At 32.6% G+C, this 72,089-nt stretch overlaps 4 protein-coding genes across 4 annotated transcripts; 2 read left to right on the forward strand and 2 right to left on the reverse strand.

Moving 5' to 3' along the window:
- Positions 1-446: 446 nt before the first annotated feature.
- On the forward strand, positions 447-46,805 carry LOC145304369 (uncharacterized). Its single transcript, XM_080146235.1, has 10 exons — positions 447-991; positions 1,829-1,902; positions 2,523-2,584; positions 3,207-3,282; positions 26,926-27,043; positions 27,628-27,696; positions 28,127-28,190; positions 32,882-32,986; positions 45,656-45,770; positions 46,749-46,805. The coding sequence occupies exons 2-10, from the start codon at positions 1,840-1,842 to the stop codon at positions 46,803-46,805; spliced, it is 729 nt and encodes a 242-aa protein (XP_080002361.1). The 5' UTR covers positions 447-991; positions 1,829-1,839.
- Positions 37,632-44,754, forward strand: LOC145304276 (uncharacterized). Its single transcript, XM_080146130.1, has 10 exons — positions 37,632-37,907; positions 38,549-38,656; positions 39,201-39,318; positions 39,933-40,019; positions 41,324-41,506; positions 41,754-41,875; positions 42,323-42,583; positions 42,961-43,067; positions 43,913-44,031; positions 44,612-44,754. Exons 1-9 carry the CDS (start codon positions 37,831-37,833, stop codon positions 43,972-43,974), a joined length of 1,125 nt encoding a protein of 374 aa, XP_080002256.1. The 5' UTR covers positions 37,632-37,830; the 3' UTR covers positions 43,975-44,031; positions 44,612-44,754.
- A 2,888-nt stretch (positions 46,806-49,693) lies between the features above and the next one.
- LOC145304277 (heat shock protein beta-1-like) lies at positions 49,694-52,553 on the reverse strand. Its single transcript, XM_080146131.1, has 5 exons — positions 52,217-52,553; positions 51,601-51,720; positions 51,110-51,282; positions 50,439-50,598; positions 49,694-49,921 (listed from the first exon to the last, which is right to left on the reverse strand). The coding sequence occupies exons 2-5, from the start codon at positions 51,710-51,712 to the stop codon at positions 49,758-49,760; spliced, it is 609 nt and encodes a 202-aa protein (XP_080002257.1). The 5' UTR covers positions 51,713-51,720; positions 52,217-52,553; the 3' UTR covers positions 49,694-49,757.
- A 1,190-nt stretch (positions 52,554-53,743) lies between these two features.
- Positions 53,744-56,089, reverse strand: LOC145304370 (uncharacterized). Its single transcript, XM_080146237.1, has 4 exons — positions 56,001-56,089; positions 54,994-55,094; positions 54,490-54,581; positions 53,744-53,860 (listed from the first exon to the last, which is right to left on the reverse strand). Exons 1-4 carry the CDS (start codon positions 56,069-56,071, stop codon positions 53,744-53,746), a joined length of 381 nt encoding a protein of 126 aa, XP_080002363.1. The 5' UTR covers positions 56,072-56,089.
- Between the last annotated feature and the right edge of the window lie 16,000 nt (positions 56,090-72,089).

Raw genomic sequence — 72,089 nt, forward strand, 5'->3', positions numbered from 1 at the left:
GAAAATAATCATTATTTATTACACTAAATTAAATGTATTTATACATTATTATTAAAATATGGCATTATAATATTTTCTTAAAAATAGAGGAAAAAATATGAAACATTATTTTTTGAAGCTAGCTTTTTAATAATTACGTTTAAATTCTGTTAGATTTACTGATAATTATCATATAATAATTTTTTGCTTATTTTCAAGGTCTTACTATTCTAATTATATATACATTATTATGTTTAATAAGAAAATTCCGACATTCATCTTAGGTTATCTTTTTAAAAAATTGCTATCTTTGAATTAAATATTCAAATAAAATTACACAGTACAAATAATAATAAACAGGTTTTGCTTACAAAACACAATCAAATTAATGGAAACACTTTTAAAAAGATAGCATTGATTTTAAATGATAAATATGCTCTAAATTTTTACAAAAACTAGGCAAAACATTTATTTTTTGTCGTTGATAACAATATCTTATTCTTATACCCTTATTTACAAATAGTTTTACACTAAAATCTTTTGATTTAATTGTTTTAACTCTTGTACATTAGGTCACATGACTTTAATTAATAATAAAGGTCCCCCAAATCCTTATACCAAAATGTATGGTGGTTTTGATTAATTAGTAAAGTTCCTTCAAATCTTATTCCAATGACAGCTTATGAGCTTTCTAGCAGCTAAGTGAGAAAGCAAAATTTCTATCGATAAACAACCTTCTGCAGCGTCAGGGGTCTTTGATAAGGTCAAATGGTTTCATAGCTATTTATCACTCTATATATATTACTTTAATCAAGAAATCATCATTCTGTAGGATAATTCTAATTCTATGGTCTTTTTTTACTTAAAAAAATTTAGGTGTTCCCGAAGGTGGTACCCTGGCCGTTGAACGAAGTTGGATGGGGATTTACCTCCAACTACTACAAGCTGGGGGTGGGGCTAGTCATAGACAACCCCAAGAAATGGGATGGATTTAAAATAATACTCGTCTCAGGTATTTTCATGGATATTTAGGGATAAGACAATGAACAATAAATTGATACACATCCCAAGTGGTGATAAAGAAAATTAACACTTTTTTAGATTTAAATTTTTAGTTGTAAGGTTTGGAATGAATTAATATGAAAAACTAAACTAATTGTGATGTTATGCTGAAGTGAATACATACTCTTTCAATTAATTAATGGTGGTTTATGATATACTACATACTAAGATTAACTGATGGATAAATACATAGACTAAAATAAAAACAAGGATATCAACATCCAATTAATGGACAAACAAACAAAAGTCTGTACTTGCAAATGTTCATTTGTTTTGAATTATTAAGAAGAAATAGAGAGAATATAAAAAAGATAACGAAACCGTAAAACAATAATTTGAGTCTGAATTTAACAACAGAAAGACGGACAAAATGGAGGTCAGTTGTCTGTCTCAGTTAGCAGTCGAGTGAATAATATTTCTCTAGTGGCGTTTCGCACTGACAGACTGAAGGACGGAAGGACAGACAGAAAAAGTGAAATATAGAGTAGCTTCACTACTAATGAAAAAGATAGATTATAGTTGAACAGATCTATAGAACAGATGTATATACAGACAACTACCCCCCCCCCCCATTTTCAATGACCTTTTTCGTCTGCTAGCAAATTGTTTTCTGCTACTTGGCATTGTTAATATTCCCGTTACCATTGGTTGATTTTTAAAGACCAAAATAAGAGTCGGTACAAGGTCATTGCGATGAAAAAATACAGTTATTTAACCCTTTCTCTATCTAGTGTTTTACTCAAATGTTGTTGCTTCAATGCTTGTTAATATCAATTCATTCATTTAGGAACCAAGGCCATGTTCAAATTTGTTCATAGATCTGGTCCGATTTGTGCTACTAGCCATCTTTATGATTACAAGGTAAATAAGTCTAAAGCACCAATTATTGATCATAAATAAGGTAAATAGATTATAAAGTACAGCTGCCGTATAGCTGCTAATTACTGAGAGATATGTTGACATTTATAGGTAGTCTAGGAATCTATGTCACTCTGTCTTGACTGTAAGTCCGACTGTCTGTCTGTAATGCATTTCTCTCTGTCTATTTTTCTTTCTCTGTCTATCTATCTATCTCTTTATCATCCAATTCTCTCTTTTTCTATCTCTATCTATCTAGCTTTCTCTATCCTTATCTCTCTATCTGTCTTTCTATATCCCTCTCTTTCTATCTATCTCATTCTTTATCTTCATACCTTTCCATAACTACCTCACTCTATCTATCTTTCTACCCCCCCCCCTCTCTCTCTCTCTCTCTATCTCTCTCTCTTTCTTTCTCTCTCTCCCCCTATCTCTTATACTATCACTATGTTTGTCTGTCCTTTTTATGGTTATTTACATTTTTTTGCCTTATCCTAATATATTCATTTACCTTTATACATAGTATACGGTATACCTATGTATTAGTCTAATCTAAAATCTTCGTGAATGATAAACTAAATCTTCTTAATGCTGTAATAGCTATAGTTTATTTATAATATCAGGGTAATGAATTAATAGAAGAAGTTGATAATATGGGCGTTGGAACTCTTTTCTTACTTTCAAGGTATATTTATTTTGTCAAATATTCAGTTCAATAGTTTTTATTTGATGAGGTTTCGTGATTTTTATTTCAAAATTGTTTAATATTTGGTTGCTTGTAAATTGAAAGAAGTAAAAACCCATCTTTCAATAAGAAAATATTTTTTTAAAGTAAAGTATTGTTTCTTAATTTTACAAAAGTCTTCTGAAAATGACTTTACAGAATATATTTATTAAAGTATAATTTCTTTTAATTTGTCAGTTAAACATCATATTTATAAGATACCATTACTGGGGGGTTTAATGCATGTGCACACCCAGAGAGAGAGAGAGAGAGAGAGAGAGAGAGAGAGAGAGAGAGAGAGAGAGAGAGAGAGAGAGATGGATCAATAAGCTGTTTATTACAGTGTGGTCCCAAAAGTTTTATAATAACGTTTTCCTCTTCTTGGCTTAACTACTTTGTGGACTTTTAATTGATTAGTTGCTTTATTAAGTTGAGTGTTCAAACGTTTTAACCACTCCTAATCAATCCTAATCTATAGAAGGTGAAACTTTTATGTAATCATCATTGCGGATGTACATTAATTTATTGGCTATTGTCTTATCCCTTTAGATCCCTGTTAGACACCACTAGTTTTATATTACAGGAAAAATCCCATGCCATTGTCTGAACTAAGAAAGATGCAAGAAACAGGAGAGATAAAAGCTTATGTACATACAAAGGTAATAAAATATTTTTCCAGTAAGGCTCCAAAACCAATTAATATCCGCGGGATTGGAACCGGCATTAAAAAATCATGTATAACATACTATAACAGACATTTTTCCACAAAAATTAAAATAAAAATCATGAAATCATAACAAAACTAGTTTTAATATTATAATTTTGCCTTTTAATATCCGCGGATAGCTGTCTCTAATAAGAAGCGATAAATAAATATACAAGCATCCGCTAGTTGTCGGGTAGTAGATGGGTTCAAATCTCTATTTTTAAAATTATATATAAGAAAAAATTCTGCTCTAAAATTTTAAACAAAATAGGATGCCTAATAGAATAGCTACTCTATAATTCACTTTGTCTGTCCATGGATTTGTTTGAAGCGAAATGGGGGGGAAATGAGATTTCTCGGCTGTCATTTAAGATAGATTGCTGATTTTTGGGAAGATCCAGGAAATAATTTACTTTTTCCGTTAATCTTTCGGTCAGGCAACAAAAGACAAATATTAATTAATTCTTTTGATTGGGTTTGTGATTTTACACTGTTTAATACTCACATACAAAATTCGCGAGTCGGCTCCTATTTTTTTCTGGCTCCCAATATCGAATCTCATATGTATTATAGTAAAGATTATAAGCAAATTTACATATATAATCCCAGAATTTTGGGAGCCAAATTATGCCTTCAAAGGCGATTTTTTTCAAAGATTTTTGGTGTTTAGGAGCCACTTTACAAATTTGATATGTAACGGTAATAAAGATGTTAAAGATAAGAAAGTATTGTTTATAAATAATCATAAAATTAGTAAAATTTAGCTTTTATTGAATGCAAAAATTCACCCAATCTCTTACTTATATTAATATTAAATGAAAATTCAACTGAAGTAAAACCAGTTAGCAAAACCTAACTTCTTTGTTTATGAACGGATTTCAAAAATTCTTTCACTAAACCCAGGGTGGTGAGGTATCGAGTGAGGTTGAGGGGGGAAGAGGGGGGCTACCTCACCCCCCCTAAATTTTTTTCATTTTTTGTTTCTTAACCAATTAAAAAAATTCTTTCACACATGAAATCACCAACCCCCGGAGAAAGAGGGAGGGGGACGGGAAGTATTTCCCCCCCCCTTCCCCCAATTTTTTTAACTTTATTGTTTCTTAACTAATTTTAAAATTTCTTTCACACATGTAATCACCAAACCTGAATTACAATTTGTCTTTTTTTTGCTTTTTGCTTTTTATTGCATGTATATGAAATATTGGGCGAAGATTAATTTATCGTCCATTGTCCTATCGCTAACAACCAGGGAGGGAGAGGAAATTTGGCTTTTTTTACACTAGTCCCTAAAGTCTTATTAATAACGTTTTCTAATAAGTTGGCTCAACAACTTTGAAGACTTTTATTAAATTATGATTGGTTGGGTCCTTAAGTTGATTGTCCAAAAGTTCAACTTCTAATTGTAATCTATGGAAGGGGTAATTTTATTATCATCTTTTAGGATATACAACAATTCACCGGCAATTTTCTTAACCCTTCGGATCACTGGCTAACAACACATTAAAGATTTGATTTATGAACTGTTGACGATAAAAAAGTATACATATCAGAGATAAGACAATGGCGATAAACTAATGTTCATTCCAATTTCCAAATGATGATACACTAAATTACCCATTCTGTAGATACCAATTATTTGTTGAAACGTTTGGGCACTCAGTTTAATAAAAAAACAATTCAATAAAAGTCCCCAAAGTTGTTGAGCCATCAAATAAGAGATAAATGGATAAACCAATGATAATAAACAAAATTAACGCATCTGTAGATAAGAATTGTAGGTTAAAATAACTAACACTTTAAGTTAAAACTAAGCAAAAAATTCAATAAAAGTAGTAAAAGCTTTTAATCCAATAAGTAATATGTTGTGTTTATAAAACCAGAATAATTTACAGTCAATTTCCCACGAATATTTAAATAAGAATAATCAATTTAATACCTCGTTTTTTAGCCGGGGCTTTTGGCTCCTCTCAGAGGTAACAAAACTTAATCTTTGATGATTTTTCATATTAATATCTGCGGAAAGCTGTCTATAATACGATGATATTAATAATTATTCTTGGGAAGCAATATCTTCGGCTTTAAAAGTTACATATTACACACCTAGTTTACTTTTATAGGCGTATTGTCTTGACAAACAAAATTACCCCTTCTGTAGATTAAACCTAGTGGTTGTTATTTCAATAATTGTAAGTATTGGCTCTATAATATCTATCCATCTAACTGTAAAAATGTTTAAAATACGGAAAAGTCATTGAAAGTAAAACTTTAATTTTTAACAAGAACAAAAATATTTATTTCATACCTAAAGAAAAGAAAATTAGATAAATTCAAAAATTGATTTACATAGATCACAGCTTATGCAAGGTTTATGCCATTTGAGAAATACAATACCCCCCCCCCCCCCCTCCTATTTTGAAAATTAATAGGCTTGGGATAAGTGCTATAACCCTGCTGGCGGGCTATCCAGAACTCAATAGGACCTAACCTTAATTTTAAAAAAAACTTAATTATCCCCCCGGGCCCCGCACTTTTTTTCAATTTATTAAAAAAATATATGTGTGGGTTGGTAGATTTATCATTGCTCAACAGGGTAGTTTGTGTGAAATAAACATAAATGCAAAAGATCTATAGAACACATTATGCGGAAGGTAATAGAATATGTGCAATAAAATATTGAACAGTTAACAAGAACAAATCAATATAGAGTATAATCAATTTTTTATCTTATTATATATAGTTTATTTGTCTGAAGCTTAAGATTTCATTGAACTGATTGAGTTCTTTATCTTAAGGAAGCTTTACATAGATCCAGGGAAGTTTTTAGACAACTTTTCAAATCCATTACTATCCCTTCTAATATATTGATTGATTGAGTATTAATAAATCCAATAGAAATACTTTAGGACAAATAATTTCTAAGGGATCAACACAAAGTTTGCATGAAAATTAATTAATCAATTAGTCCAGCTGTTTTCGTGGATCTTGTATTATATATGGACAGATATATAGACCAGCTATAAGAATTACATTTAGAATGGTAATAATCTAAAGAGTAGCCCTGCTTTGAAATAGTTATTCTCAATAACGTCTTTACTCAGATTTTTATCTTTATACTAGCGGTTACGCCCTTAGAGGTTTCTTAGGGCACTTTTATTAAATTGGACCCTCATTTTCATTTTAGTTTTTAAAGATGTTAAAAAATAATGATGTTTTCTTTTTTTTAGGGGGTGGGGGGAGTTGATTACCCCCATTTTCGTTTCAATTTTAAAAAGAAAATTGGGAGAGGGATTGGTAATTCTTTTTGGTACAGACCGACAGATACAGATTATCCCTTTCTTAGTGGCTGTTACTTAGAATCTTGTACAGGTTTTAGGCTATTTCCGAAAGAAAGCAAAACACACCCCATCTTTCCCCCCATTCCCCTTCTTTTCTACTTTTTTGCGGCATATCTAAAATGAAATGTTATAATGGTATAATCGTCCTTTAATCTTAAAACCTAATAGCATTACTTGGGGATTACTGTATAAGTAAGGTATACTCTTTCCCTCGTCCCTCTAACATAGAATAAAACCTGTCCTGGACTATAAAAGATTGGATAGATAGATATTTAGATAAATATATATAGGTAGATAGGTAAATAGATAGATAGTTAGTTAGTTAGATAGATAAAAGGAGAAAAGAAGGGGAAGGGGGGGGGGGCTAGAGGGATGGATAAACATTATCACATATTTGTAGATATTTTTAGTAGTGAAGCTACTCTAGAATTCACAATGCCTGTCTGTCCGTTAGACACCAAATAGGGGAAATTTAGCTGGACTAAATGTTTTTAAAAATCAGCCTTGAGAAATCATAAAAATGAGTGATTATCCATCTCTTTTTGGGGGTTTTCTTTCCCACTTCTCTTCTCATCTCCCTCATTTTTATGATGTCACATGTCTGATTTTTGAGACACTACAGAGAAATTTGATTTTTTCAGCTCCTATTAACAATCAACTATAAAACATTTGTGGTTGTTGGGCTGCTTTTTATCGGGTTTTAGGCTATTTTTATATTTTCCCTATATCTTTGGTGTTTCATAATTATTCAATTTCTATAAATATGTTTGTCCTTGTCTCAGGGGCATACATTTTTAACAAACTTTTCCGTTAAACATTTTATAACATTTGAAGATATTTCATCTCCCATTGTAAACATAACAACTTTTACAGGCAGTGGGGAATTTAAGATTTTTTTCGAGAAAGGATAAATATAAGTGTAGATATTTTAATATCCCCCCCACCCCACTACGAAGAAGAAGACGAATATGTCTACTTAAAGGATAAAAGCGCAACTACTCTATGATTAGAGTAAGTACATATCATGGGTACAATAAGTACATAAGTATCATAAGTACAATGGGTAGATAAAAGCTTTTCTATAATTATGGTCGGTCCATCCGTCTGTCCGTACTCCGTCTGGAACGGATAGCTATTTTCGTTAATTTAGGCATGTTAGAAATGTCCTATCAATTTCAAACAATTCATGGGGATTCCTGTAGGAGATAGGTACAAATCATAAAGGGTAAATTCTTTATAATCGTTACCAGAATGTCCGTACGCCCATTTTAAACAAGCTGATTTTAAATTTTTTAACAACCAATTTTTATGTGAAATAATTGTCCGATTGTATGTCGTTAAACCTTATCCTGTATTTCAACAGTTTTTTTAACAAACAATGAATAAAACATCCACAAAGCACAATTGTATGTTAATTTGTTGTTAGATTGCTTAGATACTAAATACTGTTTGAGGACATACTTACATTTTAAGGCATGATAATAAAGATACCTTTTAATAAAATTGTACCTTGTTACAGGAATTAAAACAGGCCTAAATTAAGCCTTAGACTTTAAATACCACCATCCTAAAAGATTTTTTAAAACGAAGTTTTTCTATAATTAGGGTCAGTCCGTCCGTCTGTACGTCCTAACAGTTGGCTCTTTTCGTTTATTTAGACATGTTATAATTGCCCTATCGATTTCAAACATTGCATGATGATTTCTATAATAGTATTAGTAAGGTACGTAGTAACTCTATAATCGTTACATGAAATCCGTACTTCCATTTAAAACATTCAGATATTTCACTTTTAAAAGCGAAGCTATTCAATAAATAGGGTCGGTCCGTCCGTCCGTACTCCCATCCGTAACGGTTAGCTCTTTTCATTAATTTGGACAGGATATAATTGACCTATTGTTTTCAAACTTTGCCTGATGATTCCTATAATCAGAATGTCTGTACGTACATTTATAATATGTTGTTTTTTGACAATAATTTTTCATGTGAGTTAATTATCCTATTCATCTGATTTTTAGAATACTGATTTCTATGACAACAAAATACAATGTTATTATTAAGTCCTAAAAATATGAATATGTCCTTAAACATTATCCTGTATTTAAGCAATTTTTCTTCCAATTTTGTTTATGCTTTTACATTTAGATTCTGCTTATACACTGATACAGTTCTGACACTCTACAAGTGTTTATGTTCGTCTGTCCTTCCTTTAAAGTACAACATTTTTTTTGTATGATATCTTTTTTCTATTCATTTGATTTTTGAATATTGATTCCAAGAGCAATACGTACAATTTTATAAGCGAAGCATCTACACAATTTTATCGTAAAATGTAAGCATGTCCTTAAACAGAATCCTGTATTTAAATAGTTTTTCATCACAAATAAACAGTCTATGTTATGCCCAGTTCAGAAACAACTTTTGGAGGTCGACCAATTTATTCTGTAGGTCAACCTAAACAAGTACAACTAACAAATGCCTTTATAAAAGCTTCAAACTTTTCCAGGGGTCGACCTATGTCTTTTGTGAACTAGGCTTTAATGTTCGTTTGTCATACCAACTAAATTTATAGCTTCACTTTTATGGATATTCTGACAGCCACACTAACCATCAGAAGTCACCAAAACAACCCCTAAATTTGTATTTCTGAGGTGGGGAGGAGAATTGTTATAAATCTCCTTAACCTTAATACAGACCAAGGTGAAGCTTCCCTAATTTTTGTAGCCGCCAGAATAGCCGTTTTCAAGATCTAATATCTTACTTACATAAATTAATTTACAGCCCTTAGTTGATATATTTTTTTACTTTATTTATTAAAAAATATTTTAGTAGCAAAGCTCTTTAGAACTGACTTTGTATGGCCGTTCAAAATTAGAAACATTATTTAATAACAAATTTTTTTTTTAAGATTGAAGCTATTCTATAATAAATAAAGAGTGTTAAAAAACCAATCCCTTCCCTTTTTTCAATACAAATCCTTCAGTTTTTGTCAAAAACTTATAAAAAATAACACAATTCATGCTCAAGCAATGACAATGAGAAATCAACATTGAATTTTTAATTTACTCACCTCTCCATATTTTTAAAATTTAAAATTTGAGTAACCCCCCCGACAACAACGAACAACTGTTTTAGGTTAGGTTAGGTTTTAGGTTAGGTTAGGTTTTAGGCTAGGGAGCTGAGCGCTGCGGCTAGGCAGGCAAGGGGGCCGAGCGCTGCGGCCAGAGTTCATAGTTCGTTTTTGTTGGGGGGGAGGGGGGGACTCAAATTTTCAAAATTGAAAAAAAAATTTCTAAGAGGATATTACCCATTTTTTTATGTTATATAATCATCCGATTGGTCTGATTTTACTCCAATTGCCAGACAGACATCCTTTTTTAGAAAATCTTTGCTTTTTAATAAATTATCTTCATCATTAAGCTGGCAATGATGTCTTTGAAAGGAAAATGAAAAAAATGTTTTTTTTTTAGTAGCGAAGTTTCATTATAATTCCCTTTGTCTGTCCGTCAGTCAGTAAGTCCGTGGTGCTAGTGATTTTATCAGCAGCTATTAAAGTTAGAAACATTTTTTTTTTCAGAAGATTCTCTAAAACCTATGAGCATCTAGTAGGTAATTTACTTTGTCCAGTCGTCTGTCGACCATTCTACAAAAGGATAAATATTATAAAATGACTTATTCTCAAATTTATTTGAATTTATATTCTTGATTTAAACAAATGCTCTTTAAACCTCCTTGTCCGTATTCCCATCCATGATTCTTTCATGCTGCGCTACTTCTACTCTCTTTCTCTCTATCTTTCCCATTTACTTTTTTCTCTTTCTCTCCTTTTTTCCCTTTCTCTGTCTTTCTTTATCTAATTCTTTATCATTTTCTCTATCTTTTCCATTTACTCTCTCTCTCTCTCTCTGTCTGTCTCTCTCTCTCTATCTATCTATCTATCTATCTATCTATCTATCTATCTTTCTCTTTCTTTCTTTCTACTTTTGTTTAAAACCAAAAATAACTGCAAACCAATCAAGTTTTTATGGATATTGTACTCCTGTGGTAGGGTGAAGCGTTTCAAGTATCAACCCTACAACGCGAGTTCAATTCAAAAGAGCCCCTAGCCTTTAAGGATTCTATCAATAAAGAACTACAAGTAGTTACTGTTTAAGAGATATATTTGAACTGAATACACATACAACAAAGTTAATAGCTTATATACAAAACAGATTACAAATGGGTTAGGTAGAGAAGGGTGTGGGGGAGACGGGGTGAACAGTAGAGTGGTAGGCTCCCGTAGGGGGTAAGGTAGACGTCTCCCGGAAAAGGGTAGGTTGCTGGGGGCATGAAGTGGGGAGGGGCAGCGCCCCTCCCATTATCAGCGGTGTATAAGTTGACCGCCGTCTCTGATGCGCAAACAATGGCCATAAATGGGCTGGCTAGAATTGTGATAAGCTGTGGATTAGCGTCTGGGTGTTATTTGGTAAACACGGAGCATCGCATACTCTGGAAAAGGCTTGTCCGTATGCCGCCTACCACACTCCTATTCCAAAGAATCGGACAAAATGTTTTTTTATAATACATTAACTGACAAAACAAGGATAACAACATCCATAAAAGCAAAGGTTGGTAAATAAACAAATATATTATGCCAAATTATCTTAGTAATCATGTTCCTAAAGATTAGGGTATAATTAAACTTTTAAACTAAGAAACGATAAAAAAAGTAGCTGCGCTTTCTAAATTGTTCCCAGTTGTTGCAGGAATCATCATTCAAAGGTAAAAACGTTAGGAAAATTCCTAAATTAAAGGTCATATCTAACCGTTACGGACAGACATACCTAGAAAGTAAGAGATAGAGAAATAAAACTTTTGGGTCTAATAAAATAAACAGCCCATTGTCCCCTTTCTCTCTGCAGTTATTTCCTATATAAGATTAGATATAACTATCTCCCTATTGGCTAGTTACCTATTATGATCTTATAGAACAATTTTATTGTCACCCTATAGGTTAAGAAAATATAGAAAAAATCTTAAACTGTTTTTAACCTATTTTTAAAACGTATATAAAAAATATACTATGACACCAGTAAAATCAGACTGCAGAGCCTAAATTTGAATTAGGTCCCCAATAAACTTTTTTGGGGGGATTTAAATATTAATTTTTACTGTTGCCGTAGTCATTTTGATCAAAGCAAAAGGTCTTTTTCTTATTTGGGTAAAATTCGTAGCTTTTAGAGTGTTTTGCTTCATAAATATTGTATTCTGGTATAGAGTAAAATTAGACCTTATGATTTTACTATAAAAATTCACTAAAAAGTTAAATCTTTACAATATACCAATGAATTAACATTAACATGTTTGTGTTCGTTCACCTATTTTAAACACATAAAAATTGGCTGTAAAGGGTTAAATTTGATGTCAACATGACAAGATGTCAACAAATGTTTATGCAATACAACAAAATTATTTTTGACACATATACAAATATGATATAAAATAAGATTATTCAAACTTATTTTTTTAAATATTTTTAAAAATTATGTATCTTTTACGTGTATAGTTTTCATTCTTTTCATTTTAATTAGATAAAAATTATTTAACTACATTGTAAATAAGTCACTTTGTGAAAACACTCTTTCGGAAATCATAAAAAAATTGAAATGAAACAAGAAATCTTATTGGTTTAACTTTAGCAAATGTGTTTTATTGTATTATGTTAAATTTTTTACTGAAATTGATTGTTTTAGAAAAAAAATTATTTCCATCGAACAGAGTAGAGTTTTTTATTATTGTATTGATATAAAATGAATCATATAAAATTGTTCTGTAAGAAACAATTTAACCCCAAACTAAAAGTTGCTTTTGCTTCCGTCAAAATTAACACAGCAACATATAAAATTAATTTTTAAATCCCCCCCAAAAAAGTTTATTGGGGACTTAATTCAAATTTGGGCTCTGCAGTCTGTTTCTACTGGTGTCATAGTATATTTTTGATATATGATTAAAAAATAGGTTAAAAACAGTTTAAGATAAGATAATTTTCTTAGAAAATACTTGCCTAAATTGGTTTTATTTTTCTTAGAATCTTTAAATTTATCTAATAACCTTTACAAACTGAAATTTTAATTCATACACTTTATTTCACTCTCTTTAGATTTTTTTTTTTTAAAGTCAAAATCAAATATGTTTTTGAAAACATGTTGTAACATAAACAGAGGTAGGTTTTTAAAAAAAGAATGCTGTGTTAATGCAGAGAAGAAAAAGAAAGGTGAGGGCAAGGGGAAATATTTTTTTCAATATTGTATACTTTGGCATTAAAACTGAGACTGCTTAAATGGCTCTTTTGGTTAAGGCGTCAGGTTTCAGATATCAAGTAGGGTTGGGCCGGATAGTTTTTTGGCCGGATACCGGATACCGAATATCCGGCCGATTTCAAATGCCGGATATCCGGTATCCGGCCGGATATCCGGCAAACGCCGGATATTCGGCAAACTACCGGATATCCGGCCAAATTGCCGGATATCCGGCCGGATAACCGGCCAAATTACTGGCATCTTATTATATAAAACTGGCGGCTACGCCCTTAGAGGCCTCTGAGGCACTTGAGGGGGCGATTTCTCTTGGTAGAGTTGTGGTACCCTCCCCCAAAATAGTTATAAACCTTCCCAGGGCCTATGAGAAGCTACCCTGTAAAGGAGAACCCTATCGGTTCAGCGGTTAGCGAGATCCTTCAATACAGACAAACAGATACACATCTTGTTACTTTATTATAAGGATTCAGGTTAAAACTTAAAAATTATGTAACTATTAAATGGTCTTTCTTCTAAGCAATTAAACTAATAAACTATTACTACCCTCAATCTGTAATATTAACCCCAGTTGGAAGATGGGCGGGGAGGTGGCATTGATCGCATACCCCCCCCCCCCCCTGTATTTTCTCTGTATAAAAGGTAGAGGGCTATAACCCTCTCTATATAGCCCTCTCTATGTATGATTTATTTTAGGCTGAATTTTCGTGACCTTTGCAAAGCAAGTGATACAAATGGCCATTTATTAACTCCCTTCAGGAGTGGTTTTATGAAGAACTTTATAAAAGGAAAGTTGTTCAAAATTTAAAATAAATAATATTTGCTTTTCTTGTCATGATTATGCGGCATCTCCTAGGGAGTGAAAATTGAACTTGAAATTTTCAAATCTAATTTTCTCAAAAAGCCCCCGCTGAAATATTTTGGTTTTACCTGGAATCATCATAGTTTTATGTCTTTTTTCACCATACATAGGTTCCAGGGCTCGGCACTTACTTTTGTCTTGATTCAATTCTAGCCCACAGTGATGTCTCATGCTGAAAGAGCTCTTTTAGTTAACGCATCAGCTTTCAGATGTCAAGGAGGGTGGTTCAAGACCCACCAATGAACCAATATGTTTTTCAATCTTATACAGGGTGCACCACATAAATCCGGACTTTTTCTTATTTTTAAACAAATAAACATAAAATCGTCAATTTTAAAGATTTTATTGAATTTTAAAAACTGGGAAGCCACCTAGGTATATGACTATTAGATTATTTAATAAAATCGCCGCCAGCCTAAATCACCGCCTCTACCTGCCCCTTGATCCGCCCGTCGACCCTGGTCACCATGTCCCTGTTCAAGCAGGCGAAGTTGTCCATGATAGGAGCAATGAGAGATGTCTTTTTGGTATGGGCGCGTCTACTTGTTCATGCTTTAATGGCGCTCCAGGCCCAAAAGTCCATTGGATTAAGATTGGGGCTGCTGGGAGGCCACATCTTCATAAGGACGGGAGTAACCACAGGATCTAAATTAACCCATCTTTAAAGCTACCCTTTGACGCAGTAGCTCTCATTTGGGCCACAGTTAAGCTATAACAACGTTTTATACCTTTTTAAAAATGGCATGAAGATTAAGATTGGGTTATTAGCGCAATACATAGTCTAAAACGAGTTTCAAGGTTACATATTGGCCCCTGAAGTCAAGAATCGAGAAATTTTCAAGATTTTTGACGTTTTTGACATCTTAAAATTTACCACTATCCACTTTGTCGGAGTACTTCAGCCAAGTCAGCTGGGATAGAGAGCTCTAGTCTTTTCTAGTGTTTTCACTAGGTATCTGATAGTATCTCCAGCAAGTTTTATTAGTCCATCTCAACTACAGATGGGTTGAGGTCAGATTTAGTAGGCCCAAATCATAAATCCATGGTAAACTATCTGCGCAATTTTAATCTGCCTTGTTGAACATATGCGCGGCCGCTCTGCGTACACGTCCTCCATCGTCCAAAGATTTTCATGGGAAAAAAGGTCATTACTTGAGCTTTTTATAGTGGGTTCAAACGTCCTGATTGGTCAAGTAGTTTTGGCGCTATGTTTGTTTTAAAAAAGTCCGGATTTATGTGGCCCACCCTGTATACTTAGGCATCTAAAATAAGACTGTTGAACACATACACTTGTTTCATGCTGAAACAGTTATTCTAGTTAAGGCATCAGGTTTCAGATGTCAAGGAGGGTTGTTCAAGACCCACCACTAAAACAATATTTTTTTAATCTTGTATACATTGGCATTTAAAATAAGACTGTAAAACATATATACAAAAGTCTCATGCTGAAATAGCTCCTTTGGTTAAGGCGTCAGGTTTCAGATATCAAGAAGGGTGGTTTAAGACCCACCACTGAAACAATATTTTTTTCAATCTTATATACTTTGGCATTTACAGTAAGACTAAAACAATAAATCTACAAAACACACATACCCCTTTAGAGATTTGGAGGTTTGGTGAGAAAATATTTTGTTTCAAGTCTCACCAAAAACAAATTAAAAAATATTTTGATATTTTAAGTGACTGTATAATGTAAATGATTAAAAATATTTTTAAATTTTTTTTATTACTTATTATCTCAGACAGTGAAAATTAAATTTGGTGTTTGGGTAGTTGCAAACTGAAAACTATCGGAATGGAACCTCATTTCTACCCCTGAGCTACGATGACAGACATGGAAGAGTGTGAAATTTTAAAGGATACTATAAGAAATAAGTTGTATATTTTTACAACTGATAATTGGTCTCCAATATAGCTCATTTATAGAATGTTGGTTACCTTATCTGTATGTTGTGGGTTCGAGGCTCTCCAAGAGGGGCAGGGATTTTGTTGTTGTTAAAAATTGGGAGTTTCTGTGTAATAAAAGTTGTCACAAACATAGGTATTAAATAATTACTTTGTCCTCTAGGGGAGGGCGTGAGAGGTCAGGAAAATAGCTTAAATCCGCCCAGTAAGATAAGTATAAAGCTTATCTGAAAAGAATAAAACAATTGAGATCACCAATTTCTATGATTTTTAACTGTAGACAGAAAAAAAACCCTTAAGATACTTAAAGTTATTGAATATGTTTTAACTAAAAAATAAAAAAACTTAATTTTATCATAAAACAAGAAATATTCAAGCTATCTGGCTATTTTTTTAATATGATAGAGATTTTTTATGCTTAACAACTTTGCTTTAATTTTTTGTTTTGAAAAAATCAGTTTAAAACCGGTTTAATTGTGTTTGAAAATTTGATTATGAGTAATTAGTGTCATAAACACAGGGAGTAAGGGAGGGGACAATGGATTGAATATTCAATTTTTAGGAGTCTCAGACTTTGGGTACTGGCTTAAAGGGAATGTGCAAGAATTTAGCAGTTTCTGACTGAGTTTGGGTACTTGCGCATGAAATGCCGCTACTTGTTATGTATGTTTTTAATATTGCAGACGGGGAGAAGGGATAAGGGAAGTGGGGGCAAGGGAAATAACTACTCGTTGTGTTAGTTTGGAATGTAGCAGACGGGGAGAAGGGAGAAGGGAGGTGGGAGCAAGGGGCAAGGGAAATAAACAGAATAAAAAGGGGCAGTCATATTCTTGCTAGCAGCTGGCCGGGTCCAATAATCTTGTAATATAAAAATCACACCATAAAACCTCAATATATTTTATCAAAAACAAGTTGTGATTTTACTTTACATGACGCTATGGAAATCTATTATTCAATTAACAATCCCTTTATAATTTCCTACAAATTTATTGTATTAACCCATTAGTGCTGAGCGCCACTTTTATGGGCCGATCGAGCTGAAAGTTTCAGGGAAGCTTTATAATGGTCAAAACGGAATTCATATTTTTTTGTTTTGCTCTAGTGGCGTGTACAGGAAAGTTGCAAAAAAAAACGATTCGGCTCGGCCATAAATACCAACCAGGCATTATTACCCGTTTTGGGCAGTTTCTGCCGGCGTTAAAACCTGGTTTTGCTGTAAAAACCCGGTTATTTCGACCAAAAATCGAAAAATGTAATTTTGAAACGCCAAAAGTGAGATGAACACTTATTAGAACTTTGATACGATCCGAAATTGAAAACTACACAACCTCATGTAATCTATAGAGCTACAAGTATAATACCAAGCGATTTATTTCAAATTTAGTGTTTCGGCTATAGGTGCCGCCGTTTTTGGGTAAAAAAACCCGTTGCTCGAAGTTTTAAAAGACACACACTACAAAAAAAGAACATATAAAATTTGGGTGTTACATATCAGAAAACGAGAATAAGACTATTGGGTGACACCTATAGAGATTACTAGGGAATTATTAGGGTGGCTCAAACCCTTACTAATGACGTAAACTGTTATTTTTATTGGTTGAAAAGTTAAAACCGGGTAATAAAAACCGAAACCGAGCCGGGTTTTAAAACTGTCGGGTATTTATGGCCAAGCCGAACTGGGTCATAATAGGGCGTAAAAAAACGATAAAAAAATTTTATGAAAAATAATAATTTGAATAAATCGAATTCACAAATAGATGTACTTGTCAATAAACATTAGATTTCACGAAAAAAATCAGCAACTTTACTATAAAAACAAAAAAGTTAGAAGGGGTATTTTGAATTTTCATGATTTTAAAATTTTGTTGAGCTATACCGGAAAACGGAAGTAAGCTAAACTGCCTGCTCCAGGGGGAAATGAAAGCCAGGGTAGTAGAGGGGGGATTCCTACTGAGAATGATGCAATTATGAAGCCGGAAACCGGTTTTTTTTCCATTTTTCGGAACCAGGTTTTAATGCCCGGTTTGGCACTAATGGGTTAAACTGGATTTCATGCCCTTTCTTTGATAACTCTTATATTGAATTAATTGCCCATTGTCCCCTCCCTTACTCCCTGCATAAACAGCTTGAGTAAGCCTAGAGTAACCCTTGTCAAGCGGGAGAAGGTTAGTCTACTCTACCCTTAACCGTCAACTAGTTATAGGCACCTTTCCCTACTTAAGGGCCCTTAGACTACCGTAATCCAGCCTAAAGACACTCTTCCTTAAGCCAGGACACTAATACCCAGGTTATCTAGTACCCAGGTGGGCCAGGGTAACACCAATGAAGTCCTCTGTAAGCTTGAACCAAAGATCTTTAACCGTTACTAAGATATCTTCAACCGTTGTCTACTTTTAAGCCTTCTATACTACGCTAAAGGGTCTCTAACTACCCCCTGAAATTCAGATTTACATCGTAGAGTACCTTAGTAGACACTTTTGTGTTGTCATATTACACTAAAACCTCTACCGAATTAATAAAGGGTCACCATGGACATTCGGAGATAGATGCACATCATAGTTCCCCTAGAAAATACACTATACTTGAAATTTCACTTATAAATGTTTGAAAACATTAAATTCCAAATTGACAAAATCCATGTTTCTTCGATAACTAGCGAACGGATTGAGCTATAATCGATGTTAAGGTGTCTAAATGACCGTCTCGACCCCACGGACTCACACAAAAAATTTGGGGGACTTAGGACAATTTTTAGGGGGGTAGACCAAACGATGTTTGATTTTCTGATGCAAGTTTTGGCGAATTTTTTATCAATTTTTCTTTAAAAATCAGTTTTTCCTAGAAAAACTTTTTTATTTCTCAACCGATTTTGAACTTCAAGGTGGCAAAATGTCCGTCTTGCTGAGATACACACGTGTACAAAATTTGGGGTCAAGATTTCAACTCCTTCCCTGTCGGACCAAACAATATTTGCTGAAAAAGCTACGCCAAATCTTGTATCGATGGACTTACATCTTGTGGTCCAGCCCCCTAAACGTTGAGCTATCAACCTAAATTTTTTTGTGTAAATTCTACTCACTAAGACGGTCATTTTGCCGTGTTTAAATCTTCTGTAGCTCTATCCTAACCCAAATGAGAAAGAAAATGAGATTTTTCAGTGGCACCCTGCTGGGTTCACGCCAAAACTTGTATCGATGGACACAAATCGTTTGTTTTCCCCCCTAAATATTGTCCTAGGATATTCATCTTTTGCAAGCTGATGAGGCTCATTGAGACGGTCATTTAGACACCTTAACCTCGACTGTAGCTCTATCCTAGTCCAACTGACAAACTTTTGCCAAAACTTGTATTGATGAGTTGAGAGGCCGAAATCCAACTTCGCAAAAACTTATATCGATGGAACATACATCGTTTGGTCCAGCCCCCTTAACTTTGAGCTACTGACGTCAAATTTTGCACAGGTGTCTGGCATGATAATGCGCTAATTTTGCCGTGTTTAGATCCACTCTAACCCAATCCGTTCGCTAGTAATAGGGGATTACTTAAATTAGTTTTAAAATTTTGTTAAAATGAAGCTAGAGTGCTGGTTATGGAAAAACTGGATTAGAATCAGTTCTTAGCCATACTAAAAATCCATGTATACCATCGCATTATAGTAAATTTCCTTGTGTACCAAAATTAAAATCGTCAAATTTTCAACAGTTGTGTTAGCCCAGACAGTCTCCCCCTTAAGACTAACAAAACATGTTAAAATAATTTAATTTTTTATTTTAATATCCGCGGAAAGTTGTCTATATAGGATGCGATAATTAATATCGTTTTAATGTGGAATAAAAAGACAATTTTCCTAGGGACCAAAAGGGATAAGACAATGGCAAATTGATGTATATCCCCAATGATGATAAAAATTTACCCCTTTATTTAAAAATATTTAAAATTTATGGGCTGTTTATTATACTAGTCCCCAAAGTTATATAATGTATTTGTTGGCTCAACAACTTTGGGAACTACATTAAAGTTTTATTAGTTGGATCATTCATTTGAGTGTTTAAACGTTTCAACTACTAATTTTACGCTACAGAAGGGGTAAGTTTGTGTAACGTCATTGGGGATGTACATCAATTTATCGATCATTGTACTATCCCTTTAGATACCTGCATAATATATCTATGGTTACCAACACCCATCAGACAGAAAACCAACCCTTTGATTGCATGACCTTTGTCTAAAGAGTTCTAACTGTGCATGGTAATTAGTGGCGCCTATTTATGTTGCACACCTGATATAGAAGCAGTAGGAACCAAATTTAACGTCTTTAGTTTTCAAGATATAATTTTTAGAAACATAACTTTATAAGAAATTCAAATATTTTCAGCTAACTTATATTATGTTTTGTCATAGGCTTCCCTTTATACGAAACAATTCACCCAAGAAAAGCTTTATCCTAAGATATGCGTTAATCTACACAGAGAGAGAGAGAGGGGACAATGGGCTGTTTATTACAAGAGTTCCCAAAGTTTTATAATAACGTTTCCTTATTGGTTTGCTCAACAACTTTGTGGATTAAAGTGAATTTTGATTGGTTGGCTTATTAAGTTTTGTGTCCAAACGTTTCAACCACTAATTGTAATCTTTGTAATTTTTGTGTATCATCAATGGGGATGTAAATCAATTTATCGTCTTTTGGCTTTTTATGCAAAATAAATGCAATAGTTAAGCCCTAAAATCTGTACAATATTTCAACCAATGACATAACCGGACTGTTACTCCGCTGTTATCCTATAGGCTTCCAACATTCATAAGTAGCAAAGCACACAAAAACGAAGTTTTTTTACATTTAACTTAAGTCCGTCCGCCCGTCCGTACGAGACAATTATGTCCTTTTTGACGAACATTGACAAATATAGAGTTCTATCTCTCTCACTCTCTTTCTCCTAAATTACACCTAAATTATTAACCTTTAAACCTAAACGTATCTATAGTATCTATATATCTATTTTTCTCCTTCTTTCTATTTTTAACTAATACATTTTTAAGATACTTGTTGCTTCGTCCCTGGTCCTTAGGAGAGGGAAGGGAAGTTATAAGCAGAATATTAACTTAAGGTATATAAACTTACTGTAAAATTGTAAAGATATAGGATTCTCTTTACAGGCATCCTTACATTTTTACAAAAACAATTTATATATATTCTTTGCTTAAAATATTGTACCTTTTGGTCCTAGGAATCATTGCTCCATAAATCAGATTAAAGGGATAATTACATTTTATAAAAGATTGTCAAAAATTTAAAAATTTTAATGTTGGTAAAGTCAGTTTAAAATACCCCCCACCAAATGTTAAACTATGTTTACAAAAATGTAAAAATATGTAAACAAGGATGACAACATCCATAAAAGCGAAGCACTGAAACGGTAGGACAAACGGATATTAACACTTGTATAGTGTCAGAACTGAATAATCAGAATATAAATGTATAAGAATCGGAGCAAAATTGTAAGTAAATTTGTTGATAAACTACTTGATACAGGATAATGTTTATGGACATACTGACATTTTTAGGACTTGATTATAGAGTTGATTTGCTTATACTTTGTTGTCCCAGGAATCAACTTTATTGAACTGATTGAGTTCTTTGTTTTAAGGAAGCTTTACATAGGTCCAGAGAAGGTTTTAGGCTATTTTTCAAACTCATTCCTATCCCTTAAAATATATTGATAGATAGATTGACTATTATTAAATCTGTTAGAAATACTTATGGACCAACAATTTCCAAGGGAGCAATAAAAAGCTTGCATGAATATTAATTAACAAATTAGTCCAGCGGTTTCAGGGATCTTTTACTAAATATAGACAGATATATAGACCAGCTATAAAGAAATATATTTAGAATGATAAAAAAGCTAAAGAGTAGCTCTGCAATTTGAAATATTTATGCTTAATAACTGCTTTTCTCAGTTTTTTATCTTAATACTAGCGGCTACGCCCCTAGAGGCTTTATTAGGGCATTTGAGGTGGGGGAAGGGAGTTAAATTCTAAAAGAAAGAGTAAAATGATGTTTTTTTTTTTTTTGGGGGGGGGGAAGTTGATTACCCCCATTTTCATTTCAATTTTTAAACGGGTGACAGAGTTCTGGATCTCAGATATTATGGATCTTTTCAAACCTGTTTACCCCTCCCCTATTTTCATTGTACATGAACCAGAAATTTATGGATACACCCCTTCAAAGCTCTTTCAATATGTTTCTACAGTTCAACAAATTTAAATTGTAAATTGCCATTACTAATTTATTGTTAATTACTAGCTTATATAACTATTAAATATGTAACAACGTACAGCCAGAAGTAAATAAAAACAAAAAACTATACTACTTTATATAAATGGATAAGGATAATGGTAATTTTCGATTAGTATTATAGATAGCTTCTCTAAGCCCCGGGCTAACAAAACTGGTAGGTATTAATTTTATGATTTCTATTATAAAATTCGTGAAAATTGTCTATAATACTATACATGATTTTTCAGTATTGTTGAGAACTGGTTCCAATCCAGGGGATCTTAATCGGTTCTGAAGCCATACTGGAAATTTTTAGTAAGATAAAAGTTATGCTTGAAAATTGTTTTATTAGCTATTATTATAAAAAAAATTTCATTTTAAAAAAAACGTCATTTGCGTCATCTTCGCGTAATTTCTATTTTCAGATATTTTGGAGAAGCTATCTTTTAAACGAAAAATTGTGAGGGGGTGGGGTCATTTTTTTGGTAGAGACAGACACAGATTATCACTTCCTTAGATAGATAGACAAAAAGATGGGTAGATAGATAGATAGAGATAGATAAAGAGACAGATAGATAGATTGATGGATGGATAGATAGTTAGATTGAAAGATGGATATATGGATAGATATATAGATATATAGATAGATAGATAGATATAGATGGATTGATAGATAGATAGACAGATAGATAGATAGATAGACAGATAAATAGATAGATAGATAAACAGATAGGAATATAGATAGATAGAATCAAATAAAAAGAAATAGCCTAAAACCTGTCCATATAACAATACTAAGCTTCCCTGACAATTTAACAATGAATAGTTAAGAAAGCGTCATCTATTAAACCGGTTTTAAACTGATTTTTTCAAATCAAATCATAAAAGCAAAGTTGTTAAGCATGAAAAAAACTCTAGCATATTAAAAATTACCCAGATAGCATTATTTTTGCTTGTTTTATGATAAAATTAATTTTTTTCTGTTCTACAGTTTTTTTCTGTCTAGAGTTAAAAATCATGAAAATTGGTGAACTCAATTAGTTGTTCTTTTAAGGGCAGCTTTATACATATCTTACTGGGTGGATTTAAGCTATTTTCATTACATCCCTCGCACAAATATATTATAATCTTATATAGGAAATAACTTCAGAGAGAGAGGGGACAATAGTCCCCAAAGTTTTCTTATTCGTTCATTTAATAATTTTATGGCCTATAGGTAATTTTGATTGCTTGGTTTATTGAGTTGTGTGTTCAAACGTCTCACTCACTAATCTACAGATAAGGTAATTTGTGTATAATTTGGGATGTTTATCAATTTATCGGCCATTGTCTAATCTCTGGTTATATTATAACAATTTGTTATTAAAAAATCTTTAAATGTCATTTTATGTTTTATTCTTTTTAGTAGCAAAGCTACTCTATAAATAACTTTGTGTGTCTGTCCGTCCGTCCATCTGTACGGCTAAGGAGAAAAATCAATTTCGTAGAAAGCTTAAATTTTTAGTGTTAACCTAAGAGAGAGAGGACAATAGTTCCCAAATTTTAAAATAAAGTTTACTAATTGTTGGCTTAACAACTTTGGGGAATTTTCTTGACTTTTGATTAGTTTGTCCATAAAGTTGAGTAACTAAACGTTTCAACCACTAATTGTAATCTACAGAAGAGGTTATTTTGTGTATCATCTTTGGGTTTGTACATCAATATATCGGAAATTGTCTTATCCCTTTAGATCCCTGGTTATATTATAACCATATCTTATTTATCATTATCTTTAAATTGCTTCTTATGTTATCTTTTTTAGCAGCAAAGCTACTCTATAAATAACTTGGTGCGACTGTCCGTGCGTCCATCTTTATAACTAATGGGAAACGTGTATTTCTTGACTACTATTTAAGGTAGATAGCTGAAATTTTTGTTGAAAACTTATAAAACCCATGCACATCTTGAGTGAGCCATACCCCGAATTTTCAAGCGAAGATTCTATATCAGTGAGCATTAAATGTGAATTTATCTTTTACTGTTAAAGAAAACAAGGATGATAACATCCATAAAAATAAAGCTCTAAAAACGAAGGACCATAGAACATGAATACATGTAGAGAGTCAAAACTTTGGGTACTTATATTTAAATTGATAAGTATACTGACTTCTTAAATTTTAAAATGTCCCAACCTTTTAACCAATAAATTTATAAATAAAATTGATAATCATCATTGAAGACGCATAAACATTTATCTTATATTGTCTTATCCCTTAGAAACCCTTCAGAAAATAGATGTTTTAAAAGTTGAAATGCTGGAAATAATAATTTATTGTCTGAGATTTTCGCAAACTCTAATAATCTGTTTATTCCAGATGGGTAATATAGTGATACCCCACATCCCCTCCCAACAATAGAGGAACATATTGACTAATATCTGAAAACTATATTATCAACCTGAAAGGATGTCATTTTAATTGTCCAATGTCCCCTCTCTTCCTGAATATTTTGATTGTAGAATTTTAGGTAAAATTAACCTATTGTTATTTATTTACATTATTATAAGTAAAATATGACAACTATTTTACAGGGAGGGAGGGGGCATTAGGCTGTATATTACACTAGTCTCCAAAGTTTTATGATAACGCTTTCTTTTTCGTTGGCTTAAAAATTTAGGAGATTTTAATAAATTTTAAAAAAAGTTAAAGGCCCAAATGTTACAACCACAAATTATAATCTACAGAAGGGGTAATTTTGTGTTTCGTTATTGGGTATGTACATCAATTTATCGGCTATTGTCTTATCCCTTTAGATCCCTGTTAAAATATGACTTTTATTTTATATTAGGTAATGTAAAAAACACAAACTCTACGAATTAAAGAATCCGCTAATTATTTAGATGTTAAAAACAGACGTTATTTTTTCATGTAAACAAGTATGTCAGTTACTTTGCTAGATAGATAGAGAGAAAGAGATAAACAGATAGATATTTGCAGGGTTCTCCTTGGAAACAACAAATTTTTAAACAGTCATTTAAATTTTTTGTCTGACTGACAGTTAAATACTTATTTTAGGTGTAAATGTACTTTATTGGATATTCGGAAATTGGCATGTGTGACGTCATAAAAATTCACCCTTTTTAGGGGTTTCCTTTTCCACTTCTCCTCTAATCCTTCCTCTTTAGATGTATTTTTATGACGTCATACATGACACTTTCCGCATAACTACCTTTCCTTTAAAATTTAAATTTCAAATTTTTATTTTGTTTATAGTAATGAAAACAAAAAATCAATAGTAAGCTTTGCTCCTCCTACATATTTGTATATTGCCCCAAGACAACTCAAGAAGTTTTAAGTGGGGGGTTGACAAGGGATAGGGAAAAATATGCTTCAAGTATTTCAAGTACTCTTTTTGTATTGAAATCTTTAAATCTTAGAAAAGAAACTGATGGGAAGGGTTAGGTAGGGGGGATTCAGGAAGATTTACTAGATTGTTTGCAAAAAAGTAATTTTTTTCATTATGTTTAAAAAAAATCATATCAAGCACATAAACTAAACATCTAATAACAATTTTTGATTACATATTTCTGTCCTAATGTGTTATTTACTTTTACTTTTACAAGTTCACTTTTATTACTAAGTGAACTTGAAAACTCTTCCAACCTTTGTAAGATATGCATAAAAAAAACAAATGATAATGCACAAAATTACCACTTCTGTAGATGAAAATTAGTAGTTGAACACTCAACTGAATTAACCAACCAATCAAATTCACCAAAGTCACCCAAGTTGTTAAGCCAACAAATAAGAAAACATTATTATAAAACTTTGGGGACTAGTGTAATAAACAGCCCATTGTTCCTTCTCCCCCCCTCCCCTCCATCCTATTCTATAAAGTAGTAAGCTTTTTTTGTCTTTAGTGAAGGATCTTGCTAACCGCTGAACCGATAAATAAAGCCTTTTTCATGGGAATTTAGCTGTGCGGACGAGATAGCACATCATTTTATATGATTAAAGAAACAGAAATACTTAGCAGTAGGGGAGATTTGAATATGCATTTTAATCTAACATTTATGTGGTGATGAATAAATTATCAAATTACATAAAATTATTAAATTCATAATGAAGCTACTCTGTTATTGAAAATTTCGTTATCATTTACGTAAAATACTGTCCAACAAACAATTAACCCTTTGATTGCACGAATTTTTTTTCTGAAAAGTTCTAACTGTAATTGTTAACGAGTTGCGCCTTTTTAAAGGCCAAGGCATTATTCCTTCTCTAACTGTTTATGACGATCACATGACAAATCCAAATTAGAGAGGATTTTTAATAACTTTAGTTATGATCTAGTGTCAGTCTTACATTCGAACCTATCACCTCAATTTTTAAATTAACAAAAAGAGCTAACCGTTACGAACGGACGACCTTAATTGTAGTTTTATAAAAAAAATACTAAAATGAAAATTATTTCATATTTCATTCTGAATACTGAAAAAGAAAAAAAATATTATTATTACTTATCGTGCTGTGCTAATTTTGAATAATTTCATCCTTTTAATCAATTTTATCAAAATCTTTGGAAAGGTTGTGTGATTTAAACAAGACATTTTTGGTTTTCATATGTGAAAACTCTTAAACTGGCTCTAAAAAAAATATTGAGAGCCACTACATATTAGATTCCAATGTTTATCTCTAGATCAAGGTATTTATGACTTGGTGCTTATCTTAGCTAAAATCTTTTACATATAAGATTCAACAATGGCTCTTTAAAATTCTCCAATGAGCCGGCTCTCGGATTTTATATTATTACATAATATTTCATTGTGACAACTAAATATCTGCTTAAAAATACGCTTTGTCGATTGGTCCTTCCATAAATTTAGTGTGCTTCACTACTTGTGGATGTTGTCATCCTTGTTTAATTACTATTCAATTTGTTACAGGTTACCAAAACAGAGAGTTTATTTACAGTTCTATCTCCGCCCACTATTGGGTATTACAAGTTGGAAATATTTGGCTCCAGAGTACCTGACAAAAAAGGCAGGGTTGATATACCCTTGGGTAGGTATTTTTTTTCTTCTTGAATGTCCATTGATAAAAAGCACTTACAATTTTCATTTTCTATTAATTCAATATTTGTTGTGCCTATCTAGTAATGAACCTACCCCCTTACTTCATCCTCATAAGAGAGAGGAGTAGTTTTTTCCCATGCCAAATCCATGTGGGGTTCTAAACCTGCAGTGCACTAGCCCTGCGGACCTACACTGTAACCAATATATATAATCTGATCTAACCTGACCATGAGAATTAAAGAAACAAACAAAAAAAATACCACTCCGCTTTTGTTCTGTTTATCTCTGTGCTCGTCTAGACACTTTGAGGTGGCTTTTTATAGTGCCAATAAAAAATGACGTCTTACTGGCCTACCATTGGTCAATTAAAATGTATACTGGCCTTCCATAGGTAATTTAGTCTGTGTATTTGCCTATAATTTGTTATTTGTATTGTATGACGCCATTTTACATAGGCACTATAAAGAGCTTCACTTTGAGGGAAAATAACAATTTTTTAATGCTTTCTTCAATTGATATGGTCCCGAGGACCACTAAAACAGTAGTCTCAACAAAGATTCTCTAAATTTTTAGTTGCAACATTCATGGTGGAAGTAAGATTAAAGCAGCTGGCACAGAAATCTAAACCATCAAAATCTACAGGTCATAAAACTTATTAGATAAATATTTGAAATTGGAGTAATTTTTTGCATATTTTCTGTAAAGTTATGTTTTACCTATTAGTCAAATGCACTTATTAAGTCAAACTGTTCTTGATTTTGACCAAATGTGTTTACAAAAAAATGCCCATAATCAAGTATAATTTGACTTAATAATCACATTTTACTTAACTCTAACACACAAATTTTAGGAAAACATGCAAAAAAAATATAGCTAATCAAATAGATTATATTAAAATCTGCTTTTGTTTTAACTTTAGTGTTTACTTGTTATTCTTCAGTAATTATACCTTAAAATGGGGCTTCGCATGATAGCTTGCCAATTTAATCAACAAAACCTAACAGTATATAATCATTCATTATGCTAAGAGTCCTTATTTTTAGTGATGATAAATTTTGATTTATTTTTTTAGAGAGTTCAGTGATTCCATCTAGTAAACTTTCTTCAGTCAGACCTTCTATAGACATCACAAGCAGGTAAAAATAATTGCCAGTATGGCTTAGAAATCGATTAGTTTCCTAGTATGGATTAGAAGCCATACTGAAAAGTCATGTATTGTTAAGTATGATTGACAATTTTTAGAATTGCTAGACTGAGCATTCGGATATAGAGATCATGATATAAAATAATTAATTAGGTATCTATTTGATTAGGTCAAGATCAGAGGTAGGTGGCCAAAGATGGCATCCCCTTCAAGGTCGCCAGTCTGATATAGAAATCATTATATCAAATAATTAATTAAATCTGTATTAGATTATGTCTAGGTCAGGGGTAGATAAACAAAGATGGTATCTGCTTCAAGGTTGCCAGCCTGATATAAAAATCATTAAATCAAATAATTAATTAAATCTATATTAGATTATGTCTAGGTCAGGGGTAGATAAACAAAGATGGCAACTACTTCAAGGTTGCCAGACTTACATAGAAATCATTATATAAAATAATTAATTATGTATCTATTTGATTAGGTCAAGATCGGAGATCGGTTTTTAATAAATGCCGCGTTTTTTCAACAATTTTTTAGACATTGAATGATTGAACGAAGACGATGGGAGAGTATACGACATAAGAATTCAAATTTTAAAATTATTATTTTAGCCATTTGTATAATATCTAATACAACTTAAATCCATTTTCGCTGCATATTTATTAATGCGTCTTTTTAGATCTGTGTTAGACATTATACAAATGGCTAAAATAATAATTTAAAAGAAGTTGTATCAACTTTTTTGCTTTTTATTTAAGATAGCTAGCCGGTCCTTTCAGTAAGTAGTAGATGTAAAATTTTTCATAGAATTCAGATATGCAATCGTTTTTTTGTAGACCTCTTATTTTTTAAGTAATTTAAGTTTTTTTAAAAAATAATTAAGTCGGTTTTAAGGTACTAAAACACAACAAAATAAAAGAAGAAAATAGCCAGTATAAACAAAAATAGTAAGATCTTTAATTTGACACCTTACTTTTAAAATTCTGTTGAGTAATTGTTGAAAAAATCTATTTTTTTAACCTCGGTTTAATCAAAACATTAAACCTAAATATTTTCTCATACAGACATAAAAAATATGGGTTCATATATACCATTAGAATGAGAAAAATAATATGAATCCATTGTAAGCAAAATTGAAAAAGTTTAAAAAAATTGTAATAAAAAAAAGAAAAAATATAAAAGTTATTTTAAGAATTGTAACTACTAAACTAGCCAATCACAAATCACAAAAATTGACGAATTGGGAAGCTTAATCTATAAAATTAACCTATAGAATTGCCAGAAAAAAGGAGAACGTTCATACAATATATACAATAGATACTACAATAAATATAGTGATATTAAAGAACATGTAAAGAATGAAAAATTATGAACAAATATGCATCAGTCTGTTTATAAACTTCAAAACAATGCAGTTAAAAATACATTATTGTTTCTTGTGTTTAAAAAATATCTGCTACATTGCATTGTCTTTTGTTTAGGTTTTGTTCAGGTTTGGTTCAAGCTAACCCTTTAAAGCCGAAAATTATGATTCTTAAAATAAACTTATTTTTTTTATTATAATTTTATAAAACTTTTTCAATTTTGCTTAGAATAGATTCATAATATTTTTCTGATTCTAAAGGTATATATGAACCCATGTTTTTTATGTCTGTTTGAGAAAATATTTAGGTCTAAAGTTTTTATTAAACCGAGGTTAAAAAAATAGATTTTTTCAATAATTACTCAACAGAATTTTAAAAGTAAGGTGTCAAATTAAAGATCTTACTATTTTTGTTCATACTGGCCATTTTCTTCTTTTATTTTGTTGCGTTTTAGTACCTTAAAACCGACTTAATTATTTTTTAAAAAAACTTAAATTACTTAAAAAATAAGAGGTCTACAAAAAAACCGATTGCATATCTGAATTCTATGAAAATTTTTACATCTACTACTTACTGAAAGGACCGGCTAGCTATCTTAAATAAAAAGCAAAAAAGTTGATACAACTTCTTTTGAATTTTCAAGTTTTGTATACTCTGTTAAAATCGTACGGGGCATTGATCTTCAAGATGGAATAAGGTTTTTAGCAGAGTATACAACTAAAGTATTCAAAATTTTAAAATTATTATTTTGGCCATTTGTATAATGTCTAATACAGATCTAAAAAGATGCATTGATAAATATGCAGCGAAAATGGATTTAAGTTGTATGGCTAAAATAACCAGTGGCGTGCGAACCGAAGGGGGCATTTGGGGCAATCGCCCACCCCTAGCGACCAAAACGCCCCCCCCTGCCCCCCCCCCTAGCCACCGCCCCCCCTGCCCCCCCCTAAATGTTGAAAAATGCCCCATTTTGCCCCCCCCTGGTCAATAAAAATGCCCCTTTTTGCCCCCTACCCTACAAAAAGCAAAACTATCCCAGTTTCAAAAAAAAAAGATCAAGAAATACTCAAAAAAAAAATTTTTGGCGCTTCGGCAGACAGTTACTATTCATTTAACCCTACCAAATTTTTTAATTAGTGTAGAAATTAGGTTATAATCTTTTTTCACTGAACATAACAAACCAGGTAATAGGAAGTATTTTATTTTGTATAATATAAACTTTTTACCAAAGTTTTTTGTACATCCCCAATGATGATACACAAAATCACAAACACTTATTTAGATTACAATTAGTGGATGAAATGTATGGAAACTCGACTTAATTAACCAACCAATCAAAATTCCATTATGGTCCCCGAAGTTGTTGAGCCAACGAATAAGAAAATTTTATATGAAATATTGGGGACTAGTGTAATAAATAGCCCAAAACCCCTCCCTCCCTGCATATTTGAAAAAAAAAAATTTGCGCTTCGCGCCCTTCCAAACGATTTCTGCTTTTTATCACATTGCATTGTATATTATGTTTTTATTTCTTTAAAAACATGTGTAAACAACAAATATTTAATCAAAAAGTTATTTTATATAAAAAAGAAACAGCGTTGATATTTATCTAAGCCTTTTTCTCAACACTGTATGTCTGTCTAAATTAATAACTATATATGATGTCATTTTATTTTCAGGATAAGTTTATCATTTTTTTTGTGTACATACCCTTACAAAAAGATATGTTTTTTTTAAGGCAATTTTCATTAAAAACCATTAAAACTAACTACACTCTATATTCCTAACCTGATCAAATAGGCCACTCTTGTTGTCTATAATTGATTTTAGTTCAAAGGGGGAGTAAATATTTTAGGTGCGCTTTATGCACCGCCCTTAAAAATCCTTGGAAACACCACTTAATCAAAAATTAACAGAGTTTTAAAGTGCCATTTAAAGAGGGTAGGATATGTTGATATAACTTTTTAGCTTCTCTATAATTCACTATGGCTGTCAGTACGTAATGCTAAGGGGGAATTCATGGAGGTTGGACTGCTTTTCAGGACGTTTTTGGCTATTTTTGTATCTTTTAAATTTCGGGTATAGTCCCTTTTGTGACATTGCCTCTTAAGGTGCATTTCATGGTATTTTCAAAGTAGCTTTTCACCTATTTATAGCTCCTGCGGGGCCAATTGCCTAACCCTGCAGGGAAATCACCTGACCTAACTTAACCTAGAATAACCTTTTAAAAGCTTCTATGAAAATACGACGAAATGCCCCTTAAGAGGCGTTGCCACAAAAGAGACTATACCCTATATTTCTAAGAGATTTTTATATCTGTAGATGAAAGGACAAGTAATTTTTTTGTGGATTATAATATTTAAAAAAATAAAATTTCTCGCTGATTCGAGCATCCAGTATGTAATTTACTTTGACTGTCATCACACAACATACAGGAAAAAGGATTTGTGACTTTTTCTACCTAAAATATATATTTATTTCAACAGATGCTCTTTAAATTTACTTGTCTGTATTCTTATTCATGATTTTTTTGTGCTTTGCTACTTAAAGATGTTGTCATCCTTGTTGTCATACAATAAATAAATATTTAAAATCAGTTTTACATATTAGGTTAATTTTTGGTAAATTATTTCCAAAATGAGTGTTTTTATCTCCCCCCCCCAAATTTTTTTTAATGAGGTTATTCATCCTTCCTGCTGAGATTTTATAACATCCCCTTCCACCCATAAAAAATGTTTTGTGGTGGGGGGGGGGGGGAGGTTAAATTATCTTCTGTACTTTTTTTTCAAAGATGCTTTCTAGCTCCCTTCCCTTCGGTCATTGCAGGGTGGGGAGAAGGGATGGGGGAGAAGAGATGGGGGGGGGAAAGATGTGGGATATAAATGGGAAAAAAGGATGGGGAAGAAGGGATAAGAACTAGAAGGCCCATAATCAAATAATCCCACCCCTTAAAACGCCCTTATTTAAAATTAGTATATATAATCAAAATGCCCCCCCCTAAAGCAAAGTGCCCCCCCGGGGCACTTTGATTTAGGGGGGGGCAAAATTTTACAAAATCTTCAAAATGCCCCCCCCTAGACAAACTGCTTCGCACGCCACTGAAAATAACAATTTTAAAATTTTAAATTCTTATGTTGTATACTCTCCCATCGTCTTCGTTCAATCAATCAATGTCTAAAAAATTGTCGAAAAAACGCGGCATTTATTAAAAACCGATCTCAGGCGTAGGTGGCCAAAGATGGCATCCCCTTCAAAGTCGCCAGCCTGATATAGAAATCATTATATAAAATAATTAATTATGTATCTATTTGATTAGGTCAAGATCTGGGGTAGGTAACCAAAGATGGCATCCCCTGCAAGGTCGCCAGCCTGATATAGAAATTGTAGAAACTGAATTCAATGACGGGGATGATGATATCCAAGGAAAGAAAATAATAGTTTAATGTTTTTCATAAAATTTCAGTCATCATTACGAACATTATAATCTTAAAGCAAACAAATCACTGCGAATTTTCTGTTCATTAGTTGATGGGCAAAATTTTATAAAATTTATAGCCTTAGAGTTAGAGTTCCTTTTAAGAGTATTACAGGAAACCTTGTAGGATTTGGCTTAATAAAACTTTGGCCACGCGATTATCATGAATTTCACACTTAAATAGGATAGATTTATTACTAAATTTTAAAAGAAGGTGTCTTAACTTTTATTTTTATAGCTAGTCGGTGTTTTTAGTAAGTAGTAGATGTAAAATTTTCCATAGAATTCCGATATGCAATCGGTTTTTTTTTGTAGACCTCTTATTTTTTAAGTAATTTAAGTTTTTTTCTTTTAAATTAAGTTGGTTTTAAGGTACTACAATGCAAGAAAAAAAAAGAAGAAAATGGCCAGTATGAACAAAAAAAGTAAGATCTTTAATTTGACACCTTACTTTTTGAATTCTGTCAGGTAATTATTGAAAAATTAATTTTTTTAAACCTCGGTTTAATCAAAACTTTCAACATAAATATATCCTAAAATAGGCATAAAAAATATGGGTTCATATATACTTTTAGAATCAGAAAAATATTACGAATCCATTGTAAGAAAAATTGAAAAAAGTAAAAAAATAAAAATAAAAAAAATGGCCTAAAATATTATTTTGTACAGGCAACACTTACTTTACCCCCTCTTTACCCCCTATTTACCAACTTCCCATTTTTACTCTCAATGATTTTACTCTTAAAGATTTAAGATGGTTGCCTGTATAATATAATATTTTCATATAATTTCTTTTATCGTAGTTTATTTACTATTTTGTAAACTTTTTATTTCAATTTTGCTTAGAATGGATTTGTAATATTTTTCTCATTCTAAAAGTATATATAACCAGCTCATACCAATAACGAAATTAATTCGAAAAAAAAATCACGAAACCTATACATGTTTTTCAGCTGTCGTTGGGGGGCAACACATCGTAAATTTGACGACCTCTCCATTTGCCCCCCAAATATTATTTTAGATTTAATTCCCTTGTTGGTTATACCTTATTCCTGATATATAACACCTATTTCTTATGCCTCTGTAATGATATATTTAAGTTGAAAGTTTTTATTCTCGTGGGTTCAAAAAAATAGATTTTTTCAATAATTACTTAAAAGATTTTAAAAAGTAATGTGTCGAATTAAAGATCTTACTATTTTTTTTCATAATGGCAATTTTCTTCTTTTTTTTGTTGCGTTTTAGTACCTTAAAACCTACTTAATTTTTTATAAAAAAAAACTTAAATTACTTAAATAATAAGAGGTCTACAAAAAAAACCGATTGCATATCTGAATTCTATGGAAAATTTTACATCTACTACTTACTAAAAACACCGACTAGCTAAAAAAAAGTTAAGACGCCATCTTTCAAGAAAAATAATTTCAGCTTTTTCAGCAACAAATATACTCACTTTTTCCGTCCGACTGCCCAGGTTCTACGAAATACCAGAAAAAAAAATTCTTTTACCAGAAAAGTGGTAAAGCTGGTCAACCTGGTAAAATTTACCAGTTTCGTGGTAAATTTTACCAGCAAAAATTTTAGCCAAAAAAGTAGTAAATTTTTACCATTTTTTTTGTAAAATTTGACGAAACAAAAAACCCCGTTTTTTGTGTTTTAAATTAAAAACAGCTCTTCATAATCAGTTGTAGTACTTTAAAATAATGACTTCTATACAATGAAGCCTAAATTTAAAATTTTTTTTTTTTTTTAATTTTACCACTTTTGGAAGTTTTACCAAAAATGTGGTCAATTTTACAACTCTATTTTTCAGGTTAAGTCCGAATTTTCGGACTTAGACAAAAAACGCAATTTGGTCAATTTTTACCAAAAAGTTGGTAAAATTTGACAAGGTATTTTTTTAGGCTAAGTCCAGATTTTTGGACTCTGACAAAAAAAATGAACTTGGTAAAATTTGACCAACTTTTTGGTAAAAATTGACAAGGTAAATTTTTAGGCTAAGTCCAGATTTTTGGACTTTGACAAAAAAAAAAACTTGGTAAAATTTGACCAACTTTTTGGTAAAAATTGACAAGGTAAATTTTTAGGCTAAGTCCAGATTTTTGGACTTTAACAAAAAAAAAAACTTGGTAAAATTTGACCAACTTTTTGGTAAAAATTTTTACTTTTTATTGAATTTTTTCGCATAAAAGAAGCTAACTTTTTTTTAAAACCTTGAAAATTATTTCATCATTTCTTTTAAAACATCCTCCCGCATCGTCAAAAATATATCAAATTTAATATTTACTTATTTGAGCTAGCTTCATACGAATTAAAATTAAAAGAAAAAAAATCCAGGGTGTGTTTACGCAGATGTGCCGTGTGCATTTGAATTTATCGATTTTTCATCTTTAATATAAATATAAGCTTTCGTATATTCCCCTGAATGTTTCTAAAAGAAAGACAGAGATTTCGAATTATAGAGTAATTTCGCTACAAAACTTATATTTTTAAGTTTTGAAATTTATGGCACCTCTGTGCGCGCATGCGCACTATTGATAAGCTTATGATTATTTGAATATAGAGTGCCAAAAATAATTATTAGTTTTGATTCAATTTAATCAAATATTTTGAATCAAGAAGTAAATTACTACTCAATTTTCTCTAAATATTTAAATTTGTAGAATTTACAAGGAAGATTTTTTTTAAGCAAGATGTTTAAAAATGTGGCAAAATTGTGGAACAACAATGTTTCATGATTTCTATATTTATGTTGTCTTTGCCAACCGGACACAGTTATGGAATCCCGACGACGAAGATTTTTTTATCCAATCTTGACAAGTGAGGTATTTTTGGAAAGAGGAATATAAATAGAAAACGCCTATGAAAATTAGAAAATCCGCAGAAATCATATTTGCAAGTTATTTGCAAAAATCTGCAATGTTAATTTGCAAAATTAATTTCATGCCTTAAATGACTTATTTAAATAGAAATCTTTTTATGAAATGTGTTTATCTTTAAGTTTAGAACATAATTAAGGCAAAAAAAATTTCTTTAGTGTTACTTTTTTCACCTTATATATGAAAAAAGCAGTTTCTCACATTTTATGATAAAAAAAGGTATAGGAACAAAAAATATGTTTTTTCTTGATGTAAACACAATAATTGGCATAAAATCTATCATCCTAAATGTAAAAATCAGATATAGAATCCTTATTAGAGCAAAAATAGTGCAAAAAATAACCAAGACATTTTTGCAAAGTATGAAAATCTGAAGAAAATAGTTCTTTTTGATTTTGATATACATATCAGATAAATGTATATAAAATTAGTGATCAAAAACTATAAAACAAGTTATAACTTTTTCAATCCTATCGTTGATTAAAATGCACTTTTAGGTTTACTTATTACCAAAGTAGCACATAAAAACTCTTTTTATTAAGTTATTAAACAAAATAAATTCAAATCAACAATTAGGCGTTTTTTATAATGCAGTAGACCATTTTGTAGATGGTTTTTTGGCATTTATTTTGTTTAATTACATCATAAAAAGAGTTTTTATGCACTACTTCGGTAATTCTTAAACCTAAAAGTGCAATTTAATCAATGACAGTGTTGAAAAAACTTATAACATGTTTTATAGTTTTTAATCACTAATTTTATATACATTTATCTGATATGTATATCAAAAGCAAAAAGAACTATTTTCTTTAGATTTTCATACTTTGCAAAAATGTCTTGGTTACTTTTTGCACTATATTAGCTCTAAAAAGGATTCTATATCTGTTTTTTACATTTAGGATGATAGATTTTATGCCAATTATTGTGTTTACACCAAGAAAAATCTTATTTTTTGTTCCTATACCTTTTTTTATCATAAAATGTGAGAAACTGCTTTTTTCATATATAAGGTGAAAAAAGTAACACTAAAGAAATTTTTTTTGCCCTAAGTATGTTCTAAACTTATAAATAAACACATTTCATAAAAAGATTTTTTCTAACTAAGTCATTTAAGGCATGAATTAATTTTGCAAATTAGCATTGCAGATTTTTGCAAATAACTTGCAAATATGATTTCTGCGGATTTTCTAATTTTCATAGGCGTTTTCTATATATATTCCTCTTTCCAAAAATACCTCACTTGTCAAGATTGGATAAAAAAATCTTTGTCGTTGAGATTCCATAACTGTGCGGAAATACCACCGAGATGGGTTTTTAAAAGATGAATGCCACATTTTTTCGGCGTTTTTTAGACATTGATTGATTGAACGTTGACGATAGAATTTCAAACAGAGTATATAACATAAAAATACTGAATTTTAAATTATTTTTTTAGCAATTTTTCTAATGTCTAACACAGCTCTAAAAAGATGCATTAATTAATATGCAGCAAAAATGGATTGAAGATAATCTTTTTTTTTCTATAAAGGCCGTACCATCAAAAGCGAAATAATTAAATAAATCATTGTATACTCTTTTAGATTTCGCGAATGTCGCGCTTGTTATTCATAGCGTAAAAAATGTCGAAAAAACGCGGCAATATCTTTTAAGAACCCGGCCGGAAATAGATTCATATATGTTCATATATGGTTAACAACTATATATATATTTAAATATTTTTTTTTAATATTGAATGCACTATATTTTTTTATATTCTATCGAATATATATTTTATATGTCATTACAAAACTATATTACATTTAATATTAACATTAAAAAAAAACATCAATTTAAACTTTCGTAACCCTGTATTGGCTTCAGAAGTACAGTTCTACAGAAACCACGGTACACGCTTGAGCTAGCATCACCAGCATGGCTCTGCCTAGGCTTATAATTAGAAAGGCCAGGGTATTATTAGTGGTTGAAAAGTTTGTACATTATTATTACAGGTATTGTGTCTTTAAAGGGACTGTGAACGTAAATTTTTCTCATCTTAATATCAAATCTTAACATTATCTTATTCATAATATCTCACAGATAGAGCAAAACGCGCTTTTGTTTGCTTAAAAAACGGCTTTTTCCGACGATTTTTATAAGGTACAGGGAAAGGAAGAAATTTTCCATATTATATAAAATGTCCATTAAATTGATTTTTTGGTATTATCCTCTTAGAAATTTTTTTTTCAATATTGAAAATTTGAGTACCCCCCCCCCCCCCCCCCTGACAGCGAACTATGAACTCTGGCCGCAGCGCTCGGCTCCCTAGCCTGCCTAGCCGCAGCGCTCTGCCCCCTTGCCTGCCTAGCCGCAGCGCTCGGCCCACTTGCCTGCCTAGCCGCAGCGCTCGGCTCCCTAGCCTAAAACCTAACCTAACCTAAAATAGTTGTTCGTCGGTAGTCGGGGGGGGGGGGGGGGGGGGGGGGTTACAAAATTGAAAAAAATTGAAAAAAAAATTTCTAAGAGGATAACGCCGATTTTTTCTCCCATTATAGCTAAAATTAAACTTTTTCACATGGTACAGAAAGACATCCTGTTAATTTTATTTAAGAAATAGATATTCCTAATCTAACAATAATTTTATTTTGGTCAGGTTTATGGTAATGAATGTAAAGATGGACGGGCGAACATGGGAGCAGTTACTCTTTATCTTGCTGCAGATAACTCAACTCACCCTCACAGAAACACCACCAAGACGCAGGCACATAGATAATTATTATAGAGAAGTTACGATTTTCTTTAAGTATTTAAGAACAAATTCACTAGCATTTTGCTTGTAAAGAAGAAGTAATGAAATTAGTTTGTTTAGTCAGCACACTAAATCTAAAATAAAGAAAAATTGATATTAATGTAGTTTTGACCTAAACAAAGAGTTTCCAGTATGGCTTTGAAACCGATAAATATCCCCTGGATTAAAAATGGTTCTGGGCCATACTGAAAAATTACGTATTACAGACAATTTTCTATGAACAATAGTCTAGAAATTATATTATCAATACCAGCTTTGTTAGGCCAGTCCTTTGGCCCCTCGGGGCTAACAAAATTGCTATTGATCTGAAAATTTCTCATTTTACCAGTCGCGGAAAGCTGTCTATAATACGACGCGATAAATAAAATCAGAGACAAAAATACCATTTTTAGATAAAAAGTATACTTTATACCTACCTACACACTTAAATAAAAATAGCCTATTTATATTTAATTTGTTCTTGGATCTTTAGTTAATAGTTATCTATGCTTATCAGGGAGGACACCCTTGGAGGAAGGTTGACCCAGGCCATCTTCCAGACCCTCATTGTCACATGGATCAAGGCTAATCTCTATGTTGTTGTGTCCTGTGAACTTTGGGATCAGTTTCTAGAGGTAATGTTAGCTATACTATAATTAAGATAACCTGCAGAAATAGATATTTTATTACTTGGATGTTACACTAGATTTTTATTTTCTCTAATAAAGTAAAACTCCCAGTGGGCTAAAATGACGATAACCCTAATTCGCCCCCTTTACTCCATTCCGTCCCGTCCTACTGGATAAACAAACTGACCATTGAATGAGTTTCATGTTAGCAACCTAAATTGACTTCAATTTTTCCACTGTCATCAATATCCACGTATATTCTATATCCATTCCATAATGTTTTATTTGTTCTACAGTACAGGAATCAGATCTATTTGCCAATCGTCCTAAAGACAACCAATGGTTGATTGTACGTCAAGCTTTTAATTTTAAGAGGGATAAAATGAGGGATTTCAAAGGTTTGAGGTTGGTAATCTAATATATTTTTTTTTTAATTTTGAAGGGAAACAAATAAGGGGTTTTACGGGTTGAGTGGAGTTAACACCCTTTAAGCCCCACCCTTTAAAATCTGTATCAAGAATTAAAAATGAAGTTTGGGGACGAATTTTTGCTTCATTAATTTAGATGAATTATTTTTCCACCAACTTTTCTACTTGTCAAAATAAGTTCGTTTGTTTTAGGTTTTGAGTGGACTAACTTTATGGGAAGAATTAATCCGGGAGTGGTTTAAGACTATGGAAACCCTTACCAGAGTGTTAGCTAGACAGGTATATTATTTTTTTAATGTTTTTTCCATTAAAGTTTATAAAAATAATCGATATATTATTACTGGGATGTTGTACCACATTTTCATTTACTCTGATAAGGAGATGCTCACAGCTGGCTAAAATAAAGATACCCCCCTTCTTTAAACCCAATCCTTACCCTACTACTGGTTGAACAAACTGACCAATAAACGAATTTCATGTTAGCAAGCTAAAATAACGACAATTTTTTCCCCCTGTCGTAATATCCACGTATATTCTACATTCATTAGAGTAGGTGGTATTATCCTTTTAGAAATGTAGCGCTCGGCTCCCTAGCCTGCCTAGCCGCAGCGCTCGGCCCCCTTGCCTGCCTAGCCGCAGCGCTCGGCCCACTTGCCTGCCTAGCCGCAGCGCTCGGCTCCCTAGCCTAAAACCTAACCTAACCTAAAATAGTTGTTCGTTGGTAGTCGGGGGGGGGGGGGGGGGGGTACAAAATTGAAAAAAATTGAAAAAAAAATTATAATTATAAAGATGTAATTTTGTTAATAATCATTAATGATGTGGATCAATTTATCGGGGATTGCCTTATCCCTTTAAATCCTTGAAGTTTTACCAACAAAATTCCGTTTGTCCCACTGTCTTATTTGAGAGCTTTACTCTCATAAACGTTATCATTGTTATTTTGTGGAAGGGAATTATGTTTTTTGTAAACGCGAAGCTTTTCTATAATTAGTGTTGGATGGCCGGTCTGTATGGACGAAACTCATAGCTATTATCATTAATTCAAGCATGTAGGAATTGTCCTATCTATTTCAAACTTGTTACCTACTGATTATTTTGGTCTAGCTAAAAAGTATAAGGTTTCTACTTTTGTCGTATTTTTTTAGTTTCATACCTATAGTTTTTGATTATAACAAATTCTTTTATTTAGATTGTAAAGAAACAAGACCTCAGATCAGCATTTGAAACATAGGGGGCAGTTGAAGAAGTAAGTTACAGAAAAGTTTCGCAGCTTATATTTATCTTTGTAGATCTGTATAATAATACAAACAATATTTTGGTTTCTTTACAACAAAATGGCTGGGTGTTGCCACCCCCTTAAAAGTCAAGGCTTGCCTTCACCTTTTCATTACTTGAATTTTTTGTTTGAAACTTTCACTACTGCTTTTAGTTAGGTTTAGGGAGATCAAGAAGGGTTTAGAATATTCCACAAGGGTAGGAGGTATTTTTAAGTTATAGGGAATTGTTTTGATTTATTTTTACCTTATTGTTATTAAACAAACTTCAGGTCTTGAAGTTATTTTTACTTCACTTTATTTTTTAAGGAAATGAACGGTACATTATATGCCGGTGAACGGCTGAGAGTGGAAATATCCCGGGGACGAGGCAGGGGACGTGGAGGCGGTGATAGAGGACGCGGAGGTGATAGGGGGCGCAGTTCTTACAGAGGTAGAGGCCAGGGTGGGGGCGGGGATAGGTATGAAAGACGCAGCCCCCCACATTACTCTAGGAAAGTTTTTGTTTTAAAAAGTAAAAGTTAGAAAATCTTTAGGTAGGCTTATTTATTAAATGTAACGTTTAAAAGCAATGCATTTTTTGTAATTTCGCCATGGACTGACGTACAGTTTTGTTATAAAGTTGCTGCGCTAATAAAACAGCAGTACCTAAGATAAAAAAATTTAAAATTAATCTTCCAAAATACTTACTAAAAATCATCGAATTTTTTTTTTCAAAATGAAAACATTTAAAAATAACAGAGGTGGCTCTAGAGGAAGGGGAGGTGATAAGGGTGGCTTTAGAGGCAGAGGCCGTGGAGGGGACAGGGGTGGTTTCAGAGGACGTGGTGGCAGAGGGGGTGGTAGATCCCCTCCACCAAGGTAAAATTTTAAATTTTAAGATTAGTTTAGATATTGCTAGCGGCTGCGGCCCTAGCATTTAGGGGCTCTGTATTAAAAAGGATAGATAGGGGACAGAAATATAGTCTAAAACCATTCCGTGTCATATGAGAAGCTTTCCTACCTATAAAGGAGAACTCAATCGGTTTAGTAGTTATCGAAATCTTAAGCTAAAGACAAAGAACCTTTTTACTTTAAACAATTTAGTATATAAACAAAATATATTAGTGTAATTTCCAAATTTGCTAACTTTAAATGCCTACCATCTCTTTTATTGCTTTATTAAAGATTTTCTAAAATTACAATAACTTTCCTACCTAGATATGCTCTTTTTTATTAGTTCTTCCCTTTTCTACCAATCAAAAAATTTTAAAAACCTTTTTTTTAATGAATTTTAACTTTTTAAGTAAATTATTTTTATTTTTTCAGGTATGAGAGGAGAGATGGCTACGGACCCCCCTCACATTACTTCACAAGGGAGGCACACCCCAGGGGCGACTACTCCCCTCCACAACAACGTTACAGAGGCCCCCCACCGCCAATGAGGGATATGTCGCCACGAGGACCCCCCCGCGGACCTCCTCCCCCCCACCACAGAGAATATTCCCCGTCACCCAGGAGGGGACCTCCCGGTAGGGGCCCACCACCCAGGGATTACTCACCTGAACCAAGAGGTCGGCCACCCCCAAGGTTAAATCAAATTTATATCAGGGATGTAAAGGGATAAGTCAATGGCCGATAAACTGATGAACATCAACATCGATGATACATAAAATTAGTGGTTAAAAAACGTTTGAACACTCAACTTATTGAAACAATAAATCAAAATTTAATTAACTCCCCAAAGTAGTTACCTAAGCCAATGAATAAGAAAACGTTATAATAAAACTTTTGGGACTGATGAAATTAACAGTTCATTGTCTCCTCTCAATAATGACATAAAGTACCTAGTTTTTTTACCTAATTTGATTTTTAATAGGTATTTTTTAGAATTTTAATGATATATGTTATTTTTAATAGATAACGACATAACATTTACTTATTATAAACTAATCTGAATATTCAAGGTACATGTCACCACCCCCATCCAAAGGGCCACCAGGTGACTATTCTCCAGGACGCAGGAGACCTCCACCCTCCCCGGGTAGACGTGGACCAGGGACCAAGGCTATTCAGGAATGGGTTATTAAATGATTTAAGACGAAGTAAAATATTGTTTAACCCTTAACGGTCGGGGGGGGGGCGTTGAACGCCCCCCCATCCGGTTTTTTCTATCTCATTTTCTGTGTGTGAAAGATAAAGAGCCCAAACTGCTTGACTTTTTAAGTATGGGTATGACACATAACTGAGAGTTGGAATTTTTTGAAAATCTCCATCCTGGCGGGCACAGGATGCCAGCAAACCTGGCAGGGTCATCCAGGTAAAGAACAAAAATATTTTTATGACCTAAACAAAGCATTTTATCTTACAAAATTACGGCAAGGGGCCCGACTGTTAAGGGTTAAGTTTAAAAAAAGATTGTACTAAAATAATTTACGTTTCTGTAGACACAACGGGAAACATGGTTCTTATGGGATAGGACAAAAGACGAAGTATTGAAATTAAATCAAGATTTACCTAATAAAAATTAGGTACTCAAAGTTTTTGAGTTGACGAATAAGTAAACTTGTTTCTGAAACTTTGGATACCATTATGATATTTACACCATATTTTACCCTCCCTGCCTGGGGTTTAGGTCTAAATTTATCTAATATTAGTACTTGTTTGGGACAGGGATCTAAAGGGACAAGACAATGGCGGATAAATTGATGTACATCAGCAATGATGATACACAAAATTACCCCTTCTGTGGAGTATAATTAGTTGTTGAAAGCTTTAGACACTTAACTTGATTAATCAACCATTCAAAATTCAATAAAAGTCCCTAGAGTTGTTAAAGCAACGAAGAAGAAAATAAAGCTTTGGGGACTAGTGTAATAAACAGTCCACTTCCTTCCTTCATTTAATCCTCCATAACTTAGGACCCCGCGTTCCACGACTCCATACGCCACGTGAAGCATATAATCAGTAATGCCGAGTAGTATGGACACAGCATGTTCTTGTTAGCCAGGGATGTTGTTACTGCTTATGTTTTCCAGGTAAGCTTTCCCTTTATTTTTTCTCGTTCTGCGTTTTCAAAGATGTTTAGTTAGATAAGTTTGCTGATTTTTTTGCCACGTGTCAAGATGCCTGTAGGAAATGAATGAGGGGGGAGAGGGGGAGTCGAACCTACACACTTTTATTTTTGCTTTCAAAAGAAAAAATTTAGGTGTGAGAGTAAGGGGGGGGGGGAAGTTCTGACACATTTGCGTAAACAGCGAGTATAGGCTTTATCTTTGGGACGGACGGACGGACGGACAGACATCGTTCTACTTTGTATTATAGATTAGATATTTAGTAGGGAGGGATGGGACATTGGGCTGTAAATTACACTAGCCCCCAAAGTTTTCAAATAACATTTTCTTATTCTTTGGCCTAACAACCTTGGGTACTTTTATTGATTTTTTATTGGTTGGTTCATTAAGTTGAGTGTCCTAACATTTCAATCACTTATTGTAATCTACAGAAGGGGTAACGATGTGTATCATCATTAGAGATGAACATCAATTTATCAGCCATTGTCTTATCCCTTTATATCCCTGTAATTATCTAATTAACTAATGAGCAATTTTATTCCAGGTTGAATATCAGTGATACGAGGTCGAATGGGGCCGGTGCCCAGCAAATCCAGGAGGTTGCGCAACAGTTTTCGCGACCAGAGCAGTAGAATCAAGAAAAATATGTTTAAGTGTTGTTTCAATCAATAAAGATAAAAATGAAAACAATTTTTTTTTATTTTTGCAATTTATACCTACAAGCGATGTTTTTCTATAATTAAGGTCAGTCGTTTTTTACCACTTTCTCGTGATTTTTACCACCCGTTTTTACCACAATTTTTGGTAAATTTTTACCATATTTACCCTATTTCTGGTAAAATTTTACCAATTTAGGGCAAAAATATTACCAGGTGTTGAACAGTTTTACCACTTTTTCAGTAAAATCTTACAGAAATTTGCGGTAAGATTTTACCAAAAAAGTGGTAAAAATTGGTCAAAATCTGGTATAAATTTGCGTCCTAAAATGGTAATATTTTACCGGAAATCTGGTAAAATTTTACCGATAATTGTGGTAAAAATCGCTGGTAAAAAGCGTGAGAAAATACCACAAAAAGTGTTTTTACCACGGTTACGGTAAAATTTTACCACCTTTTAAATCGTATAGGCTGGTAAAATTTTACCATAAAAGTGGTAAAAACTAGGTGTTTTTATGGTATTAATTAGAACCTGGGTGTAAGTCAGTATTGTGATTTTCTCTACAGCTATTGAACAGGTGCAACTAATTACCATGCACAATTAGAACTTCCAGACAAAGGTTAAGCAATCAAAGGGTGGTTTGACTGAAGGACGTTTGACCATAGGACCTTTCACATCATAAAGCAACACTAATAGTTATTTATTGCATCGTATTATAATCAGCTTTCCACGGAAATAGAAACTTACAATTCTAAAATTAAAACCAGTTTTGTTGACATACGATACATGATTTTTCAGTATGGCTTAGAACTGATTCTAATCCAGCAGATATTAATCGGTTTCGAAGCCATACTGGAAATAAAAAACTAAAGGTATATCCTTCTCAAAACAATCCGTAGATACAAATATTTATTTATTTTTTACTGAAAACAGAAGCTTCAAGAAAAAGTAGTAATGGAAGCAAAGGAGATCAAGTCAAACTTTTTCAAACTAGATCTGAATCAGCCAGGAAATTATTCGTTGAATTTAAAACAAACAAAAAACATGTAAATAAAAGTTTTAAAAAATTTGTTAAGGCAAACTTTAATGTCCGCTAGAGAATGAGTGCCAGAACTGACGAACCAAATAATTTATTTACTGGATGTTCATAAGTATATGGAATTTACATAAAAAAGTACGCCAGTCAATCCTGAATATCATGATTTTCATAGACACAGCAGATAGAAAGACATTTCAGTTATAGAGTGACTTCGCTCCTACCAATATTCGCCTGTTTACAAGCTAGCTTATTTCCCCTATTCTTACTATAACCAGACATAGCAGCATAATTTAATTGCCAGCGGTTTCCCTTGAAGTGCCTATTTGAGCACTTTAAGTTTAAGTGGTTGAGTGTGGTTGGTTTTCGTGTGGTTTACTTTAAGTTAGGTTAGGTTAGGTTATATTAGGACAGTGTTGCCCTGCAAGATTAGGGTATTACAGGATTACGCCCCGCAGTGACGTTACTTTGTTTGTTCCTAAATTCAACTTTTAAACTTTAGAAGATACGGACTAAACAGAAACTCCTCCATAGCCCCTGAAAGCCTAGACAGCTGGGAGGAAGGGAAATATTAGTGATAAAATAACGGCGCTTTCACAAAATTACCTTGTTGAGCATTGACACCCAACTATAGCCAACCCTTATATCGTAGTGAATAAGGGAAAATAGTTTGAAACTTTAGGTCAGGTGGGGTACTATGAGCCCCAATGGGTAAAGGTTCCCCAGGGGGGGTATGGGAAAAAAAACCTCCCTCATATTTTTAATTTGTTTTAAAAGTTAAGAAAAGGTTTTCAGTGCTCAAAAGTCACTATCGATGAAAGCACCGAACAAACTATATTAGTGATAAAAGTTATTGTATTATGAACCAAAAATGTGATTTGGATTGCTTGTAAATAAATTAATATAAATTGGCGCCTAGTAAATGTAAAGAAATGTACTAAACAATTTAAATGTATTTTAATTTAACAAATGTATTATTTACAACTAGTATGCTGATGATTTAAAACTTAAAGCAGTTGTTAGAGTAGTGAACTCGGTTTGCTAAAAATAGACCTTTAGGTTTAATTATATATCTAATTTAGTTATCCTTGTAACAGGATGTCTGTTTTTATGCGTGTTTGTACGCTGAACCGATATGGTTCTTTATATAGTTGCTTCTCATAGATCCTGGAAAGATTTATACCTAACTTCCAAGTGAAAGTTTTTTAGCAAAATATTTAATTTCTTATTTGGCTCAAAAACTTAAATAAAATTTAATTGTTTGGTTACAAAATAGTTGTGTCTGAACTGTTCAACCAATAATTATATCCTACCAAAGATACTCTTAAGCTATCCTGTTATATAAAGTAGTAAGCGTTTTTTGTCTGTCCCAAAGGATCTCGCTAACCGTTGAACTGATATAGTTCTCCTTTACAGTGAAGCTTCCTATAGGTCCTGGGAAGGTTTTAATCTATTTTTGGAGAGGGTGTCTTCACCCCCCTCCCCCTAAAAATATTTTTTAACTCTTTTGAAACTCAAATTTAAAATGAAAGGAGGTCGACATTTTCCCCTCCTACCAGTGCCCCTAGAGGCTTCTAGGGGGCGTAGCCGCTAGTAGTCGCTTATATTGTATTATAAGATTCTTGGTTTTTTTTTATAATTTATTAATATTGAAACCTATGCCAAGCTCATATATGTCATAGTTGCTCATCTTTTTTGTAATAAATCTATATATGCTAACCTTCTGTTGGGATCTTTGTGAAAAATTATTCTGGGATAGACTATTTTAAAAAAGAAACTTTAAACCTTTAAAAGAATGGTTATAGGGATAAGACAATGGATCTAATATTGATTAATCTCCGACCTTAGGTGACGAAACTAATATATACAAATAATTAAATTTTTCTTTTACGGCATTTACCGTACTTTTAACCCTTACAGATCGGGCCCCAATTCCCACCTTAATAGATTGGGGGAGGGGGGGTCAATATTGACCTCCCCCCCTATCTCCGCTCCTGTTACAGTTAGAGACCTAAAAATTTTCTGGTGGTTCATGTGCATAATTATAGAAAATTACTTTTTCTAGTCATAGCGGTGAGACTGCTCCTTAGCCGCTAAATATTAAAACAGCTGTAGAGCAGCAAATTTTAAAGCTAGGATCACAAAATTTAGGTGAAACTTTTATTTTTTATAACAAAAAAATATTTTTTCTGACCATCGCCGAAAAACGGCAAAGAACGGAAACAGCCATTTTAGGCGGTTATGGCGGTAAAACGGCGGTTGGCGGCGCCAATTGATATTTTTATCTGTTTCTGATCACATTAAAACACAACATAAAAAATTTGGTTGGTCTATAGCGGTTTTGAAATTCAGCGGCTGGCAGCTTACAAATGGCAAAATTACAGGTAGGAAATAGAAAATCGGTCAAAGAGTGGTCTAACGGTCTTGACCTTTCTACTCACGGAAGTTTATTATTGCTAAAGGATGTACCACAAAAGTTTTTGGGTCTCTAGCTGTAATAGAAGACACTATATACAAGATTTAAGTCCATATTAAAAACAAAACATAAAATCAATCAGGAAACGGTCAAAGAGTCATAACACCACTATTCTTAGATGTTCATTGATATCTCAGTATTCACAAAAAAAAAAATTTAGGCATTTATCTTATTCACAAAAGTCATAAAGAAATTAAGATTAATTTAGAATTTTTCCTAAATATGGTGCCATCTAACAGACTTTGACCGGACGCCACAACCGACACAGACCAGATATCCTTATAAGATCAACTCTTGCCGTCGTATAATTACTAAACTTTAAAAGTCATGAAGTCACAACTCTCTGTCTTATCTACAAAAAAATGACATTGAAAAAACTAGAGGGGGGGTCAATAGGTCTCCCCCCCCCCCCGCCCGATCAGTAAGTGTTAATATAGAAAATATAAGAGGGCAGTTATAATGGTAGTCAAATTTACTATGTAATATTACTAGCGGCTAATCCCCATAGAAGCCTCTAGGGGCACTTAAGGTAAGAGGGGAAAAGTCAACCTCATCCTATTTTAAATTTGAGTTTCAAAAGAGTAAAAAATATTTTTTTAGGGGGATGGGGGTGAAGTTACCCTCCCCAAAAATAGTTTATAACCTTCCCAGGACCTATAAGAAGATTCACTGGACAGGAGAACAATATCGGTCCAGCGGTTAGCGAGATTCTTCGGGACAGACAAAAAACGCTTATTTACTAAGTATATTTGCGATAACTTTTATTTAATGAAATCTTCCAATTTTTAACCTGTACAATACGGCCTGCTCAATTGCTTCAAGATCCATGTCAGATCTATATAGGAAATAAATGTCTATAAACGAGCTCAAGTTTTCCAAGGACTATTCGTTGAAAACTCATAGTGCTCCAATAATCCATAATAAACTCTCATTGCCCAGAACGATAAGACCCATTATTTTACTTTATTAAAAACAAATTCATTTTTTTCATTTCATGTTGCTATTTACATTATAATGAAGTATTTAATTTCTAATCATAAAAAAGAAAATTTAAATTTATGATATAATAAATTTAAGAACTCTGTTTAAAAAGAATTCGATTGTGGCGACACTTTGTGTGTTCAAATATTGAACTAAAATTGTAATCATATAATAAACCCTTTGGTGATGGTAATGTAAAGAAAAAAATATAATTTAAAAGATCTTTTTAAGATCATTTAAATTATTAAATATTTACTTCCGTTTAAATAGTAATGCAGGGTGAGGAAAATAGAATTATTAGAAAACTAGCCAATAACAAGACTCTAGTTACTTTATATAATAGGATAGCTGAAAATCCTAATTTTATCAAATTAATTTCGTAATAAGCTAGGAAAAGGTTACGAAAAATAATATTTACTATACCATGCTAAAAGAATAATTACAGAGTTGCATATAATCAAACAAATCAAAAAAAAATTGGTCAATAAATATATTTAGTATTTAAAATGAATAAAAAGGCTAAAACAGTAAATAATAAAATTATTGTTTAGCAGCTCCCTTCTTGGCAGTGACAACTAGTACACCATCAGCAGACAGGTTGGATACTACATCCTCCTTGGTAACACCTTCAGGTAGAGTGTACATGCGCTGGAACTGACGAATAATCACTTTCTTGCTGTCTGTATCCCTCTCCTCGTGTTTACCTGTAACAAAATTAAGCAGTAAGTCAGGGATCTTAAGGGATAAGGTAATGGCCGGTAAATCAATAAACTCCATTGATAAGGATACACAAAATAACCCCTTCTAGATTACAATTAATGATCGAAACCAAATAAAGAAACCAATAAAAGTTTGATAAAAGTCCTAAAAATTGTATAGTCAACGAATAAGACTTTGGGGACTAGTGTAATAAACGGCCCAAAGTCCCCTCCCTACCGGAATGTCCTTTCCCTCAACTATAGAACACTAAAACACCTTATTTTTAAATACAATAAAAATTAGAAGGCTAATAGGTGTTAGCTCAAAGACCTTGCAGGGCTTATAAAATTGTTGGGTTTAACAATATAACCTAACCAATAAACGAGCAGAAAACTACCTTCACTTTAACAGAAATGGAAGAGTTTTGCTAGACTATGCACTTTTAAAGTAAAGTCCAAATAGAATAATAATCATGAAACCTAAAGAAGTTAATATTTGAAAATTAATATTTAATAAAAGTACCTGAAATTTTAAAGACACCATCCTTGACAGTAAGATGTAGTTCACTAGGTCTGTATAGGTGAGTGTCCAGGGTGAGAACAAAACCATCCGCACTCTCCTGGAACCTCACCAGCTCGTTGTCCATGCCCTCGGTGTACAAGCCAAGAGCCTTGCTGGCCTCCTAAAAATATAAATCATTAACAAGGATGACAACATCCATAAAAGCGAATCTCTGTAACCAGAAAAAAACTAACATTCATATTTTTAAAGAGTCAGAACTGATTAAGCAGAGTAAAAATGTAGAAGTTTTTAAATAATGCAATTTAATTAATTAAAAGATAAAGTTTAAGGAAATGGTAATCTTTAAGACTTAAAAATTGTAGTCGAAAAGGTTAACTATAAAAATACTAGGCGTTAAAAGCATAACAAATATGATTAAAGTAAACAAGGACACAAATATGTAGCAACGCACAAAAAAAAACAAAAATAGACCACCTAACAAATTTATTTAACAACAAAAGAAAACTATAAAAATGGAAGATAATAGAAAATAAAGAAACATTATAAAAAAATGTCTTAGTGGCAATACCCAGGCATTACAAATAAAAGTAAAAATGTTTTAAGACAAAACTGAGCCAAGACACCCTTGAAGATACCTCTTATTTAGATTTACAGAAAATCAAAAAGCTCACCTTCAGTCCAGGCATTGACGGCAGCATCCAGTTTCTTGGGAAAGGAATCATCTGGGTAGTTTCCTCAGCCTTCTTTGCGTCCTTATCGGCACCGTCCTCAGCCTCAATCATGTGCATAGGCGAGTACCCGGTCATGCTGCGCACATGGTCATCAAAGCTCTTCAGAACATCACCTATATACGTGTGTGCAGGTTATAAATAATATGAAGTTGGGTAGAAGCTAAGTTTTTCCGCATGCAGTATTTACAGGAAAAACAAATAATTATTAATCGCATCGTTTTACAGACAGTTTTTTCGCTGCTTTTAAAAATTAAAAAGATTAAAACCAATAGTTAAATTTTACATACTTTTAGATATTGAAATACAAAGGGTCATAATATAACAAGGAAATTGTTGATAAATTTAAATTGAAGAAAAAGTAACTAGGTTTGGACATTTTTAAAGGCCTTGCTACAAAGACATCTCCAGACTATAAAGCTGATAAAACAAACCTGACATTTTGGTGACATGATCCTTGACTTTCTCATAGTTCTCCCAGGTAAAGAAATGGGGATCATGAAAGAAATAGTCTCGGAGGGTGACTGGAAGCTTGTCAGTGGCCATTTTCTCAACTAATAAATAAAATCAGAAATTAATATACAAACGTACAACAAGGGATCGGCAGCCGTGCGTCGTCCGCGACTAAGCCTCTACTTTAAACCAGTTAAATGTGTTTGAAAATCTGTTGGAAAAAATTATAATATTAGGGTAAAGTTTAGATTTCCAGTTTATACAATTGCAATTTTGAAAGTGGATCCCCCCCAACCCCCAAACTTACAAAAGTAGCGGACGTGCGGCTGCAGAAAAAATTAACAATCATATGAATATAATAAACAAATGTTAAAGGGATAAAATAATAATTTTAAGTAGCAAAGCAAAAAAGTAAGAAGCACAAAATATTACTTATGAAGTAACTAATCAATAAAATATTTAAGAAACATATCATATGACACACGTTCAAATTATCATCTTACAAATAATACATAAAAAAAATTTGCTACCTACAACTATGAAAACTAAACATAAAAATCATACTAAAAATGTATAAAAAGTAATAATTCTAGTTACCTGCTAAGAAAGATTGATGTGTAGGACTAAACTTGAATTAGTAAAGAAACAATTGATGCCCAAATATTTATATTGTCTAATTCTCCGAAAGAACTGGTGTTTACACAACAAAAAAAAAATTTGTGCTGAACAAAATGATAAGATAAATGTTTCTTTTTTTATCTGTACAAAATGTTTAAAATTGACACATGATAATTTGTGAACGTTTATTTATATTAACGATTTTTTTGTTTGAATGTTTGAACACTTCAAACACCCAACAAAAAAGCACTGTATAAACATTTCCGTTAAAAAATTATTAAACAATTATTAAGTATTTTAAACAAAATTAAAATCTGATATTTAAAAAAAACATATTATAAATGCACAAAATCTATTTTTTATAAAAATTTATTTACATTTATTTATTGTCGTAAAAACTTGGTGGGCTTTTAAATTATTTTATAATGATCAATTATATTACCACTGTAGATACCCTTATGATAAAGTAACAGGATGTACCGAAGGATTTCGTATACCGCTGAACCGGTATAGATCTCCTTTACAGGGTAACCTCTCATAGGTCCTGGGAAGGTTTATAACTATTTTGAGTTAGGGTACCACCACACTCTATAGAGAAATCGTCCCTAGAAAAAAGCCCCCCCCCCCCCCCCTAATTAAAACCTAAATTATAAATAAGGGGAGGGGTGGAAATACGGACTTTCTGAAAACTATTATGGAGTTGCTACGCTTTCTAAATCGTACATAAATACTACAGGAATCACCATATAAAGTTAAAATCGATAGAACAATTCTAAAATGCTTTAATTACCAATAAGAGCTATCTGTTAGGATAGAAGCTAGATCAATTTCTATTTATACAAATAGAAATACTATGGTAAAGGATTGACGGATGGATGAACAGAGTTATAGAGTAGAATTTTTTCAGAAGTCCCTTTTCCATTTCCCAAAAATTGATACGGACAGACAGACAAGCAAATTTTATATTGAAGTTTTGCTACTATGAAAACAAATTTATCACATATTGATCAAAGCTTTATTAATACAGACTGCGTATTAATTAGAATAATAGAAAGAAAGGCCAAGAATCCAATAAACCACAACAAAAATAGTAAAGGAGATAGGGAGATAAAATTTTATAAACAGTTTCATATGTTGTAATACTCTAGCTTCCTTTCCTAAAATAAAATTGGGGGTTCAAATATATTTGAATGTATGTTATATAAGTACCTAAAGTTTTGTAAATATATTACATTTTCTCATTGGTTTGAATAAAAACTTTGGGTACTTAAATAAAATCTTGATTATTTGGTTTAGACTAGCAGTTTCCAATCTTTTTAACCAATAATTTCAGTTTATAAATGGAGTAATTTTGTTTACTATCATTTGGGATGTACGTCATAATATCTTTACCTACCCCTACCCCCCTCCCCCTTTAATTAACGCCCTTTCCTCTTTAAGTATGTAAAAGACAATTGCAAATTAGACATAGACAATGAAACCAATTTTAAAAAAGAAGCCTTGCATCTAAAAACTTGATAGCAAACCTTTTTTGTTTTGTCTCGTGAGTTGGCACATTAGCGTGTGACAGGATATTATGATTACTGGATAGATAAGGTTCACAATCATCCATATATCAATCATCTACAATTCATCAAGATTAAATTGAAACAAAATTATGACACCAAAAAAAGTTTGGCTTTTTTTCTTTATTTTTAAAAGCGAAGCTTTTTTATAATCAAAAGTTTATAAATTACAAGTTGTCAAATTCTGCTCTTTTTAAATAAACAAGATTGACAACATCCATAAGTAGCAAAGCTCAAAAATCATGGATAGATCCCCAGAAAAAAATAACTATAAAGCAGTGTTATAAAAAATAAAACATGAAAGTTTTAAACATCTTGGAATCGATCCAGCACCCCAACCAATAAGGGAATCTTAATGAAACTTGGTGAAAATATGTAGAATGTGAACTTTTTACTCACTGAATATTTCAGTCGTCTAATTTTGAATAGGTGTCTGTGAAGAACATAACAAAACCTTGAAAATCTAGGAACCAAAAGGGTAGCTTCGCTACTAATAATATGCTGTACTCAATCTATGGATAAAATTATTCTTCTTGTTTGCAAACCTTTTGTAAAATATTTTAATATCATTTTAGACCCTGATAAAGTTTATGCTAATAAACTAAATATTCGGAGCCTCGTGTGTTTATTTTTGTCCTTGTTGGGGAACGGGAAAATTGGTGCGCGTCATTTTTATGAATATACAACCTTGATGTATGTAGAAGCAGGCAGTGAGTTGAATGTTGATATAAATATTGAACCAATTGTCATCATAATTGTTGCATTCACAGCTATTATTCCTTCAACATTTACAAAATATAATTTTAAAATTAGTTTATTTTTTACTTTGTTTGCAAATTATCAATTTGACGAAACAAATTTGTATGAACATGAGCAATGTTTTTTATTACTTTTATTTGAATATAAATTTATCATCCATTAGTTTATCCCTTAAGATTCCTGATTCTTTTATGTGTAATACTATAATCATAGAGTTGATTGTCTGCAGGAAGGGACGATTATTTCTCTTGGGCGGGTGGTGGTACCCTCCCTTAAAATAGTTATAAACCTTCCCAGGACCTACGAGAAGCTACCCTGTAGAGGAGAACCATATCGGTTCTGTGGTGAGCGAGATCCTTTAGTACACACACACAGACAGTTACTTTATGATAAGGATATATCTTGTGGCCACCCTGTATAAATGAAACCTACCTTCTAGAGTTCCATAATCACTGAAATAGTTTGTCAACTGGTTGATGAATGTAAGCAGGAAAGTGGGCAGAAATGTATTCAGTACCAATGGGGTGAAGTTTCTGGGGAAAAAAAGGAATTTTAAGTGATTATACAATGGCCAATTAAATGATTGAAACGTTTGGACACTCATCTTAATGAACAAACTAATAAAAATTTACTAACAGTCCCCAATGTAGTTGAACCAACAAATAAAAATATGTTATTATTATCTTTGGGGACTAGCATAATAAACAGCCATATATCCCCTCCCTCCCTGAAAATAATGTTTCCCCCAGGGCGTTAAGGACGGACTGATAGAGAGACAAAGTAAATTATAGAGTATCTTCAATACTTTTAAGAAAATCACGAAACCTTTATGCATAAAATAGCGGCTAGGACCCTAGAGGCCTCTAGTGGCACTTCAAATGGTTTTTTTTATTTCAAATATTTAATTGAAGAAATAATTTGTCTCAAGTCTCTACGCAAAAGCGAGAATATTTTTTAAAAATTAGTTTTTTTTTTATTTCTCTTAGGAGGGGGTTGGTACCCTCCCCCAAAATAGTTATAAACCTTCCCGGGACCTATGAGAAGCTACCCTGTAAAGGAAAACCCGATCGGTTCAGCGGTTAGTGAGATCTTTCGGTACAAACAGACACACAAACAAACAGACATCCTGTTACTTTATCATAAGGATATAATGTATAAATATTTATTTTGAACGCCAGACCAACAGAAAAAGTAAATCGTGTACTATAAGGCGGACATTTGGAATTATTGAGTAGTTTCGGCACTAAAAGATAACTGTAAGACTTCAGGAATAAAGTATTGCCAACAAGCGAAATAAATCTAAAATAATATTTGGGGGACAAAAAAAGGTCGATTCTTCTAAAGTGTTGCCCCTCCAAGGACAGCTGAAAATCACGTATAGGTTTCGTGATTTTTCCCCCGAATTAATTTCATTGTTGGTATAAGCTGGTGAGACTTACCTTCTCAGCATGAGAGTCACTGTAAGAACAGGATATCCATCTGGATCTATTTGTGATGTTGAATTCACCATCTCAACATCAAATGTGGAATATTCTGGAAGCAGAATTTACTTTTTTCAACCTATATCAATAAATCTCAGGGATCTAAAAGGATAAGACAATGGCCGATAAACTGATGTACATCATCAATGATGATAAACAAAATTATCCCTTCTATAGATTACAATTAGTGGTTGAAACGTTTGGACAATTAACTTAATGAACTAACCAATCAATATTTAATGAGTGCACAAAGTTGTTAAGGCAACGGTAACAGATAAGGAAACGTTATTATAAAATTTTGAGGAGCCTATTCCCCCCCCCCCCCCTATGCTCCCCACTTCCCAACCCCTCCCTGATAAAAAAAAATAATAGATGGACCAACCGTTAGAATATTAAAGCAAATATTCTGTTTTTGAAATAAACTAACATATATCCAGATAGTAAAAAATCACCCAACAATTTTTGTATGAAATTTATGAAATAACATCTACGATAATTTTTTATAATTTTGACTACATTGTGCTTAATCATTTTTCGTCATGTGTGCTTTTAAAAAATAAATTTCCTTTGATCATGTTTGTGACTGTTAATTCCATATCTAATAAGTCAGGTTTCACTGCAACTGCATGTAGTATTATTGGACAGATCTGTATGTAACAGTTCAAAATGTTTTTTTTTTAGATTAGGAACTCACTTTCATCATTCATCCAGTAGGAGGGGAGGGGATGGTGTAAATTGGGTGGACTTTTTTGCTTGTTGAATAAATTTTTTCCATATGATATAATTATCATACTCATCTGATTTTTAAAAGCGAAGCTTTTCTATAATTAGGGTCGGTCCGTCCGTCCGTCCGTACGTCCGTCCGTCCGTCCGTACGTCCGTCCGTCCGAGATAGATAGCTTTTATTCGTTAATTTAGGCATGTTAGAATTGTCCTATCGATTTCAAACTTTGCATGATGATTCCTGTAGTAGTTAGGTACGATTTAGAAAGCGTAGCAACTCTATAATTATTACAAGAATGTCCGTACGTCCATTTTAAACATGTTGATTTTTCTACTTTTTTAACAACAAACTTTTATGTGATCCAATTATCCGATTGATCTGATTTTTGGTATATTGATTCCTGGGACAACAAAGAACAATATTATAAGCGAAGCAACTCTATAATCAAGTCCTAAAAATGTAAGTATGTCCATAAACATTATCCTGTATCAAGTAGTTTTTTCAAAAAAATTACCTACAATTTTGCTTCGAATCTTTTATACTTTTATATTCTGATTATTCAGTTTAGACACTATACAACTGTTAATGTCCGTTTGTACTACCGTTTCAGTGCTTCGCTTTTATGGATGTTGTCATCCTTGTTAGTATTATGTTTTCTTGGACAACAAGGTAAATTTTCAAAGCTTAACATCTCTGTAATTAAGTCCAAAAATGAGATCATGTCGTTAAGCAATCTTAGATTTAATTTTTTTCTGAAACTCTACAATTGTGATTGTTCGCTTGTCTCTCATTTGATCTGATTCTAGAACTTCGCTTTTATGCATGTTTGATCCTTGTTTAATCGGCACAGACAACAGACATTCGGAAGGTAATAGAGAAGTTTAAGATTTGCAAATATATAATAAGAAATGTGTAGTTGTCCTAGGAAACAATAATTAGTGTTTAACCTTAAGGTAAAACTCGTTTTAAAAACATTTTGAAATATGTTCCTGAGTGTCAAACGGATAAACCTTCCAGTCAAAATTACAAATGAAATCAATTGTATATTTATTATTTTTGTAGATCTCCACATTTTCTCCTTCATAGTAGAAATCATTTCTTACTGTTTCATACTTGGAGTAAAATTGTGAGCTGTTTAAAAGCTTCAGGTAGATGAAGCTGTCATGTTCGTCTGCCAGATTTGAGGTTTTTATAAAGGTTTTTGTGTCTTTAATTATGAAGTCTGGAATCCAAATATTTTTCCATTCTTGATATTTAAGGACATTTGTGCTTGTTTGTAGATTGGTAAATTGTAATCTGTCATCCCTCCAGTTTGTTAACACTGTTATTCACAACTTAAGATTTAAAAAAAAAGAATAATTATTTTAAAAAAAAAATAATTAAAAAGCAATGGAAGCTATTTATATATCCCTTTCGGTTACTCTGACAGACATTAGGACATCCACTACTTATAAATTACATTTTAAAAAGAATGTGTTTTTTGCTTTTCTAAAGATCATGGATCCAAATTATTAAAAAGTGAATAAAAGGGAAAAGGGGACTATGCACGAGAGGGAGAGCAAGTGATTCTGAGCACCTTCCAGCAGAGATTCTGAATATTTTTTTGTGATTATACTAGGGTTATGTTTAATGTCGTTATATCAATTTTAAAAATAAGTTTCACCATGGATATATATGAAAATTTTTTTGAAATATTAGGCATTTTTTGGCTATGTAACATCAAATGTTTTGTTGAGTTCAAACTGCTGTGACACTAAAGTAAACTTTTCCAACGAAAATGTTAATTTAGAAAAAGGGATGGTAACTTGTATTATTATAAACAGTTTTATTAGTGTACTTTCGTAATTTACAGTATTTGATTGTGTTTTGGCGTGTTATTTTATTAGAACCTTTGAACTCAACATAACATTTAATAAAAATTCGTAAAAAAATGCTTAGTTTTTTAACGTTTTTTTAATAGAAAACCATGGTGAAACTTTATTATTTGTAGATGGTATAACTAAAACAAACATAACCATAGTATATTCACACAAAAACATTTTGAATCACTGCTGGAAGGTGCTTAGAATCACTTGCTCTCTTTCGTGCATAGTCCCCTTTAAAAAGATTTTTGCGGATTGGTTTAATTTTGATTAGCAAAACTACTCTATAATTCCAAATATCCATATATTTAAAACAATTTTTTTTTATAAAATAATTGATTAACAGCTGGTTTGTAAAGATTCCCTGTACAAATAAGTATTTATCATAGGATTTATTTGGTCCGTTGGTCGACTATTGAAGCGATAAAAGACATGAATATATGTATATTTATATAGGGTAAATGATTTAATCTATTTTATCCCTTTTCCTCGAGTTATTTCTTACTATGTACATCTTCTTTATAACTCTCTTTGTCCAGATATGATTCATTTTCTACTTTGCTACTTATGATATTCAGCATCCTTGTTTTTAAGGTTTAACTGAACTAAATCTCATAGTGTCCCTTTAAATTTGATTTTAATAGTAGAGTCCATAGGATGAACTTCAAGAATTGTTTCTAATCTAACAAACACTGAAACCTCGAGTTTTTCCTGTTGGAGACAGTCAAACATAATCAAAATTATTTTCAACAATTAATATTTTAGATACGCTGGAATAGAACCGGTTCTCAGCCACACTGAAAACTCATGAATAGCATCATAATAAAGATAATTTTCCACGAATATTGAAATTTAAATTTATAAAATTAGAACAAGTTTTTTTATCTCGAGCCTGACAAAACTGGTTTTAATCTTAAATTATTTCATTTTAATAGGTCATATAAATCAAGTGAATGTTATTAAACCTCCCAATAAATTTATGGGCGAGTAATCAAACCCCTCCACATGAACATAGGTAAGTCAAGTATTAGGGTCAAGCCTAGGTAAAACGTATTTTTGGTTATATATATTGGTGAATTTCCAAAGAAGACTTTATTAAAATTATATTTAATGCCCTGTTGAGAAGTAGTTGGTACAATATTGTTGTATCCAAGGGGAAACTTCACTAGAGAACAATTCTCTTCATCTTCAGCCTAAATTAATAAAAACAAGTATGACAACATCCATTAGAAGCGAACCACAAATGATCACGCAACTTCCCCTGGTTGTGTTAGAAGGGGATTATTGAGTTAGTTTGGATACCCAATAGTCAAGTACATAATATCAGTACTACCCTTATCTCAAGCTCCTCTGCGGAGAGCGTCATTCATTACGGTGACTTAATTTGGGACACCTGCCATACTCGGCGAGGGTGAGGTAATAATGAGTAGCTCTCATGAGACAGCGGGTCAAGTCATAATGTGCTTGAACGTCGAGCTTGATAGTCCTAGTGACTAGACAAAAGTGTCTCAGCCTACTCCATGACTACTTAGGCCAAAACCCTAAGAGACTATGGCTAATCAATCAATCAATCAAAACCACAAATGAAATTACTCAGCTGATGTTCATTAGTCATAAAAATATAATAATAAATAGAAAAGTCTTAGGAAGCAAGACTGACAGACCAACGGACTGAGCAAGTTATAACTAGATGCTCATCGGTTTAGTCTTCAGGTAATCTTCATCAAAATTAATCACGTTTCCAACACAATGAAAGTATACTTAAAAACTTAATTGTCTTTAATTCAATCTCAAAAATCATTCGCCCCCCCCCCCCCTCCAAAGGAAAAAATATTGCTTACCTTCAAACAGTCATGCCTCTGATTGCAGCGCATGAACCTTGGTAGGCAAGTACCATCATCACATCCAAACTCTGACCCATTACAGGTATTCAAGTTTATCAAGTGTTTCTGGAGAGATACTTTACCTTACACAAGAAATACAGAAAAGAAAACCTGCGGCATCAGCGTAATCGGTAACGTTCCGGCTTTCTGTCAGGGAGGTGTTGGGTTATGCTGGCAATGATACCAACTGCTGTTATGTCTGGCGCTTGACAGAGTAGGGGGAAATACCTAAGCCCATAAACAGGCGCAACTTATTACCAACTTATGCACAGTTAGGACTTCCAGGCTAAGGTGGTTCAATAAAAGGGTTTGTTGTCCGTTTGGAATCCCAATACCCACAACATGGACACAACCCCCCTAGAGGCCATCATCATAAATCTAGAAAGTCTAGATACCCAATACCTGAACTGGACCAATAGGATAACAGTGTAATAATAAACTGACATTATAATTGGTTAGAAAGTGGAACGGAAGTGGAATATATTTCTTTCATTTTACCCATATATACTAAGTTGAATTTCTTAGGATAAAGCTAGCTTTTAATAAATTATACTAACCAAACATTATAATTGTATAAGCCATATGTGACTAAATTTAAACAAAAAAATTTCGTTAGTCTGTAAGTTGAACATCTAGAGTAATATATCTATCCATTAGACAAATTAAGACTCTGCCCTTATACACTATGTTTATGTTAAAGGACTAGGATTTACTAAAACAACCTTAACTTTTGTTGTGAATTGCATTTGAATATAATAGAATTACAAACCGTTAGATACAGTGGTTTGAGAGATCTTACGGTAAAATTTTTTTAACAAAAAACCTCTCCTCTGAAATTCATTATTTTCAAAATGGGTTTCTTTTCTTTTCCTTTGGGTCTCGCATAATGATTACACTACTTAACCTAACCTAAATCAAGCATAAAATAGTTTGTTGATTGTTCTTATGTAGTTGAAAGCAAAGAGATAGGGGACAATGGGCTGATTATTACACTAGTCCACAAAGTTTTATAATAACGTTGTCTAATTTGCTGGCTTAACAACTTTGGTTTGTTAATTAAGCTGAGTGTTTAAACGTTTCAACAACTAATTTTAATCTAAAGAAGGTGTTATTTTGCGTATCATTATTGGAGATGTACATCAATTTATCGGCCATTGCCTTATCCCTTTAGATCAATAAGTGTAAAGTATCTCCCCATCCCTGTCCATCTATATTATGGGTCCAGAGTATAAGTCCCAGAGGTATATCCTCATATTTCAGAGACAATATAGTCATCCCAGACAAATCCATGAGATGCCACCAAGAGCTATTCTTCACAATCACATGATTGCTAAATCCTTTCAAAAGAAAATCCTCCGGATTTTTCCTTCCAAAAATAGGCACAAATTCTTTGTCAATCCAAGCGATCTCTTTTTGGGCCAGCATTTCTGTATTTTGAAGTTGCACAAAAAATTTGGTCCTTTTTAAATGAACTTAACAGTTTTTTTTTTAACAAACATAATCATGAAATTTTACATTTTGAAAAGTATTTTATTTCTTTAGTAAAAATTAACATAGAGAGTGATTTATTGGCAAATACAGGAAAAAAAACTTTAATATGCTTTTTGGTTTCCTTTATATTTACTGTTTATTGTTTCTTCCTTTATATTTTTGCTTAAAGATGCTTCTCTTCAACGTGCCTTGCGATCACCCTCCCTCACTTATTTTTAGGAATATATAATACTAAGGGGACTAAGGTTAGTTCTTTTTTTATTATTTATTTATTCCTGCGGGCCAAAACCGAACGGAGCTACCCTGTATCAAATCTAACCTAACATGGCATTGAGTTTACAAAAGTAATAGTTATTTCTCGCATCGTATTATAAACGGCTATCCGCGGATATAGAATGTACAATTATAAGATTAAAACTAGTTTTTTAGCCCCGAGGTGCCGGAGGCACCGGCTAAAAAAACTGGTTTTAATCTTATGATTGTACATTTTTATATTCGTAGAAAGCTGGATATAATACAATGCTAGACATAGTTTTTTCGTATGGATGAGAACCGGTTTCTATCCACCGGATTCGAATGAATACAAGAAAAAGAATTCCCTTCTTGTATTAAAATAAGGGTTGGCAGGTTTTAAAACTATTAAAACTGTTTAATTTCCTAATGGTGCAGGTAGTAAATTGTAAACTGGGACATGAATTATCATCCATAATGGTTAGATTCATACTTTTCAAAGATCCACATTGCTCAAGCAGCCGACCATTTGGTTCACCCCATTTCCAAACTAAATACAGGGTTGCAATATTGCATAAAATATAGTTTTATAGCACAACAAAATAACAATATGCTAAATAATTGTTCTAATTGTTGCGATGTCTCGCTAGTGTCACTTGTTATAGTATGACTATAATCCGAAAACGGGCGCATCTTATATCATGCACTGTTTATTAACCTTAACCCATTAATGACAATAGGGTCTTAAAACGATGCACAAATTCAAACCTATACTATAACTCTATTTTTTTATGCTTTCCTTTTTTAATGTTTGTAAATAACTGAATAGAGCTTCAAGTTTTGTCTTATACATTGCTTGGCCTCTCACTTCATTTGATGACCAGATGAAATCATATTTTCATGGCAGAAGTGGAAAAAATAGGAAAAAATTTCCACACCAGGCCTAACTTTTTTCTTTTAAAGAATTAAAACATACTTATTTATAATTAATTATAGCATTTGTTATATATTTTTAGTTTCTGCTAAGTTTTCTTTAATTTTAGTTAGTTTACATACTTTTTTTTGATAAATTGTTGTGCGTCGTATTCGACGCATTCTGACTAATCATTTTAGCCATTGCGTCCTTTTTGACCTTATAGGACTAATCATTTTAGGATTTTACTGTATAATCTCCTATAATCTACTAGTTGCTACGCCCCTAACCTCTAGGACGTGTGGGGGATGTCAGGAAAATAGTTTAAAACCACCCCAAGGTATTTATAAAGCTTCCCTGATAAGTAAAACCAATTCAGACCTACAATTTCTGTAATCTTTGGCTTGAGCCAAAAAACCTTACTACTTTATAGTATGGAATACAATACAAGCAGCGGCTACGCCCCTAGAGGCATCTAGGGCCCCTTAGATTGCAGGGGGAGTCAAATCCCCTCTTTCAATTACAATTTTTTAAAGAAAAAGTTTTTTTTTAATTTTGGGTTTTTTTATTTTCTAGGGATGATTTATCTTAAGGGATGGTGGTGGTACCCTCCTTCAAAATAGTTATAAACCTTACCAGGACCTAGTAGAAGCTACCATGTAACGGAGCACCATATAGGTTCAGTGGTTAGCAAGGTCCTTTGGTACACACACAAAGACATACAATAACATGTTACTTTATTTTAAGGATATAAAAATAGTAGCGCAGATAATCTACAACTAGGGTCTGTCTGTACGTCCACCTGTCTGTATTTCCATAATTGCATCCAAATAAATAATAGCTACCTTACAACTAGGGAATGTATGTATGTCTGTCTATATATCCAAAATTACAGCCAATTAAAGACTGTAAATATGTTTATACTTCCGTAATTTTTATTGCAGCCTAGCTGTTAATATATTCATAAAAATAGCACAAATACTCTACAATTATGGTCTGTCTGTACATCCGTCCGTCTGTATATATATAATTGCATCCAAATAATTAACAACTACGCTACAACTAAGAAATGTATTGGTTAGGGATCTAAAATAGTAAGTCAATGGCCGATAAATTGATGTACTTACTCAGGGATATTATACCATAAAATCTTTCTGTAGATTACATTTAGTGGTTGAAACATTCAGACACTTAATAAACCAACCAATCAAAATACAAATACAAATAAGAAAAAGTTATTATAAAACTTTAAGGATTAACAGGGGCTGGGGCAGGGGGGGGTTGAGGGGTTGTCATGTATTGGGTTGTTCAATATAATTGTCGACAAAATCATATTTCTTTGCTAAACATTGTAATAAAGTGAAAGGGTATCTATCTGTGTATCTGCTTAACTGATATGCTTCTTTTTTTACTTTGTAGCTTCTCATAGATCTTAGGAAGGTTTACAACTATTTTTGGGGAGGTTACCCTCCAAAGAGAAATCGCCTCTTGAAAAAGACCCCCCAACACAAGAAAAAATAGAATGAACTTAATGAAATTAATTCTTTTTAAATAAAAAATATTGTTGTTGAATTCAATGACCTCTCCCCATCTCAAGTGCTCCTAAAGGCCTCTAGGGGCGTAGCCACTAGTACTAAATAATTATATTCTGAATTGTTTCATACAGACGAATGGACGTACAGACCGACACTGATTGTAGAGTATCTGTGTTATTTATCCTTTTAATAAAGTAACAGGATATACTTTCTACATGTGTCTGTGTGTTGTGTACCAAGGGATCTTACTAACCACTGAACCGATATGGTTCTCCTTTACATGGTAGCTTCTCATAGAACCTGGTAAGGTTTATAAATATTTTGGGGGAGAGTACCACCACCCTCCAAAGAGAAATCGCCACTTAAAAAAAGACCCCGAACACAAGAAAAAATAGAATGAACTTAATGAAATTAATTCTTTTTAAATCTAAAATAAAAAATATTGTTGTAGAATTCAATGACCTCTCCCCATCTCAAGTGCCCCTAAAGGCCTCTAGGGGCGTAGCCACTAGTACCAAATAATTATATTCTGAATTGTTTTATACAGACGAATGGACGTACAGACAGACACTGATTGTAGAGTATAATTATTATTATTAGAGTGTTAATTATCCTTTTAATAAAGTAACATGATCTAAATACATTTTACATACATGTGTCTGTGTGTACTAAGGGATCTCACTAACCACTGAACCGATATGGTTCTCCTTTACATTTTAGCTTCTCATAGGACCTGGTAAGGTTTATAACTATTTTGGGGGAGAGTAGCACAACCGCTCTAGGAGAAATCACCCCTAGAAAATAATAAACCCCTCTCATTATTTTTTAAAAAATTTTCTTTAAAAACTGTAATTGAAAGAGGGGGTTTGACTCATAGAATAAGGAGGAATAGAAGTGAAAACCCTAAAAATTTCTGGGAAATTAGAAGAAATCTTTGACTTGCGCAGTAATGACAATAATGATAAAGTACAAATCACAATGACTAGTTGGACAAAATTAGAAAACTTCAATTTGTATCAAAATCTAATATATATTGTTAAAAATTTATTTGATCTTCATAATTTAAATTATATGTAGTGTAACACGTTTGACTATAAAATAATTTAGAAACATTCTCTATATTCAAAGGGTAATACTTTACCCATAAACATAAGAATCTGACTAAGGCTCTTATACACACCTCATATTGAAGTTAAGACAGCATTATTTGCTTAGTCATTTTAGACAAAAACGAATCACTAAACATCATGTTGTTTTAATTTTGGTAAATATGATTGACCACATTTGTAATTTTCAAGGGTCAGCTAATTGGGTACAACCCCTTCCTCCCCCCTCCCCCTCTACCACAAGTATGTATGGATGTAGTTGCTATCATGTATAAATCAGCTGTTTAAAAACATACATAAGAGCGCAACCTAGTTTTTTATAATATAAATACCGAGACCAATATTTTTGTAAATTTTCTTACATGATTAAATTTTTTAAGGCTTAAAATGCACATCAAATTCATTTTTAATCTATTGTGAATAAGGAAGAGAAAGGTGGAAGCTTGGCTACAAGGCTTTTAGTATATTATTGCAAAAGGAATTTATTTTGAATATTTTTTCAGAATAATTACTGAAATCATGTTATTTACTAACAGCCTTATAGCCGTTTTGGTCTTTCAAATGGTCCAATTTTACTTCAGGCTAGCCAGGCAGAATCTTCTACCTGGATTCTATTCTATACTTTATCTTCTTTGGTTTGACTCCCCCCAAACCCAAGGGTCCTTGGATGCCTCTAGGGGCGAATCCGCTGCTATTATAGTGTTCCATACTATAAAGTAGTAAGGTTTTTGTCTGAAGCTAAAGATTATAGAAATTTCGGGTCTGAATTGGTTTTACTTATCAGGAAAGCTTTATTAATATCTTGGGATGGTTTTATGCTATTTTTCTGACATTCCCCACCCACCCTAGAGGTTAGGGGCGAAGCAACTAATAGATTATACATTAAAAGCCTAAGATGATTAGGCTGATATGGTACATAATAGACGCATGGGAAAAATGATTAGTCCGAATGCGTCGGAAACGACGCAAAAAAAAACTTCTTTGGTATGCCACAAATCAAAAAATCTAAAAATACAAACGTCTTACAATCCCTTAAGGAAGCTGTGTTTAAAATTTCAAGTGATTCTGACGACAGGGGGGAAGTTCGGCACTAATGGGTTAAGGTAAAACTCGTGCAATCAAAGGGTTGGTTGACAGTTGGATGTTATTTAAAACTATTATACTACGAGATAATCATACAAATATACATCAATTTATCGGCCATTTTGGCCATTGTCTAATCCCTCTTCTGAATTGTCTGTTTAAATTTAGGTTTAAATTATTATGGTTTACCTAAATTTGGGGCTATGTCTTCAAAGTTTATGACATCACCATCATGAGTAATGCCTTCAAACTTATTTGTCAATGTATTTAGGTTATATCCGGACCAGAAGTTGGCTATGGCTTCAAATTCTAATCCTGGCATTGTCTTTAATAAAACAAATACTCTAATTTAAATTTTATTTGAGAGTGAAGGGATATTGGACTGTAAATTATATTGGTAAGTTTTCTAATATATTGGCTTAAAAACGCTGATAGATTTTTGACCATTAATTTCATTCTACAGAAGGGGTAATTTTGTCTTATATCGTTTTGTAAGTACAGTGATTTATCATTAATTGCCTTATCCATTAAGATCCCTGATTTTACATGTGGTTGCTGAGCCTGATTTAATTCCAATTCTATTGATGTGCAGACAAAAAATCTTATGCCAGCCGTTTGGCATGTAGCTGCATGTACAGTTCTTTTGTTTAAACAATCTTTTTAATGGCTCTTGATTCATCAATCAACTTCTTTTGAGAAAAAAAGTTTTTAGTGCCAATTTTGTAATAGATCATGTATTATTTTTTTATATGGTATTCCCCAAGCTATGAAGAAATAAGATATTGATGACTATTTTCTGTCAAGGATAAGTGGGTGAAATAAAGCTATACATTTGTTCCGTTAAATAAACAGCCTGTAAATATTAGAGTTTTTCCTTTAGCACAGTTTGATTATAGACATGAATATTAGATCTAAATGATAAAGCTCTTTATAGTGCCTTTAAAAAATAAAGTCATACATTACAAATGATCAATGATAGGCCAATACACAGACTAAATAACCAACGGCAGGCCTATATAAATATTAATTGACCAATGGTAGGCCAGTATACCTTTTTAATTGACCAATGGTAGGCCATTATGACATTACTATAAAAAGCTTCCTAAATCTTGTACACATAGCCACAGAGTTGTCAAAATTTCTCACCCCAGGCAGTACTACTACAGATGAATATTCTAGCGGACAAAAATCCTCTAAAGTCAATTGAGATTCCACTATGGGACTACTTGGTGCTGCAACATTTGACCAGTCTAATATGTCGGCTGCTGGCACTTTGTTCAGTTGACATTGGGTCCAGGATAGTAAGGTTTCATCTGAATTAAAATAAAATAAGGAGCGAAGCAAAAAAATCCTTGTATTTACAAAAAAAAACAAAGAAAAAAAAGAAAGTATATGAGAGATAATAAGAATGATAGAATAGTTATTTCTTTCATCGTATTATAAACCAATTTCCGCGGATATAGAATGTACAATTATTAGATTAAAACCAGTTTTTTAGCCCATGGGTGCCAAAGGCACGGGCTAAAAAAATTGTTTTAATCTTATGATTGTACATTTCTATATTCGTAGAAAGCGGTTTATGCTAGACATAGTTTTTTCGTATTGATGAGAACCGGTTCCTATCCACCGGATTCGAATGAATGCGTGAAAAATCATTAAATTTTTTAACGATATCTTATATATATATATCTTTTGATGGATGACCGACGGGCATAAAGACAAAGTAAGTTGAATAATGCTCTTTGTAGGGGGAAAAAATTAAGCGAAAAATCTCTTTAAATAGACTTATATTAATTAATATGCTGCTTTTGACACATTACAAGTGTTCGTTTGTCCTAATGTTTGAGAGCTTCGCTTTTTGGAAGTGGTCATCCTTGTTAATTTGTTTTTTTATTGAAATGACCTGATAAGGTATAATTCCATATGTTTAGATCAGCTATTTTCCCAGAGTTTAACATCAGCAATGTTAGTTTTTCATTTGTTGTATTAAAGCCTTTGAATATCTTTAGAGATTCGACAGTAATATTGTATACCAACTCTCCATCGCTTAACAATGATACTTTTGATTATTATAGCACAGCACCAATTTCTTTATGAACAAAGGTACCACAAGGATGGCATCATCAATCAGTAGCGAAGCACAAAATATATCATGGAGTGATAAACGAACAAAGTGAATAATAGAGTAGATGTTCAGTGGTCATAAAAAAGATAGGGATGAAAAGAAAAGAAGAAAGAGATATTCACATTTCTCCCCTGGCGTTACAGACTGACGGACAGACAAAGAAGATCTTTGCAACTAAAAAAATCACTAAAAACTTAATATGACATTTTTGTTAAACGGCACACTAGCAAGATAGCAAGTTCAAATATTTTTAAATTGAAAAAAAAATCATATCTACCTAAAATACTTAACATTAACTGTTTCAAGATCTAAAATAGAATTAGTTTCACTACCTGGTTTACCTATAGAACTAGGCATTTCTGTCCGTCCGTCCGACAAGATGAACCAGAAAATGGAAACGCAACTGGACCGATTAGCGTTGGTTTTATGAACAAAATCCTGCTGGCCTTTCCAGGGTTTTAAGCTGTTTTACTGGGTGTTGTAAAAACCTCCTCCTAATTAAATTGCGCCCCCCCCCCTCAAAAAAAAGAATAGTGGGGATGATGAAGAAGATAAAGTTGCGGGAGGAAACCCCAGCCCCCCCCCCTTTCCATCCTGCTTTTGCCGACTGTGTTAGTGGCTAGGGTTAAAGCAAACAGAAACTATCTGCCACTTAATTTTAATACGTTTCTTCTTTACAGTAAAGCTTCGTATACTTTAATTTAGGAATAATGACTATTTTAATTGATAATACTTCCACCCAAGAGAAATCCCCCTCCATAAATAAATTGGGTTCGGAGCTTAACTGGAAACCTGATTACCTAATGAAACACAAGAGCTATGCCACTCATGAGGCCGCGCTAACTTTGATATCAACGTTCCCTGTAAAAAGTTTTAACACTTGCGCTTTGGTTTAATTTAAAACACGTCCGTCCGTCCGTCTGTTCGTCCGACTTTGTATGAAGGTTAAAAAATAGCGAAATTACATTTTTGCTTTTTAAACCCAATTATGGATGCAAAATTCGATTGGCGTCTAGAATGGACTTTCTGTTTATTATTAAAGAGTTACTACGCTTTCTAAGATGTACCTAACTGTTACTGGAATCGTCAAGCGAAGTTTAAACCGATAATTAGGTTATTAAAGGAATTATCCGTTTTGAATGTACTGACGGACGGAACGACCCTAAATATAGAGAAGTATCGCTCGCTTCCAACAAGTACAATCAATACCTGATTCGGCATAACCCCCATAAAATAGATACCATAGTCTCGTTCATTTGTCATTTTAAAGAACATCAAGGGTGTTAAACTGTAGTCAAGCATTGCAAATATAATTTATTTATTTAGGTGAGGGTTTAAAAAAATATAGATAAAAAATTTCACCGGTTTCCCTTAAAATGCCTAGTCGAACACAGACCAACCCCTCCCCCACCCCGTCTCCCATACTTTTTTAAATGAACTAGAAAGTAAGGGGGATTGCCAGATTTGTGATAGTTTTTCGTTTGTTAATGACGAGGTAGCCCCGCAAAATTGTGGCACCGCAAGAACCTTTCTAGTAAAAGTGTCTGACTCTGATTATGACGTAAAAAAAATTAGCTAATGAGAGGCCACTATAAATTTTACCATTGGTCAATTACAGTGTATACTGGCCTCTCATTAGCTAATTTTTTTTATGTCACAATCAGAGTCAGACACTTTTACTAGGTTCATATATACAGGAAGTATTTGTATTAAATCAGAAGTATTGCTTACTTAAACCCACTTACCCTAATGCAAAAGAGTTAATATTTTTTCTTTTTTGCTTTTTTGTGTAACAAAAAAAGGTTTACTATTTATATGTTATTCTCATGATTGATAATTAGGATCGGTCCGCCTGTCCGTCCGTGATGGATAGCTTTTTTCGTTAATTTAGGCACGTTAGAATTGTCGTATCGATTTCAAATTTTGCATGGTGATCCCTGTAGTAGTTAGGTACAATTTTGAACGCGTATCAACTCTATAATCGTTAACAAAATGTACGAACGTCCATTTTCGATATATGTTGATTTTTCACTTTTTTAACAACAAATGTTTATATGACCTAATTATCTAATTGATCTGGTTTTTGGTATACTGATTCCTGGGACAACAAAGTACAATATCATAAGCGAAGCAACTCTATAATAAAGTCCAAAAAATGTAGGTATGACCTTAAACATTATCCTGCATCAAGCAATTTTTCAACAAATTAACTTACAATTTTGCTTTGACTCTCATACATTTATATTCTGATTATTCAGTTCTGACACTCTACAATTGTTAATGCCCTATTGTCCTACCGTTTTAGAGCTTCGCTTATATGAATGTTGTCATCATTGTTGTGTCAATGCTTTCCTCAAAACCATACGTCTACCATAAGCTGCTGTCATAAACCTTAAAAGAAAAATTATATGTATTTACATGCAATAATACATAATTTATGTAACAAAATAAAGTGTCTCTTAATTCCTTACTTTCTTTAATTACAGTTTTAAAACTTATTTGATGTTTTCTTTTACCTGACCTTCTGGGTAGCCCTAACCCTGTGGGGCATAAACCTACGGTGGTCTAATTATGAGGAACAACCGTGTACCCAATATAACTAGAACTAGCCAAATGTAATAAAATAACTCTATTTTACTTTGAGTTATCTTCAAAAAATGAGAGGTAGGTTTCTGTTCGGCTATGCAAATATTAAAACGAAGTGTTTGATTTTTAAAAAAAAATATAATTATTTCTTTTTAAAGTGGTAAAAAAAATATGCAAGTACAGTAGAAAAATACACATATTAAAAACTTGAATGACTAATTAGGCTGTCAAAAATAATTACTGATAACTTTCTTCAGAGATAATAGGTATACGTATGGTTATAGGACATTTGGTAATTTCCCACAAAGTGCTCTTCCTATTGTTTTATTAAAATGAAAATGATGGGAATGGGGGGAGGTGGTGTTTTTTTCCAATGCCCTACCCGTTCGGGGGGAGAGGGTAGGCACTAATCCTTTGGGGCTACCCAAAATAAAATAAAACCTAACCTAACCTGACCTAAAGTGATGAACAAACTAACGTTAAAATAACCCACCCTCCAATTTTGTAT

Source organism: Acartia tonsa, chromosome 13 (genome assembly GCF_053477335.1).
Source record: "Acartia tonsa isolate MP-2025a chromosome 13, ASM5347733v1, whole genome shotgun sequence".
In the NCBI taxonomy this organism is placed as follows: domain Eukaryota; kingdom Metazoa; phylum Arthropoda; class Copepoda; order Calanoida; family Acartiidae; genus Acartia; species Acartia tonsa.

What these genes read in the sequence shown, in the direction of transcription:
- LOC145304369 (XM_080146235.1), top strand. Translation starts at nt 1,840, where the DNA reads ATGTTCAAATTTGTTCATAGATCTGGTCCGATTTGTGCTACTAGCCAT. An exon ending in ACTCTTTTCTTACTTTCAAG is followed by an intron (nt 2,585 to 3,206) that starts GTATATTTATTT and finishes TTTATATTACAG; the next exon opens with GAAAAATCCCATGCCATTGT. An exon ending in AAGCTTATGTACATACAAAG is followed by an intron (nt 3,283 to 26,925) that starts GTAATAAAATAT and finishes AATTTGTTACAG; the next exon opens with GTTACCAAAACAGAGAGTTT.
- LOC145304276 (XM_080146130.1), top strand. Translation starts at nt 37,831, where the DNA reads ATGGCTCTGCCTAGGCTTATAATTAGAAAGGCCAGGGTATTATTAGTG. An exon ending in GCAGCCCCCCACATTACTCT is followed by an intron (nt 41,507 to 41,753) that starts AGGAAAGTTTTT and finishes TTTAAAAATAAC; the next exon opens with AGAGGTGGCTCTAGAGGAAG. An exon ending in AGAGGTCGGCCACCCCCAAG is followed by an intron (nt 42,584 to 42,960) that starts GTTAAATCAAAT and finishes TGAATATTCAAG; the next exon opens with GTACATGTCACCACCCCCAT.
- LOC145304277 (XM_080146131.1), bottom strand. Translation starts at nt 51,712, where the DNA reads ATGGCCACTGACAAGCTTCCAGTCACCCTCCGAGACTATTTCTTTCAT. An exon ending in CGTCAATGCCTGGACTGAAG is followed by an intron (nt 50,599 to 51,109) that starts GTGAGCTTTTTG and finishes TTATATTTTTAG; the next exon opens with GAGGCCAGCAAGGCTCTTGG. An exon ending in TGGTGTCTTTAAAATTTCAG is followed by an intron (nt 49,922 to 50,438) that starts GTACTTTTATTA and finishes ATTTTGTTACAG; the next exon opens with GTAAACACGAGGAGAGGGAT.
- LOC145304370 (XM_080146237.1), bottom strand. Translation starts at nt 56,071, where the DNA reads ATGGTGAATTCAACATCACAAATAGATCCAGATGGATATCCTGTTCTT. An exon ending in GTGACTCTCATGCTGAGAAG is followed by an intron (nt 55,095 to 56,000) that starts GTAAGTCTCACC and finishes TTTTTTCCCCAG; the next exon opens with AAACTTCACCCCATTGGTAC. An exon ending in TGATTATGGAACTCTAGAAG is followed by an intron (nt 54,582 to 54,993) that starts GTAGGTTTCATT and finishes TAAATGTTGAAG; the next exon opens with GAATAATAGCTGTGAATGCA.